This window comes from Vigna angularis, chromosome 1, assembly GCF_016808095.1.
Source record: "Vigna angularis cultivar LongXiaoDou No.4 chromosome 1, ASM1680809v1, whole genome shotgun sequence".
Classification (NCBI taxonomy): Eukaryota; Viridiplantae; Streptophyta; class Magnoliopsida; order Fabales; family Fabaceae; genus Vigna; species Vigna angularis.
This window is the reverse complement of record NC_068970.1, coordinates 45349712-45421800: the sequence shown is the minus strand read 5'-3', so window position 1 is coordinate 45421800 and position 72089 is coordinate 45349712. Positions and strand designations below refer to the sequence as shown.

General features: G+C 34.8%; 7 protein-coding genes and 2 non-coding genes across 13 annotated transcripts in view; 7 read left to right on the top strand and 2 right to left on the bottom strand.

Moving 5' to 3' along the window:
- The window catches only part of LOC108319391 (uncharacterized), a 1933-nt gene extending 1686 nt beyond the window's left edge, over positions 1-247 (bottom strand). The window contains exon 1 of the mRNA XM_017550504.2: positions 70-247. The gene's annotated coding sequence lies outside the window, so the exon portion shown is untranslated. The remainder of the gene's footprint in view (positions 1-69) is intronic.
- A 10500-nt stretch (positions 248-10747) lies between these two features.
- LOC128195062 (uncharacterized) lies at positions 10748-12536 on the bottom strand. Its single transcript, XM_052872117.1, has 2 exons — positions 11978-12536; positions 10748-10808 (listed from the first exon to the last, which is right to left on the bottom strand). The coding sequence occupies exons 1-2, from the start codon at positions 12496-12498 to the stop codon at positions 10748-10750; spliced, it is 582 nt and encodes a 193-aa protein (XP_052728077.1). The 5' UTR covers positions 12499-12536.
- Positions 12537-24490: 11954 nt separating this feature from the next.
- Positions 24491-26803, top strand: LOC108319377 (uncharacterized protein At2g34460, chloroplastic). Of its 3 annotated transcripts, none has more exons than XM_052874563.1 (5): positions 24491-24604; positions 24741-25023; positions 25291-25410; positions 26115-26387; positions 26490-26803. In XM_052874563.1, exons 2-5 carry the CDS (start codon positions 24823-24825, stop codon positions 26652-26654), a joined length of 759 nt encoding a protein of 252 aa, XP_052730523.1. In that variant the 5' UTR covers positions 24491-24604; positions 24741-24822; the 3' UTR covers positions 26655-26803. The 3 variants fall into 3 exon arrangements, with proteins under 3 accessions (XP_052730523.1, XP_017405978.1, XP_052730495.1); XM_017550489.2 differs by having other exon boundaries at positions 24532-24694; positions 24823-25023; XM_052874535.1 differs by having other exon boundaries at positions 24574-24694; positions 24784-25023.
- Positions 26804-29965: 3162 nt separating this feature from the next.
- Positions 29966-31144, top strand: LOC108319369 (uncharacterized). The gene has a single exon (XM_017550478.1). The coding sequence runs from the start codon at positions 29966-29968 to the stop codon at positions 31142-31144; it is 1179 nt and encodes a 392-aa protein (XP_017405967.1).
- A 9061-nt stretch (positions 31145-40205) lies between these two features.
- Positions 40206-50181, top strand: LOC128195061 (uncharacterized). The gene is made up of 4 exons (XM_052872107.1): positions 40206-40261; positions 40419-40510; positions 49579-49677; positions 49841-50181. The coding sequence occupies exons 1-4, from the start codon at positions 40206-40208 to the stop codon at positions 50179-50181; spliced, it is 588 nt and encodes a 195-aa protein (XP_052728067.1).
- On the top strand, positions 40757-40829 carry TRNAR-ACG (transfer RNA arginine (anticodon ACG)). The gene has a single exon. It is a non-coding gene; the product is annotated as a tRNA-Arg (tRNA).
- Positions 40935-41018, top strand: TRNAL-CAA (transfer RNA leucine (anticodon CAA)). The gene has a single exon. It is a non-coding gene; the product is annotated as a tRNA-Leu (tRNA).
- Positions 50182-56211: 6030 nt separating the features above from the next.
- Positions 56212-58422, top strand: LOC108319378 (urease accessory protein G). 3 transcript variants are annotated; one of them, XM_052874481.1, is made up of 7 exons: positions 56216-56579; positions 56653-56713; positions 56810-57011; positions 57290-57411; positions 57518-57622; positions 57972-58021; positions 58207-58422. In XM_052874481.1, the coding sequence occupies exons 1-6, from the start codon at positions 56311-56313 to the stop codon at positions 58008-58010; spliced, it is 798 nt and encodes a 265-aa protein (XP_052730441.1). In that variant the 5' UTR covers positions 56216-56310; the 3' UTR covers positions 58011-58021; positions 58207-58422. The 3 variants fall into 3 exon arrangements, 2 of the variants coding, with proteins under 2 accessions (XP_017405979.1, XP_052730441.1); XM_017550490.2 differs by lacking the exon at positions 57972-58021 and having other exon boundaries at positions 56212-56579; XR_008247657.1 differs by lacking the exon at positions 57972-58021 and having other exon boundaries at positions 56219-56579; positions 57290-57415.
- Positions 58423-71443: 13021 nt separating this feature from the next.
- LOC108319393 (cytochrome b561 domain-containing protein At4g18260) overlaps positions 71444-72089 on the top strand; it is a 2227-nt gene continuing 1581 nt past the window's right edge. The window contains exons 1-2 of the mRNA XM_017550507.2: positions 71444-71681; positions 71836-72000. Of these exons, the coding sequence (XP_017405996.1) occupies positions 71556-71681; positions 71836-72000 (291 nt within the window). The 5' untranslated portion in view covers positions 71444-71555. The remainder of the gene's footprint in view (positions 71682-71835; positions 72001-72089) is intronic.

Genomic DNA, 72089 nt, shown 5'->3' with positions numbered 1-72089 from the left:
TAGATGCAGGTAATCAAAATCTTGAGTCAACTTGTAAACTCCTAGAATAGTTTGTAAAGCAGAACGCACCTGGGTAAAAAAATCCTGAGTTGTGCAGAACAGCCTTTGCTGTCTCACTGTTTTCTCCCCTTTCTTTTTCTCTTCTTTTCTGTCTATTCACAAATTGGTTGTGCTGGTTAGATTTAGGGTTTTGGAGGGTTTTTTCTCCTCTTCTCCTATGTGGATAACTGGGTTTTCAGTGAAGTACAACAGCAATTTTTTTTATGTAAAATATACTAAATAAATAAATAAAATATACTGAAAAATAATGATAAAAAATTCTAGGTTTAATACTTATTTTGTTCACTTGATTTGTATTCAAAGTTGTCCTCCCTTTTTTTTAAAGTTCACTAACATTCTATTTTTCGCAAAAACAGTTTAAGTGAGAAGAAATGGTGAAGTGTTATTGTTCTTCAGCTTTCTATTTCTCATTATATTTATGACATATTTACTATGCATTCGTCCATTTTCATAGGAAAGAGAGTGTGAACACAAAGTTAGCAGAGGAAAAGTCTGGATAGCTACCCATAAAAAGACTAATGGAGCTTTTGTTAGTGATGAGGCAAGAGAAATTGGAGTAAGTTTTATTCCTGCTACAGATGTATAACAATTTAGTGCAACAAATATGAAATTTATAGATGTAGCTATGAGTTGTTGTTCACATTGATTGACGTTGTGCCATTGAAAATTGCATTCTTAAATATTGAGTCTGTTTGAACTATGAAGCAAATGAGTTAATATGATTAGTAATGCTTTTGAATTTAATAGTATAGATAACTTGATGATGTATGTCTGGTATTGCATGAACTCATCTTTAAACTCTAAAACTGTGTTAAGTGTCGAATGTATGTTATTATGTGAACTGTATAAATGGTGTAATATGAACATAAGATAGGAAATTGATGGTCAAAGCCTAAACTAGCTTGTGTGTTATCTTGTACCTAAGTTGTAGAATGGAAGTGTGTGGTTATTATAACTTTGTGCTTATGGTGAGTTATAGGAAGTATTATACTGGTCAAAGTGAAGGATGAATATATAATTAGTTAAACCTTTGTCTTTTGTTCATGTATTAAACGTGAAGGATGAAGCTAACCTTTGTCTCACTTATTCTCTCAACCGAACCAACTTTTGCTCTCTTCAACTCTTCTAATTCGTGCAGATTTAAGTGATGGATTAAAACAATGTTATAGTTGTGGAATAAACAATTTCGATACTCATTTATTATTAAACCATTACTATCATATCAGTTCATAAACTAAATACTTGAACCAAAGAAAACTGAAGTAAAAGTCTTCTGATAGTGTAGTAAAAATAGCCCTTTGAAATCTGGTGTTGCCTTTATAGCTTGCTACATTTCAACCATCATCGGTAATAATTGCTAAATTTATTTGTATGATCTTTTTTAAATATATAATTGACTAACTATTATGTTATATTGTAGGTATCTGATCAAGGAAGTGTGTCAAACGATGGATGTAATGAAGAAGAAGAACCTTAGACATCTTTGTATTTAATTTTTAGTATTCAACATCTTTGTCTTTAATTTTTTATAGCAAAACTATGCAGAGAATTCAAAATGGCATAACATTGAATTTTGTTTGGAGTGTGCCACTCTCTGAAAACAAACTTGATCGAGAGGCTACTTTCGGATGGTAAAGTACTTCTCTATATATCCTTATCCTCAAAACTTATATTATACAATTAAAATGGTGTGCTATAAAGTTCTTACTTTTATTCTGGTGTGTGGGAACTAAGGTGCATGAAAAATCTATGTTGAAAAGAAACAAAAAAGGTAGAAATCATTGTAAGCAGAAGTATAATGCATCCTGATACCTTTAGACGTTTACTCCACTAATGATAATGTTAATATATAGTTCGTAATAAAGTATGAATATCAGATAATTTATTTGTTCCATTGAAGGTTTATGGATCCATTAACAAAAGGAGATTATCCAAAATTTACAAAGAAGCATTCCAGATTGCTTATTAATTCATTTGATTTTATTGGCATAAACTACTACACTGCTAAGAAGCATTCCAGATTGCTTATTAATGCATTTGATTTTATTGGCATAAACTACTACACTGCTAGATAGGTCTCCAATGCATCAGAATTAATAAATTCTCCAATTTCAACCCAAAAAAAAGGATTTGTATGCATTTCCGGCGGTTTTGGATAAAATCCTGGAAATTTTTTGAACTCAGCTACTTCCAGCGGTTCGTAGAACCCCGGTTAGTTCCGGCGATTCTCCAAAAATCCCGGCAAAAGGGATAGTTCGCAGAACCGAGTGAATGCCGGCAGTTTCCCAGAAACCCCTAGTAATAGGGGCAGTTTTACGGAACCCCGGCGGTTCCCACCCTGGAAATTGGCAGAAAACCGTTTGTAACTTTGTGACGCTGCTTTTCCCAATGGTTATTGTAACCCTTGGAAACGTATTTTCTGGGGGTTAAAACCCCCGGCAACGTTAAAAATAACCCCTACTAAAATTGCAAATATTTGTAATGGTGTTGTTAGATATGTATAATTAATGTATAGATAAACTTTTTCAAAATAGCCTAACTCGTATACTTAATATATAAACACACTCATTTAATATGTATAAAAAATATCATCTACTATGAATCGACAAACATATATAGTTTGTATTGTAAAATTTGTGTAATTAATTAATTGAGCAATATGTACGAGTATTTCAATAGTTATTAATAAATATATGGATAAACTTCTTTACTGAGTGAAAGGATAGTCTCATCTAACTAAGTATTGTGTTTTCAGTTAGTTTTATGATGTATAGATGTTGTATTTTTTATTAGAAAATAATAATGTAATTTTAATAATTTATTTTGTTCGTAGTATTATTATGATTAGAACATTTATTTTTAATTGAATTGAGATATTCTGACAAGTATCAATATTGTGCTAGGTTCTTTTTCTCTTTTGTAATTCACGTACTATTTTCTTAAGTTCAAAACGTATAAGTATTGTGCATGTTTTTTACATGGCACATAGAACATGAAGAGAAAATGTTGGTGTCTAAGTAATTTCGATATTTATTCCAATAATTGAATGTTTAATTCATTTTGCAACATTCACTTCTTTCTGGGTTTGACTGTGGGTAATTTTCTTTTGGTTTGATTAATTTGTTACTCCATCTACAGCGGTGTATATGTGAGATCTAGTGTTGTGTGGTAAATTCACCCTTCGTCTTTATTATTAAATCAAATTGTACAATAACTTGATTTCAAATAATGTTCGTTTATGATATAAATGAACAATGGGTAGGAGTTTATTTCAAAATCTTTGTTTCACCGCCATAGTGTTGGTATCGACAACATATGTTAACATTGTTTTCAACATGGTTCCTGTGATCACTTTCATCACCTCCTTCCTATACGGGTACATAGTCACCACTCACCAGTATTTACAAAAGGTACATAGTCACCACTCAACAGAGTTCAGAAAAATATCAGTGATTTCTGATTTTTTTTTTCTATAGTTACAAAAGGTTAAATTTGCAAACCACAACAAAGAAGGCTAAGGTGATGGGAACGATAATTGCAATTAGCGGGTCAATGATGTTATCATTCTTCAATGGGATAGAAATAAAAATTTAGAAGAATATGCACATTAATCTTGTGCAAAAAAAGTACAACAATCATATAAGAGCATTTGATGGAAAATAGTGGATATGTGTTTTAAGTGGTATTGGATGTTGCTTCAACTTTTCAATATGGCTAATCATTCAGGTATATATAAAAAAGGTTTAAAGAATAATTCCGATGTATTATTTTAAAGGATAGGGTAACATATATATACATAAAAGGTCCTACAATTCATCATCTATTAAAGGAATGACAACTGCACAAATTATAATAATACATAAACTATTGCCAACACAATATTTGATTACCTAATATTTAAATAAAATATTTGACATATCTTAACATGTAGAACCTCCACACACATATCCCTATCTTTTCTGTTTTTTTTTTGTTTCCTTCATCAAACAAACCAACACATAAAATCCAATACAATGAACCGTATAGTGAAAGTGGTGCAAGACTTGAAGCCTCCCTTATTGATGATCTGGTGCAGATTCCATATGCTGGAAATACTGTGATTGCTAGCCTCGTCATAACTGATGGAATCATCATTAGACTATTTAGTGCGTACCGTCTCATTTTCGGAGTTGTTATCACTTTTATTCAAGCTCTCATTTTCGAGAGGTGAATTAACACACCATAACTTATTTTATTTCCTAATCTTGACATCATAGTTTATGCATCTTTGACCCATGCTAGTACTTTTACACAATGGAGAAAATCAAATACTGGTTTCTTTTTTCTTCGATTTTGTTGATCAAATAAAAAAGGACAGACCAAAGTTGACATGAAGCGTGCTCGTGATGACATTTCTTTAAGGATTATGTGGGTATGGTTGCTACAAATTATTCATCCTTCACCTCTTTGTCCTTATTATTAAATTAATTTGTACAATAACTTGATTTCAAATAATCTTTGTTGATGATATAAATGAACAGTGGGTGGGAGTTTATTCCAAAATCTTTCTTTCACTTCGATAGCGTTGGCATAAGCAACATATGCTAACACTATTTTCAACATGGTTCCTGTGGTCATTTTCATCATCTCCCTCCTATGCGGATACGTAGTCACCACTCACTAGTTTTCATACTCATGTATTATTTTCTTTTTGTGTGAAGAAAGTTTAGAAATATATCACTGATATTTGATTTTTTTTTTAGCTACATAAAGTTCAGTTTGCAAACCGCTGTACGAAAAGCTAAGGTGATGAGAACAATAATTGCAGTTAACGGGTCAATGATGATGTCATTCTTCAATGGAATAGAAATAAAAATTAGGAAGAATATGCACATTAATATTCTGCATTGTTAGAATCGCTGCAGCGGAATTATTAGCGTGGTAACAAACCAAGAGGGGGGGTGAATTGGTTATATACTTTTATTTTGCCTTTTTAATATTTTTCTCTTAATTCTTTCTTACTAAGCAGATAATTGAATGTAAATAACAGAGTAAGGGAAAGAGAAAAATTGCACAGGTGATTTTATCCTGGTTCAGATCACTAGGATCCTACGTCCAGTCGCTTATCTCAAACAAGATAAACCTTTTTCACTATCACAAAACAGTTACAAATATTAGTCACACAGAAAAACAATTTGTAATAGTTTAGAAATTACCACCTCTCTTGAAACCACAAGAGATGAACTTACACCTCCTTTGAATCTTCACAAAGGATGACCACCTCCTTCGAATGCTTCACGAAGGATGAATCTCTTCCAGACACTTCCTCAGACACACCAAGGATGAACAAGCTATCCTCTGTCACCACAGTACCACTTCAGGACTTTGCAGACAAGAGTTTCCTTAGCTTCAACAAATTCACAGAGTTCTCAAAGAATTCAGAGATCTTTAGCACAAGGGAAGAGTTATTTATGAGAGAAAAAGTGAGCCAATTTATAGACTCAGCCTAATACCCTTCCATTCTTCGAAAACGGGCCATCTAACGCATTTAATCGATTAACATAAGTATTAATCGATTAAAATGAATACAACGGCTAGTTTTTCAAATCTGAAATCCCCAACGGTCAGTGTTAATCGATTATTCTCAGGATTAATCGATTTTTATACACTTTAATCGATTATTCTAGTGGCACTTGGGTTTTCAGGGCCAGCCTCGGTTTTAATCGATTAAAACTATGTTTAATCGATTAAAACAGAATGAGGACGAAACTCAACAACATTTAAATGTAAATTACAATAATCAGTCCTAATACATTTGTGAGTACTACTTCATCAACTTTGATTATTACAAAAGCTTTATAAAAATACATAAATCTTCAATTTGTCTTGACTTGTGCAACTCTGTTCATCATCAAAACTTCATAGTTGATTTTTGCCAACATTCTCCCCCTTTTTGATGATGATCAAAAATTCCTCTGAGTTTAAAGCTTTTTAATAATCTGAAACAGTCACAACTCATAAAAAGAGAGATTAATAGAAAATAATAAGTTTAAACTTTCTTCTCCCCCTTTTTTGATCAGAAGAAAAAAAATGCGTGCTCCCCCTAAATAAAAAGAGATAAGGCATATTGAAAGATGAAATAAACAACACTTTTTATTAAGGAGGCACATAATCATAAAACCAAACAAACAAGACAAGCAAATAAGCCCTAGAATTCATCACTTTCATCATTAAGAAGATGTTGCTCTAAACCAGAAACCCTAGTGTCTAAATTTCGGAGATGAGTACAAATTTCTTCATGGCGAATGTTTTGGATGTTCATCATCTCAGTTTGAAGGCGAGTCATCTCAGTCATTTGTCTAGAAAAACTTTCTAGACTGTATTCCTCATGGACTTGAGATGGGCCAGCAACATTTGTGGGATCAGGCATTGGAATATCTTCAGCTTCATCTTCATTGCCCTCAATAGCATTCTCAGGATGTATATAAGATTGTCCCTGTTTGATAAAACCCATTTGTCTTAGGGAATTATCTCCAACCTTATGACCAGGAAGGACAGTCTCATGGTTTTCATTGGTGATATCCACTCCTTTGACCACACAGATTTGGGAAACTAGGAGAGGATATGGAAGAGGGGCTACATCTAACCTTTTGGCCTTGTACATAATTGTCTTAATCAGATGAGGCCAATTGAGAGGAATGCTCTGAAGAATACCGTACATGATGATGAGATCAGTCTCAGAGCATTGTGCATGATTGGATCCTCTAGGGCACAAAATCCAGACAATGAGGTAGTGCAGGAGACGTTCTTCCATCTTGAGTCCACCTGCAAGGAAAAGACGCGCATTGTGCTGACGAGGATTGCGGAGAAAGGACTGGTAGACCGCTATCTTGTTGAATTGTGCAAAGACATCTGGGATAGTTTGAGAATGCTCTAAGACAGGGACTTTTGCAACATTAGTCCAAATGTCATTGTCCAAGACAATGTCTACACCTTTTACTCTTGTTTGAAACACCCCATCCCGGATCTTTAAATTGTAATAGAAAGTGCGAACGAGATCCGGATAATACCTTCCACGGAGTTCCATAAGGTGTTGAACTCCTTGTTCAGTGATGAGATTTGGGAAGGAAAAGTTGTAAGATATATACCAGGATAGATCAATGAATTTTTGCTTGATCAGCTTCCTTTCCTTCCAGAATCGTGAGAAAGATAGTTGATCTGCTTCATCGGAGAGCCACCCTTCTACGGTAGCATCTCTTGTTGGAACAGGATTCTCTGAAACAGCACTGGTTCTTCTTCTCCTCCTTCTTGAAGATTCAGCCATTGAAATAAAGGAAAGGCAAGGGTTTGGGTGAAAGAAGAGAGAAAGTAGAAGAAATAGGCTTAAAGTTTGTTCAAGTAATGAAAATGGGGACCAAAGGGTGTATATATAGGCTTAAAAAAACGTGTCCCAACGGTTAGATTTGGAGAATATGGCCGTTTATGGCCGTTGGCAACGGCTAGATTTCGAAAACAAATTTTTTTTTTTTTTAAAAAAAATTGTCTGGAGCGTATTTAATCGATTAAAGGAAGTTTTAATCGATTATGTAATCGATTAATGCTTGGATTAATCGATTAATCCAGTCGCAAATCTATAGGTAGCGTTTTTAATCGATTTGCAAGCAGATTAAATGCGTTAACCAGCGAAAAATGCAAGATTAATTCCAAATATGCCTATTTTACTATTTCTAATATTCCAAGATCTCTCCTAAGCTCAAAAAATCTATCCTTGGGCAAAGCTTTGGTGAAAATGTCCGCTAATTGATGCTTAGAATCTATAAACTCCATTTCACAATCACCTTTTTGGACATGGTCTCTAATAAAATGATGCCTAATTTCTATATGCTTGGTTCTAGAATGCATGATGGGATTTTTGGTGAGTTTTATGGCACTGGTGTTATCACACTTAAGCGGAATATGATCCAAATGAATACCGTAGTCTTCTAATTGCTGTTTCATCCATAAGATCTGTGCACAACAACTACCCGCAGCAATATATTCAGCTTCAGTGGTTGACAAGGCTACACAGGCTTGTTTCTTAGAGTGCCAAGAGACTAAGGAGCTACCGAAAAAGTGACAGGTTCCACTGGTGCTTTTCCTATCTATTTTACAGCCTCCATAATCAGCATCAGAAAATCCTACAAGACTAGGTGCAGCGCCTGAAGGATACCATAACCCAAAGGATGTTGTCCCCTTAAGATATTTAAAGATACGTTTTACAGCAGTGAGATGAGACTCCCTAGGGCTTGACTGAAACCTAGCACACACACATACACTTTGCATGATGTCAGGTCTACTAGCAGTGAGATATAATAAAGAGCCAATCATACCTCTGTATTTGGTCTGGATTACCTCTTTACCTGTCTCATCTTTGTCTAAGTAGCAGGATGTCCCCATGGGGGTTGATGCTTCTTTGGCATTGTCCATCGCAAACTTTTTAAGAATTTCCCTGCAATACTTGGTTTGAGATATAAAGGTTCCTTCCTCCATTTGTTTGATTTGAAGTCCGAGGAAGAAAGTAAGTTCTCCCATCATTGACATCTCAAATTCTCCCTGCATGGACTTAGCAAAATTCTCGCAGAGAGTTGCGTTAGATGAACCAAAAATAATGTCATCTACGTATACTTGAACAAGTAGAAAATGTTTTCCATTCTTTTTAATGAATAAGGTTGAATCAATTTTTCCTCTGTTGAAATCATTTTCTACCAGAAAATTGCTCAGACGTTCATACCAAGATCTAGGTGCCTGTTTTAAGCCATATAGTGCTTTCTTTAATTTGTAGATGTGATTTGGGTTTTTAAAATCTTCAAAACCAGGTGGTTGTTCAACAAATACATCTTCTTTGATATAACCGTTTAGAAAAGCACTTTTAACATCCATTTGAAATAATTTAAATTTCATCATAGATGCATAAGCAAGAAGTAGGCGTATTGCCTCTAACCTGGCATTGGAGCGTATGTTTCATCATAATCTATACCTTCTTCTTGACTATATCCTTTTGCGACAAGCCTAGCTTTATTCTTGGTTATGTTTCCTTCTTCATCCAGTTTGTTTCTGAACACCCATTTAGTTCCAATTACTTGATGAGTGTCTTTTTTGGGAATTAATTCCCATACTTGATTTCTTTCAAACTGGTTGAGTTCTTCTTGCATTGCGATACACCATTTTTCATCTTGAAGGGCTTCTTTAATGTTCTTTGGTTCAATCTGTGACACAAAAGCAACATTCATACAATAATTTGCAGTATTACTTCTTGTGTTTACCCCTTGTGTGATATCGCCAATTATGTTGTCCAAAGATAATCCTCTAGGTTGTTGCCATATTTTATTTAAGTCTTCATCTTGAGGATCGTCATTATTCTTTTCTTCGTTTGTCTCCTTTGATGAATTTTCACTTGTTCCTGCATCAAATTTTTCTGACTCAAGAGGTTTTGCCTCAAGGTCCACAATTTCATCAAAAGTAACATGTATGGATTCTTCTATTGTAAGCAGATTTCTATTAAAGACTCTATATGCTTTGCTAGTTAAAGAATATCCAAGAAAAAATCCTTCATCAGCTTTTGAATCAAATTTTCCCAAATTCTGTTTTCCATTATTTAAAACATAGCATTTGCATCCAAAGATTTTTAAATGGGAAACATTTGGTTTTCTATTTTTGAAAAGTTCATAAGGAGTACGTTTTAAAATAGGTCGAATTAACATTCTGTTTAAAACATAGCAAGCAGTACTTACAGCATCAGCCCAAAATTGTTTAGGAACATTATTTTCATTTAACATAGTACGAGCAAGTTCCTCTAATGATCTATTCTTTCTTTCTACTACTCCATTCCGTTGGGGAGTTCTAGGCGAAGAAAAGTTATGAGAAATACCATGTTCTTCACAAAAATTTTCAAATAATTCATTTTGAAATTCACCACCATGGTCACTTCTAATAGCTTTTATTCTTACATCCTTTTCATTTTGAATTAAAATAGCAAACTTCTTAAATTCTTTAAAAGCTTCACTCTTAAGAGTGAGAAACAGGGTCCAAGTATATCTTGAAAAATCATCAACAATAACTAAAGCATAATAGTTTCCACCAAAACTTTTTGTCCTTGAAGGACCAAATAAATCCAAATGTAAAAGTTCTAAAGGTTTTAAAGTAGAAACAATATTTTTTGAATGAAAGGAATTTTTAACTTGTTTCCCCTTTTGACATGCATCACATAATTTATCTTTTACAAACTTTAATTTTGGTAAACCAATTACTAGTTCTCTAGATACTAGTTTGTTAAGTTGTTGCATATGTATATGAGCAGCACGCCTGTGCCACAACCATGGGTTTTCCTCTTTAACAACTAAACATGAAATATTTTTATTTAATACGTTTTCTAAATCAATTAGATAAATATTATTATGTCTAACTCCTTTTAAAGCAATTTCAGAAGAATCACTCTTAAAAATAGTGCAAGAATTCTTCTCAAAAGTTACCTTGAATCCTTTGTCGCACAGTTGACTGATGCTAATTAAGTTATGCCTCAGTCCTTCTACATATAGTACGTCTTTGATCATCAAGGTGTCTTTGCTTCCTATATCCCCTTTTCCAAGAATTCTTCCTTTGTTGTTGTCACCATAGGTAACAAAGCCTTGTTCCTTTTCTTTAAAGTTTGTAAATTTTGTTATGTCTCCTGTCATGTGTTTTGAGCAACCACTATCGAGACACCACATGACTTTTCTTGATTTTTGTAATACCTGCAAAAGAAAGGAACAAACAAGCTATTTTAGGTACCCAACTTCTTTGTATGGGTCCTTTTGGGTTAGATTCAAATTATTTAGCAACCCAAACATATCTACCACTAGGAACACCATAATGCTTAATTTTACATTTGTTTGAAGTATGACCCTTTTTCATACAATAAAAGCATGATACAACGTTTGTGTTCCCATGAGTTGTTCCTTTTTCTACCCATATTCTACGGGTTCTATTATTCTGTTTGTTTTTAATTTTAGGAACATACTCATTTTTAACAACCTTGTTTTCATTATTTTTGCTACATTCTCCTAAGGTTGTTTGTTCAGAAAAATATTTGAATTGTATGCAAGACTCATATTCATTATTAGCAACATATTTTTCTTTTTCATAATATAACACTTTACTTTTCAAATTCCTGATTTCTTCTGCTTGATATAAAAATTTATTTTTCAAACTTCTGTTTTCTTCAGATGAATTTGAAAATTCAGTTTTCAAGGCATCATTTAATTTAGTGAGATTTTCAGAAGTAAACTTCAAATTTTTATTTTCTTCAAGAAGGTTGTCAAATTCAGATTTTAAATTTTTAAAATCCTTTTTCAGCTTTTTATGAGAAACATTTAATTTTTCAGATTCAATTAACAATGCAGCATATGTTTCATGCAATTCATCTTCATCAACTTGACTATTATTATCAGAATAATGTGAGCTACTTACTTGGCTGACATTATCATCATCTGCCATTAAACAGATGTTAGCTTCTTCATCTGAATCGCTTGAATCTGAAATGGACTCATTATCGTCTTCCCATGCAATGTATGCTTTCTTTTTCTTGAAGAATCTTTTCTCCTTTTTGTCTTCACCTTTCTTCTGATTTGGGCAGTCTGCCTTTAGATGCCCCTTTTCTCCACAGCTGTAGCATTGATAATTTGAGGAAGATGCTTGATTATCTTTCTTTTCGTACCTAAACCTTCCTTTACCTTTAGACTTCATGAATTTGTTTAATCTTTTGATCACGAGGCTTAAGTTTTCCTCTTCGTCTGAGTCTTCATCTTCCGATTTACCTTTGCTTCTTTCAACCTCTGATTTTAATGCCAAACTCTTCTTGTTGGTTTTGGCTTTTGCTTCTTCTTCATCAAGTCTTCCAAGATCTAATTCATGTTCCCTCAACTTTCCAAATAGTGCTGCCATAGTGATGGTGTTGAGGTTTTGTGACTCCGAGATTGCAGTCACCTTAGGTTGCCACGACCTGTCTAAAGACTTTAAGATTTTAATGTTTAGTTCATCAGTATCAAATGACTTACCTAGTCCAATGAGATGATTGACAATGTTGGTGAAGCGTTTTTGAACGTCAGAAATTGTTTCTCCTTGCTTCATCCGGAACATTTCATATTCTTGAATTAGGGAATTCTTTCTTGCCCTCTTTACGTCATCTGTTCCTTCATGTGTTACTCTGAGCACGTCCCACATTTCTTGAGCAGTTTTGCAGACAGAAACCCTGTAGAACTCATCAACAGTCAATGCTGATGCAATAATATTCCGAGCTTTAACGTCATTCTGAAATCTTTTCTTTTCTTCAATGGTCCATTGACCACGGGGCTTTGGTTCCTGTATATTGTTAGTAGGAACAGAAGAACCAGATGCAATAACATCCCAAATTTCACAATCAATAGATTCAATAAATATTTGCATTCTTACCTTCCAGAATGCATAGTTCTCACCTGTGAATAGTGGGGGTCTATTGATTGATGCACCCTCTGCAAATGTTTGATGTGATCCTGCCATTTGAATGACTATCAAAGCAAGCTCTGATGCCAATTGTTAGAATCGCTGCAGCGGAATTATTAGCGTGGTAACAAACCAAGAGGGGGGGTGAATTGGTTATATACTTTTATTTTGTCTTTTTAATATTTTTCTCTTAATTCTTTCTTACTAAGCAGATAATTGAATGTAAATAACAAAGTAAGGTTGAGAGAAATTGCACAGGTGATTTTATCCTGGTTCAGATCACTAGGATCCTACGTCCAGTCGCTTATCTCAAACAAGATAAACCTTTTTCACTATCACAAAACAGTTACAAATATTAGTCACACAGAAAAACAATTTGTAATAGTTTAGAAATTACCACCTCTCTTGAAACCACAAGAGATGAACTTACACCTCCTTTGAATCTTCACAAAGGATGACCACCTCCTTCGAATGCTTCACGAAGGATGAATCTCTTCCAGACACTTCCTCAGACACACCAAGGATGAACATGCTAGTACTTTTATAAAATGGAGAAAATCAAATAGTGGTTTCTTTTTTCTTCTATTTTGTTGATCAAATAAGAAAGAACAAACCAAAGTTGACATGGAGGGTGCTCGTGATGACATTTCTTTACGGATTATTTGGGTATGGTGGATGCAAACTATTCAGCCTTCACCTCTTTGTCCTTATTATTAAATTTATTTGTACAATAACTTGATTTTAAATAGATATAAATGAACATTGGGAGGGGGTTTATAACAAAATCGTTTTTTCACCGCGATAGTGTTCGTATCACCAACATATGCGAATGTTGTTTTCAATATGGTTCCTGTTGTCACTTTCATCCTCTTCTTTCTATGCGGGTACGTCGTCACCATTCACCAGTTTTCACACGCATGTACTATTTTGCATTTTGTGGAAAAAGAGTTCAAAATATATAATTGATTTATGATTTTTTTTAACTATGAAAAGTTCAATTTGCAAACCGCAGTAGGGAAAGCTGAGGTGATACGAACAATGATTGCAGTAAGCGGGTCAATGATGTTGTCATTCATCAATGGGATGAAAATAAAAATTTTGAAGAATATGCACAATATTCTTATGCATAAAAAGGATAACAATCAGATAAGAGCATATGATGGAAAAGAGTGGGTATGTGCTTTAAGTGGTATTGGATGTTGCTTCAGTTTTTCAGTATGGCTCATCATTCAGGTATATATAAAAAAGATTTAAAAAATAATTCTGATGTATTATTTGAAAGAGTAGGGTAACATATGTATACCTACAAGGGTCCTATAATTCATCATCTACTAAAGCAATGACAACTGCATAAATTATAATAATGCCTAAATTATTGCCAACATATTATTTGATTACCTAACATTTACTAATACAACATTTGACATATCTTAACATGAAGAACCTCCAGACACATATCTATATCTTATTCATTTTATTTTATTCCTTCATCAAACAAACCAACACATTACAGCCAATACAATGAACCGTATAATAAAAGTGGTGCAAGACTTAAAGCCTCCTTTATTAATGATGCTTGTGCAGATTGCATATGCTTGAAATATTGTGATTGTTAGCCTCGCCATAATTGAAGGAATCATCATTAGATTATTTAGTGCCTACCGTCTCATTTTCGGAGCTGCTATCACTTTTATTCATGCTCTTATTTTCGAGAGGTGAATTAACACACCATAACTTATTTTATTTTTCCTAATCTTGACATCATAGTTAATGCATCTTTGACCCATGCTAGTACTTTTACACAATGGAGAAAATCAAATACCGGTTTCTTTTTTCTTCGCTTTTGTTGATCATATGGAAAAGAACAGACCAAAGTTGACATGGAGGATGCTCGTGATGACATTTCTTTAAGAATTATTTGGGTATGGTTGACGCAAACTATTCAACCTTCACCTCTTTGTCCTTATTATTAAATCAATTTGTACAATAACTTGATTTCAAATAATCTTTGTTGATGATATAAATGAACAGAGGGTGCGAGTTTATTCCAAAATCATTTTTTCACCGCGATAACGTTGTATCAGCAACATATGTTAACGTTATTTTCAACATGGTTCCTATGGTCACTTTCACCCTCTCCTTCTTGCGCCGGTACGTAGGCACCACTAATCAGTTTTCATACTCATGTACTATTTTGCTTTTTGTGGGAAGAGAGTTCAGAAATATATCACTGATTTCTGATTTTTTTGTAGGTACAAAAAATTCAATTTGCAAGCCGTAACAAGGAAAACTAAGGTGATGGGAACAATAACTGTAGTTAGCGAGTCAATGATGTTGTCATTCTTCAATGGGATAAAAATAAACTTTTTGAAGAATATGCACATTAATTTTATGTATAAAATGGACAACAATCAAATAAGTGCATCTCACGGAAAAGAGTGGATAAGTGTTTTAAGTGGTATTGGATGTTGGTTTTAGTTTTTCAGTATGGCTCATCATTCAGGTATATATGAAAAAGATTTAAAGAATAACTCCAATGTATAATTTCAAAGGGTAGGGTATCATATATGTTACATACAAGGGTCCTATAATTGATCATCTATTAAAGAAATGACAACTACACAAATATGCACAAATTATAATAATTCCTAAATTATTGCCAAATCAATATTTGATTATCTAATATTTACTAATAGAATATTTGACATATCATAACATTTAGAACCTCCACACACATATCCCTATTTTTTCCCTTTTCTTTGTTTCCTTCATCAAACAAACCAACACATAAAAGCCAATACAATGAATTGTATAGTGAAAGTGGTGAAGAACTTGAAGCCTCCCTAATTGATCATGCAGGTGTAGATTTCATATGTTAGAACTACTATGATTCCTAGCCTCGCCATAACTGATGGAATCAAAGTTAAACTATTCGATGCCTACCGTCTCATTTTCGGAGTTGTTATCACTTTTATTCATGCTCTCATTTTCGAGAGGTGAATTAACACACCATAACTTATTTTATTTCCTAATCTTGACATCATAATTTATGCATCTTTGACCAATGCTAGTACTTTTACACAATGGAGAAAATTAAATACTGGTTTCTTTTTTCTTCGATTCTGTTGATCAAATAAAAAAGAATAGACCAAAGTTGACATGAAGCGTGCTTGTGATGACATTTCTTTAAGGATTATGTGGGTATGGTTGATGCAAATTATTCATCATTCACCTCTTTGTCCTTATTATTAAATTAATTTGTACAATAACTTGATTTCAAATAATGTTTCTTAATGATATTAATGAACAATGGGTGGGAGTTTATTCCAATTTTTTTTTCACCGCGATAGCGTTGGTATATATTCTAATGTTGTTTTCAACATGGTTCCTATGGTCACTTTCATCCTCTCCTTCTTGTGCGGGTACGTAGTCACTACTCACCAGTTTGCACACGCATGTACTAATTTGCGTTTTGTGGAAAGAGAGTTCCGAAATATATCACTGACTTCTGATTTTTTTTTGTACCTATGAAAAGTTAAATTTGTAAACCTCAGCAGGGAAAGCTAGGATGATGGGAACGAAAATTACAGTTAACGAGTCAATGATGTTGTCATTCTTCAAAGGGATAAAATAAAAATTTGGAAGAATATGCACATTAATCTTATGTATAAAAGGACAACAATCAGATAAGAGCATGTGATGGAAAATAATGGATAGATGTTTTAAGTGGTATTGGATGTTGCTTCAGTTTTTCAGTACAACTCATCATTCAGGTGTATATATAAAAGGTTTAAAGAATAATTCTAATGGATTATTTCAAAGAGTAGGGTAGCCTATATATGCATACAAGGGTCCGATAATTTCTCATCTATTAAAGGAATGACAATTGCACAAATTTGAACAAATTATAATAATTCCTAAATTATTATCATTACAATATTTGATTACCTAATATTTACTAATAGGATATTTGACATATCTTAAGATATAGAACCTCCACACATATATCCCTATTTTTTCCGTTTTCTTTGTTTCCTTCATCAAACAAACCAACACATAAACGCCAATACAATGAACTGTATAGTGAAAGTGGTGCAAGACTTGAAGCCTCCCTAATTGATGATGCGGGTGCAGATTGCATATGTTGGAAATATTGTGATTGTTAGCCTCGCCATAACTGATGAAATCAGCATTAGAGTATTCAGTGCCTACTATCTTATTTTCAAAGCTACTATCACTCTTATTTTTGCTCTTATTTTTGAGAGGTGAATTAACACACCATAACTTATTTTATTTTATAATCTTGATATCATAGTTTATGCATCTTTGGCCTATGATAGTACTTTTACACAATGGAGAAAATAAAATACTGGTTTAATTTTTTCTTCTAATTTGTTGATCAAATAAGAAAGCACAAACCAAAGTTGACTTGGAGGGTGCTTGTCATGACATTTCTTTTCGGATTATTTGGGTATGGTTGATGCAACCTATTCAGCCTTCACCTCATTGTCCTTATTATTAAATTAATTTATACAACAACTTGATTTCAAATAATGTTTGTTAATGATATTAATGAACAATGGGTGGGAGTTTATTCCAATTTTTTTTACCGTGATAGCGTTGGTATATATGCTAACGTTGTTTTCAACATGGTTCTTGTGGTCACTTTCATCCTCTCCTTCTTGTGCGAGTACATAGTCACCACTCACCAGTTTTCACACTTATTTACTATTTTGCGTTTTGTGGAAAGATTCCTCAGAAATATATCACTAATTTCTGATTTTTTTGTATCTATGAAAAGTTAAATTTGCAAACCTTAGCAGGGAAAGCTAAGATGATGGGAACAAAAATTACAGTTAGCGGGTCAATGATGTTGTCATTCTTCAAAGGGATAAAATAAAAATTTGGAAGAATATGCACATTAATCTTATGCATAAAAGGACAACAATCAGATAAGAGCATGTGATGGAAAATAATGGATAGATGTTTTAAGTGGTATTGGATGTTGCTTTAGTTTTTCAGTACAGCTCATCATTCAGGTATATATATAAAAGGTTTAAAGAATAATTCTAATGGATTATTTCAAAGAGTAGGGTAGCCTATATACGCATACAAGGGTCCTATAATTCCTCATCTATTAAAGGAATGACAACTGCACAAGTCTGAACAAATTATAATAATTCCTATATTATTGTCATTACAATATTTGATTACCTAATATTTACTAATAGAATATTTGACATATCTTATCACCTGCACTTAAATTGGTTCATGGATTCACACATTCTCAATTTGAATAAAGACTCATTAATTAATCTGATTGACACCCTTTAGTGAGAACACCAGCCAACTACAATTCTGATGTTACAAAAGGAAAGGAAATTATTCCAGCTCCAAGGTTCTCTTTAATAAATTGTCTATCAATCTCTACATGCTTTGTTTTATCATGTTACATAGGATTTTGAGCATAAGGTTAATCATTTCCTTGACCACAACGGTGGCCCCCATATATCCTAATGAAAGGTAGTTATTCCAAAATATAAGGTTGTTCATCTGGACCAAAGGCCTAAGAATTGAGTTAGTTGTTTGACTAGGTTAATTTGAGCGGTTAGGTTCATAAGAGAATATAAATATGTTATTAGTTTACTTTCAACATTGATTAATTAATGCATTTTAGGAGGTAGTAGTCAGTTTTGAAACATCCCAAGAGTCTAAAGATACTGCCCCATCCAAGAAATTATGGGTATTATCGTTGTCAATGAGTATATATAGGGATTTATTTTTAAAGTAATCAGTCACCCTCATAGTTTTGAAGGTTGCTATATCAGTTAATGCATTAACTGATATTTGAGGGTTCAAAGAAGGACTACCACCTTCCTATGGGTCATCAAGCTAATCGATATTTTCCTCCTCATTATCACTCACCTCTAGAACGTGAATCTCCAGTTTCTTATGTGCTAATGCATGTGCAAGGTTGTAGGGTTCATCACAAAAATACCAAAGGCCCTTAGATCTCCTCTCAGTCATAAAAGTAGGAATGAATTTCTTATTAGGTTGTCTCTAGTTTGTGTGTAGGGTAGTTTGTGAGTCATTTAGCTTGGTCATAAGTTTAGGTGTAGGTAAAATGCCTTTTGTATTAGTATATGGATTCGGGGATTTAAGAGAAAATTTGGTAGTAATGTTTGAACCAGAAGTTGACTCATACTTTAGCTAAATGGAATCCCTTCCTTAATCCTAGGGTTGAAACATTTTTATTGTTATTTGAATATCCTTTTTTAAGCCTCCTAAGAAACAACTTAACAAATGTATATCACTGAGGTTCAACCGAGAAGTTATTGCATCAAACTGATCATGATATTCCACCACAGAACCTTTTTCCCTCCATTTCTTAAGGTCCAACATCGGATCATCATCGATTTCACCAAAGCGATCGATCAATATACTTGTAATTTCAATCCAATTAGGAAGATTACATCTTGGAAGAGCCTTAACAAAAGAGGTATGCCACTGCAGTGTCTTCCCTTCAAAATGGATTACCGTCAATTTCACCTGAAAATCCTCAGGAGTGCCATTAATAGCAAAGTACGTTTCACATTGATAGATCCATTATTGGATTCCATCACCGCCAAAGCGCGGGAAATTGATTCTTGTCAAACGTGTGGCATAAGAATAATTGGAATTCGAGTTGTGTGCACTTCTACAATTAGGTTTGTGCCCTGAAATATCATTCTCTGATTCAGAGTTCTTGTTTAAGGTCTCCAAGATGCGTCGATCCACCAATGCGTCTGTTGCTTGACGAATTGAAGTTGTAATCTCCATTAAACGCTCGTCGAGTTTCGAAATGATTTTGTTATCTAAGCGCTCCTCCTGTTCACGCAGTGTTGCTTGAAGACGAGTTGCTTCTGCCGTAACTATCGATGGAAGGTCCAAGCTGATACCACTAATAAAGGAAGTTCTAGGATTAGAGAATTATTTGAAGAACTTCAAACCTTAGGGATTCAAGGATGAATCCAAAATGATGCCAGAGAGTTAAGAGAAACAAAAGATTGTTATTCAACCAGAAGAATCATACCCCCTTCCTTCTAAGCTGTGTATTTATTATTTGAAATAACTAATAATCATAAAAATGCAACAACCTTCTAACAAAATTGCAACACAATATGGAAATTAAGCTATTGGTTGCCACGTGGCTTCCTTATTGATTTCTTATATCAAAAATCACCTCTAAAAACTATAACTTTGCCACCAAAAATTGTGTTAGATTTATTTTGTCCTCATTATGTCACTCAAATTTTGTCTAATGCTTTAAAATAATATTTATATGTCATTGGTGTTTCATCCCAAATATTTAAGTCAATTTTAACAATTGAGTGAGGTAAGATTCTAGTGATATGTTACAAATTGAGTTGTCTAATGTAGGAACTAAAATTATAAACTTTGAATGTGTTGTTCTTCCTCCTGGTATCTTTAAGAGAAAAGAACTTAATTGGTAAAATGCTACCTAACAGTAGAAAATCAAAAGCACTTTGTTGTTTTGAGCAAGCATTAAATGACATTCATTGTTCAACGTTCAAAAACAACAAAAGTGATAAGAAAAAACGTATTTGTTGCATACACAGTTTACTCTAATCTTGTAGGTAGTTATTCTACATGCATTCACAATGCTACAGATCAAATATAAAAAAGTAAACGTTAGAGACAAAGGAGATATTCATAAAATGTTCATCAGTTGAAGCAAAGTCTAAAAAGATCGTACAACCTACTTCAAGCAAAGGACTACAAAATATGCCTACTCTAACAAGTTGACTTATCCAACGATTGCTATACAAAGAAGAAAGAGAAAGCACGAGTATCAAGGCTACAAACTCAGTATAATAGACATATATCCATGAAGACTATAAATAGAAGATCTCTCAAGAAGAAAATCAAGAGGATTGCTTAAGAGGATATCTTAAGGAAAAAAAGAAAAGATTACAACGATATATTCATCCTAAAAAGAAGAAAAGAAAGAGCTCGTGAAAAAGGACACTTCTAAGCTGAAGAAAAGAGAAGAGAACAGAAAAAGAGAAAGAGATACTCTGAAGCTTCATTGTCATATTTCTTACTATTGTTAGAGAGAAGAGAGAAACACTTGTGATTGTTTAGACTACTTTGTATTGTATTCAAATCCTCCAAGTGAGAGATATAGTCTGAAATACTTGTAAACAATCGTTGATTGCAATTCTAAAGAGAATTAAAACACTTAAAACTGAACTCTGTTTAGTTGAGGAATCTTTGCAAGGTTGCTAAGTACAAAGAGTGATTCGAATACTCAAAAGAAATCTCAGCAGGTTGCTGAATACCAGGAGTGGTGCGAATACTCAAAGGAAATCTCGACGGGGTTATTGAGTACCAGAAGTGGTGGGAATACGCAAAGGAAATCTCAACAAAGTTGTTGAGTACCAGGAGTGGTGATAATACTCATTTGTAATCGTGTGAAGATTATAGTGGAACCCTCTACGGAGGAGACTAGACCTAGCTTAGTTGGAGTGAATGTTAATCCTCGGCAAGTCTAACCGAATCGTATCAAGTAATAATAAAATGGTAAAACCAAGTATTGTTTCCCAAAGGGCTCACGGCCTAAACAGTTATGTGATTTGTTGATTAAATTAGACTTGTGAACGAATTCTTGTAGGTTTAAATGCAAATACTGAAAATTAAATATGAATGCATGTATTGATCAATTGGATCAAAAGAAGCAAAAGTGATTTATGTAAATTATGGAATGAATATGTTGTTGGAGTTTTCAATTCATCCTATCCACCACTCTCATGTATTCAAGAATTCATCTATCTTCAATAATGTTAATGCCACTTTCTAATTTACCTTAAACCCGATGTCTCGGTGAAGAAAGCCTACTCTTAATCACTAGTTTACAATGTCTTGTCTCCCTAGCAATTATTCATGCATTACATTCGCACAGAAGCTTAAAGGCAACCAATCCTCTTATCCTTATGTCTAGGCAATATTACTATTGGGAGAATTTCTTCAGTTCTAGATTTACTCATATGTGTCCATACAAATAACATCAATGATCATGCAATTGAATGAGTTAAACAAAGCATGCATAGAGTATAGAAGAAAAAACCTAACAATTAATGAAAGAAAGTATATAGATTAAAGAACCAATTCAATACATGAGAGTTTCAAAGGATTACATTGATTCCTCAACAACAATGAAGGTTTAGTTCACCATAATCATGGTGAAACTAGATGAAAAATAATGAAAGAATGAAAGAATGAAAGATAAAACCCTAGAATTTGAAGAGTGGAGCTTGAGCATCCAAAGTCCTCCTCCAAGGGGTGAAGAAAGTGTGATTTTGCTTCGTTCTGGCCAAAGATAGTAATCCTAATTCAGCCAAAACCTTATATAGCTTCCTAAAAATTACAGAAAATTGGCCCAAGGCCCAATAAAATGGCACTCAGCGGTAATTATCGCTCAGCGGTAAGTGCGGTTCTTCTATTTGACGCTCAGCTGCAGTTTTGCCCCTCAGCATTGATTGCGAGACTTCAACGTGCCGCTCAGCGGTAAAAGTGGCGCTGAGTGGTACTTGCGGCTCTTCTTTTGTGCACTTTTTCTTCCATTTCTGAATCCAACTTCTGGCTACTTCACTTCTTTCATTCAATTCATCTTAAAACCTACAAAAACAAGGAAAACTAAGCATAAAACTCATCCAACTCTCTTATTTCCAAAACATAAGCAAAAACATGATTTCAAGTTAGTTTCTAAGTCATAAAGGTTGTTTTTGATATCAAAATTAAGTATAAAAATAACAGTTTTGCAACTGTTATTAGCGAACTAGTATAAAATCTCTTGTACAATTATCTCTTCTCTCACCTAAACGATCCTCTTGTGAAAACCTGCAGTTACACTTTATTTCCAAACACAAGAGTCTTCCAAGTTAAACCATTTATTTCATAAAGGAAGTTCTTAAACAAAACGTTAGTATTTATATTCCGAATAGCACGCTAAAAGATGTTACTATAAAATCTTATTAAGTCGAGCTTACAATTATTTAAAAGAAGATTTCAAGAACTCGATAACGTGTTATATTAGAAGAGTTGCGAAAAGTTTTTCACTAACATTATTCAAACCCCTTCTAGTGGTTTTCTAGTACTTCATTACTATGTGGGGATGACGATAAGACAAATATTGTATACTTACAAGATTTGGGATAAAAATGAAAATGAATTTTTATTCCAAAAGTGAATATAAGATAATAAAACTAACACCTATCCTGCCTTGTTGTTGTCCTACTTATTACAAAGTCGTAGTTATTCCTATTAATGATATTACCTAATTCATTATTGACCTGTTTATATTGACATCCAACCACTTTAACTTAATAAGTTTTAGGTTTAATTGCTTGGATGTTTCTTACTTTTGTGGAAATATATCAAGTTGGTCTCCATTTTAAAAAAAGTTTCAATTACATTCTAACTTTTGAAAAATGTTTCAATTCGATCCTTTAAAAAAACTATTGGCATTAACATATATCACATGCCAAAATGTGATTTTTAAAATTTTTTAATTTTCTTTTTAAACTTTGTTTTAATTCTTTTTCTTGTAAATTTTTTTTACTTCGACTAAGTCTTTGGTGTGACTTGTGACACTATTAGTATCACATGACATTAGTATCACATGATAGGATAATGTCATATGCTAATGTTAGTGTCATTGTCTTCAATTTAATCTGTACATACATACATACATATATATATATATATATATATATATATATATATATATATATACATACATACATATATATATATATATATATATATATATATATCTCCAATTTATCTTTATTCAACTTATCTCCAATTTTTATCAAAATGGGTTTCTCTTCACATTGAGTCAAAACTTATTATTTGTATAATATTATATTGATGTTTTTATTAAAAATTATATTTTAACATATTACATTATTATATATTATTAATTCATATTTTTTTATAAAAATAAATTAATTAATACCATGTATACATATAATAAATTTGGTCATCTGGAATCAAATTTATTATTTGTATAAATATTTTATTAATATTTATATTAAAATTTAGTAGTTAAAGTCATAAATTAATAAAATATGGGTTAATAATATTTAATAATCTAAAATGTTAAAAAATCATCTTTAGTAAAAACATTCGTATAATATTTATATAAATAATAAATTTTATCTCAGTTTAAAGAGGTACAATATTATTCTATTTTAAAAAAGAAATTGAAATTAAATTGAATTAAAAAAATATATATACAGATTAAATTGAAATTAATATAATAATATTTTACGCGTGATTGTATTATGTCATATGAGAGAAGTAGAAACCGATAATGCCACATGTCACTCTACAAATATGATACATGATAACAAACTTTTTTACAAAAACAATAAAAAAAAACTACAAAAATTAACACGTGATATTGATATACCATTAATACGTCAATAATGTTCTTAAAAGAATTCTAATTAAAACGTTTCTTTTTAAGTTAAATATAATTAAACTTTTTTTAAAAATGGAAATCAACTTCATACATTCCTACCAAAATGGAATCATAAGCCTAATTTTTTGAACATTATTTGAATATCAAGCTTTCAATAAGATAAGTTATGAGAAAATTGATTTAGTGAACACCATGGTATTGAACCATGATAAGGTCTCATAGGATAAACTCTAGAAAAATTGATTGTTATTTTTTTTTCTTTTTCTGTTACGAGTGTTTGATAAGCAGGCAAGGGTGTGAGATATGTTAGGTTAAATACTTTTAAGAGGACCTTGATTGAGATTTTTACTTGTTTGCCTATTATTATTATTATTATTTATTATTATTATTATTACTATTATTATTATTATTATTATTATTGTTAAAACTTTAGTAATAACGTGAAACAAAAGCTAAGGTATGTATCCCACGGTTGGAGCACGTGGCGAGGTTATAGCGTCTCGTTTGGCAGTGTGGAAATTAGAAGAAATCTGTGTTTTTTACAGTGTTAGAATCATGCCAATGGCTTCGACTCTCACAATTGTAAGAAATCCCATTTTCCTTACTCACCATTACCAATTCAACAAGCAGTTCACAACACCTTCTTCCTTACGCCTCCTCAGTTTCGCAAAGGTAGCAACACATCACATTTGACAACATATTGTATTGTTTTTTTCAGCATCATGTGCATGTCGCAAGCGTAGCGTGTGTTGTTGTATCAGGACACCCTTTTGCTTACTTCTTGTTGGATTGCGTGTTAGATGGAAGGAAGTGAGATTAGTGAGGAAGTGGGGGAGGATTCGAGAGCGAAGAGGAAAATTTTTGTTGCTGGAGCCACTGGTAGCACTGGGAAAAGAATCGTTGAGCAGTTATTGGCAAAGGGTTTTTCTGTTAAGGCTGGGGTTAGGGATTTGGACAAGGCCAAGTCCACCCTTTCCTCTGCCAACCCATCTCTTCAAATTGTAAGCTTTTCCTCTATCTTATTGCTACATTAAGCCAATCTAGTCCCACTTTTTTGGTGTAGAGAAATGCTAGGAACACTCTATTCTAGTCACACGTTTTGATTGGTTGAAATTTATTGGAAATAAAAAAATTTGATGGATCTCACAATTTATTTAACTACCAACTTTCTTGATTTTGTAGTTTTCAATAAATTTTGACCAATCAGAAAGATTTTATTAGAATGGCATTTCCTTTTAAGTGTATGTGAGTATGTGTATGTGATGCAGATAAAAGCTGATGTCACAGAGGGGTCTGATAAGCTAGCTGAAGCCATTGGTGATGATTCAGAAGCAGTGGTATGTGCCACGGGCTTTCGGCCGGGCTGGGATTTGCTTGCTCCGTGGAAGGTTTGTCAAATTTTTTTTGATGTATTGTAGTATACTAGATGTTTACATGTACAATTATAACCTTTTTGTTTAGTTAGTACGACTCACTTTTTCATATCAGTCCTTAGTTTGGTTAGAAGAAATATAGGTTGCAGTAATTCAGGTTGACTGTTGTGCTCAACATATTCAGTGATCCAGAATCTACCATGGTAGAAGTCATTTAAATGCTTTTGAAAGTAGGACAGTTTGTGTATGTTTTTGTAGAGTGTGTCATCTTTTACTTAAAACTTTAAGCAGTTAATTCCCCTGCCTTTTGGATATGAAACTTTGGAAGTAATCTAACCTGGATCTTTGTTTCTTCCATGTCTTTATTCTGCCCTTTGGTTCATGTTGTAACTCTTGTTTAGTAACTGACCTCATTAAGGATGTTAGTAGGAATGGATGATGTTGATGGAGAGCTATTAGAATCTTTTTCATCTGCTTAAATTTTCAAACTTCTGTGTTGCCATGTGCTTTCATTTGTGGAATTTTTAAGACTTTCACCTGGGAAGGGATAGCATGGTTATATCCCTAATTTGAAATGTTATTCGTTTTCCAAAGAAGACATCGGAAACTAATTACATTATGAAGAAAATCACTAATAATGCAAAACATTATTGCAGGGTGAGTGGATTATTCAGTCTCTTGGTATCATTCAGTGTCATAATAAATTTTTATTCGTGCAGGTTGACAATTTTGGTACTGTAAACCTTGTTGAAGCATGCAGGAAACGTAATGTCAAGAGATTCATTCTTATCAGTTCCATCTTAGTTAATGGAGCATCTATGGGACAGCTACTCAATCCGGCTTACATCTTTCTTAATGTTTTTGGACTCACCTTAGTAGCAAAACTACAGGCAGAGAATTATATCAGGAAATCTGGCATAAACTACACAATTATAAGACCGGGCGGGTTGAGAAATGATCCTCCAACTGGAAATGTTGTTATGGAGCCAGAGGTTGCTGCTACATTTCTGACTTTCTGTTACATTTCCTCAATAGAATCTTAAGTTCATATTTTCTGGAGCGATGCTGAATTATTTAAAATCCATGTGTACCAGGACACCCTTTATGAAGGTTCCATATCCAGAGATCAAGTTGCGGAAGTAGCTGTGGAGGCATTGGCTTATCCTGAGGCATCTTACAAAGTCGTGGAAATTGTGTCTCGCCCAGATGCTGCTAAGCGTTCATACCATGACCTTTTTGGTTCCATAAGGCAGCGATGATTCCCGACTTTATGATTTGCTTGCAGATTAATGAATTTGTTTCTCTGTTATTTTACTTTGTGGTGGCCAATGTGTATCTTAACTGTGTTCCATTTGTGTTACTTCATTCAATTGGTATGCTAGAGTAATATTGTAAATATTTCAGTGCATCTTTTATTTGTTCATCTCCCACTCTCCCCCATTAACGGTGAGTTGATAATGCACCGTGAGCACTATAGAACATAATACTTAATTTAATTAATACAAGTTTGGAGCATGCACTTAATAAGCTCTTACAAAACACGAGTCACAGTTACTAATAAGCTTAACTGAAAGCTTATTGAAATAAGTTCGTTCGAAAGAGCTTATTTTGATAAGTTTTCATAAAGTTTAATAAAATCAGAGATTATAAGTCAAATATTCATGAGTCCTTAACATTTCGGATGAAGCCTCCGTTACAAACAATCAAGTTAGCAGAAAATACTCTCCGGAAAATCCAAGTACAGGAAACATTACATAGATGGTTGATAACTGTTGCGAAAACAACAATTTCTCTGAGCATTAGATTACATTACATTGATGAATTCCAGAAACAAACATCAACTCACAGAAAATAAAGAATTAAATGATGTAATTGTATATTCTCTCAGCTCAGCAACTGAACATCATATTACTCTTCTCAGGTAAACCTGGCAACCACAAAAGCAAAGGCTACGAAAACAGCTTGCGCACAAAGATGCACTCCTGCACTTTCCATCGGTGCGGGTGGAATTGCAGCAACATCTTCTACCACATTCTCAGCCACACAACAGTGACCAAAAACTAACATAGCAATAATGCAGAAAGGAAGAACTATAGCAGTTCTGCAGCTCTCCATTTTTGTACCATCCATCACTTGATGAATAACTACTAGTTGGGCAGTGTTTGTAAATAGTTGTGAATGATGAAAATAGTGGAACAGCACAAGTCATTTTATAGTTAGGATTTGAGACAAGTGAGGAATTTTGATGTGTAATATGTAGCTGAAACAGTAAACACAATGATCTGAGAGTGTGTGGGTTAATGATAATGTTCTGTCTCCCTCACCTTAAACAAATAGGGTGCTAGCACTGTATAACGGTGCTGAGTTAGAAGTATGTAATCAGCTTTTGAAGCGTAAACATTAAGCATGCAAAGAATTATAATTAAACCTGAGGATTATCAATGGCTAAACGAAAAGAAAGATAAAAAGTATGATAAAGCAGAGCTACTACTACACATAGCTTTAGTGACAGTGTCCGTGTTGTGAGGGCCACTTTAGCTGGCATAGCATAACGTTGTTAAATTGTTAACTGATAAAAATGTGGCAGAGCTTGTTGTCTTTCTCAATCAATACCTAAGGATAAATGCTTTTTATATCTCAAAATTGTTTATTTCGATTCATATATCAAAATACAAATTGTATCTAAGCCTTAAATTTTTTTTTCACAGCATTATTTGTTTGGATTGGGGGTGAGGACAGGAAGGGAAATAAAAGGGGGAAAATAGAGAAGATAAGATTGTTTAGATGGAAAAAAATGAAAAAGTTATGGTAAATTTGATTCATGTGATGAGAAAAAAAATTAATTAAAAATATCCTTGATTTAATTTTAATGAAAATAGGTATTAATTAAGATCAAACATTGATTAAACAAATTATTTAATTTATAAAGTTGAAAATAATATTTAAATTTCTTTTGTTGATAATATTTTATAAAAATACATAAATTTGAAGAATAATTAAAAATTAATATAATTTATATTTATATTTAATTTTAATTTATTTTTTAATATTTATTTTATATGGAAACAGAGTTACTACTACCAATTTAAGTAGAATAATTAAAAAATTTAGAGTCAGTTTAAATCAGCAATGAAACACAATACTTTTCTACTGTATTAACTTATGTATGGTGTTGTGACATACTATTAATTTGCAATTTGCATATAGAATGTAATTAATTTCTAATGATAAACATAAGTTACAATATTTAGATATTTGGATTTGTGTGATGAACAATTTAAGTTCAACTTTAATGAATTTTTAAAATTCTCATAATTAAAATTTAATTACATTAAATAGTAAAGTGGTGCATGTCATAAATGTAGACTGCATAATTAGTTATGCATTTTATATTGGTAACATATATAAGGTCAAAAGCGTAAAGTGCATCAAGAAGCTATATTGCTTCTCTTTTCTTCACACATTAGAGAGGGCACCCTTGCATGCATTTTTTTTGGGTTAGTTTTAGTTGACTTTTTACTAATAATTTAATATGAAATTATCAAATTTAGTACAAATTTTAAAAAATTACAACTTAAAAGTAAATAAGGCAAATGTGATATGATTCGAATAAAAAAATGATACGACTTTAATATAAAAAAATTATATCAATGTAACAATTTTAATTTAATTATGATAAATTATATCACATTGATGTGACTTTTAAAAAATTACAACAGTACTGTTGTAATTTTTTAGGGAAAAAAACCAATTAAAGTTACCATAAACTAATACTAAAAATAAAAAAACAAAATTGACTAAATATTAAAAATATAACTTGGAATAATTTAGTTAAAGAACCTATTAAAAAGATTCAAAACACTCTTGTACCAACAGGACCGGACGCCGCACGGAAGGACATCCATGTCATTGGACTACCAAACGGATCGGCCGCCCACATCACCGTATGGGACCCAGGAAACTACACTTCTACTTACTGTTGGGAAGGGTTAGGCATGGTAGGGCGGACGCCCGTGTGCCCATAATCACTTACTGTTGGGAAAGGTAGGCATGGTAGTGCGGACGCCCGTGTGCCCATAATCAAGACTCGCCCGAAGCCGGCCACCCAGGCCGTGGACCCGTCAGGGCTGGCCGGTCATGAGGATAAGACCCGTGAGGACGGCCGCCGCGTTACTAATCAACTTAGCTTAAGGTAAGTATGGGTTAAAAGCTATTGGGCTAAATTGGGCTGTGATTAACTTTTCACTAATCCCAAGCCCACAGCAAAAACTATAAATACAGATCCAGGGTGAGTGGTAGATAGGTTGCATTTACTGCACATTTATTATTGTCTGAGAAAAACGCCATAGCTCTCAACTGACTTTGGCATCGGAGAATCTTTCGCAGGTCTCCCCCCCGCGGACTGAGGAGAAAATCGAGGACCGAGGACAGAGAATCAGACGTACGAACACGAGCAGGGGAAGACGTGGAGACGTTGGAAGAGCACAGCCCCTCACATCCGAAACATTTGGCGCCCACCGTGGGGCCGTTTGATTTTAAAAACCCAATGGTGACCACGAGAAATATGAGCATGGACGACCCGATTGAGATGATCAGAGTTCTACAACAAAAGATGGACGAGATGCAACAACGTCATGAAGATGACTTGGCGGCGGTAAAGGCCGACTGTGAAGCCCGGATAAGCCGGGAGATTGCCGGGAAGGACGGGGACGAGCGGGCGAAGGAGAAGGGGAAGGCGGCCGAGGAGGAACGTTCGAAACAGAATACTGGACGCGACGAGACCTGGAGGCCGACCGGTACCGAGGCCGAAGGTAGTAAGGCCAAGTCAGTGCACGCGGAGAGCGCGGTTGAGGATAGGCGGATGGTGGTCAAGCCGGAGCCTTCCTCCACGCTATTGCTCCCCTTCGCCCAAAACATAATGGATGTTCAAATTTCTGAACCGTTCATTGCACCGCAATTCAAAATGTATGATGGGACCACCGATCCTGAGGCCCACATCAAAACCTTCTCGAACGCGATGGCGTTCAGAACGGGCAACGACGCCATCTGGTGTCGGGCGTTCTCGTTGTCTTTGGAAGACGAGGCCCTCGAATGGTTCAACACCCTGCCTCCCAATTCCATAGAAAATTTCGCCGGACTAAAGCAGCTATTTATCCGGCAATTCGCGGCTAACAGCACACAGGACTTGACCGTGTTTGAGTTGGTCACCCTGAAGCAGGGAAAGGAAGAAACGCTGAGAGCGTTCATGGACCGGTACCAGAAAACCGTACGGCGAGTGAAGGCATTAAGTCCGGAGCTCGCCCTCCATTATATCCTGCCCGCTCTCAAGCCCGGACCGTTCAAAGACAGCGTCTGTCGGCGAGCCCCTAAGACTATGGAGGAGTTGAGGGAACGCGCGGCAGATGAGATAAGGGTTGAGGAGATGAAATTATCCTACAAAAAGGAAAGCCAGGAGCTTAGGAGCGAGAAGGCGGACGGGGGGAAACCCGGTAATTCGATAGGAAAACCGGGCGGCAGCAGGCAGAAAGAACCGCGCCGAGGGCCCCGTTTCCAGCAATACACCCCTCTGAACGCCCCCCGAGAAAAGATCCTCCGGGAGGTGCTCAACGCGGATCTGCTCCCAGAACCTATGAAGCGACCCACACCATCCGATGTGGATGGAAGTAAACACTACGCCTACAACAAGAATATGGGTCACACAACCGAGGAGTGTGTGACCCTGAAGGATAAAATTGAAGAGCTGATCTAGGCGGGAAAGCTCAAGAAGTATATACGTGCCGACCGTCCTCAGGCGCCCGCCGAACGGACTACTAGGCGACCGACATACAGGATCGACAGACCTAGAAACGACCGGGCCGAGCGCCCTCGCTCCGAGCGAAGACGAAGCCGAAGCCGCAGCAAAAGTCGCGAACGTCCACTACGGGGGCACATCAACACGATATTAGGGGGATTTGCCGGGGGAGGATCATCTTCGTCCGCCTGAAAGCGCCATATACGAGCCCTACAGTCCATACACTCGGTAGATAGGCCCCGGCGCACTATGCCCCCCATCACGTTCTCGGACGAAGACTTCCACGCACCCGATCCCGACCAGGACGACCCAATGGTGATAACGGTCGAGATCACCCGCTACGACGTCAGCAAGGTCTTAGTAGATCAGGGGAGTTTAGTAAATATCCTCTACTGGAAACTTTCCAGCAGATGGATATCTCGGAGGATCTCATCGTCCCTTACAACGGCCAAATTGTAGGTTTCGCGGGAGAGAGGGTAGACACCCGTGGTTATGTGGAGCTAAGGACGAGGCTGGGGACCGGACGATCCAGCAAAGAAAAGAGAGTCCGATATCTGTTGGTCGAAGCCAACACCTCGTACAATGTGTTGCTCGACCGGCCGTGACTGAATGCATTCGGGGCGATCGTATCCACACCCCACCTCACGATGAAGTATCCCTCCGAGAAGGGAACCATATGCACGGTCCGGGCAGATCAGAAGACGGCCCGGGAATGTTATGCCACCGGTCTGAAGCTGTACACCCACCAAGGGAAGAGGAGGGCAACCGGCTCCGAAGTTGCCATGGCCAACCTCGACCCGAGGACGAACACGGAAGACCGACTGGAACCTATGGGAGAAACCCAGCCGATCCTAGTAGGGAAGGAGCCCACCCAGACGACTACCATGGCGAGAGGATTGGAACCTGAGATGGAAAAAGAACTTAGATCGCTCCTGTGGAAGAACAGGGACCTGTTCACATGGACGGCGACCGACATGCCGGGAATTCACCCATCGGTCATGTCCCACAAGCTAGCACTGTTTAAAGAGGCCCGTCCGGTGGCACAGAAGAAGCAAAGGCTGGGAGATGAGAAAAGAAAAGATGTCGAGGAAGAGGTAGGGAAACTAAAGACGGCCGGCTTTATCAGAGAGGTCACCTATACCACTTGGCTGGCCAACGTGGTAATGGTCAAAAAGGCCAGCGGGAAGTGGCGAATGTGCAAGGATTACAATGATCTAAACAAAGCCTGCCCGAAAGACTCTCATCCCCTGCCTAGCATTGACGTGTTGGTAGACAGCGCGTCCGGACACCGGATACTAAGCTTCCTGGACGCGTATTCTGGGTATAACCAGATATCAATGTATGGGCCTGACCGAGAGAGGATGGCCTTCATGACGGAGCGGCAAACTTCTGCTACGAGGTGATGCCCTTTGGCCTGAAGAACGCCGGGGTCACTTACCAGCGATTAATGGACCGAATCTTCCAAGAGCAAATCGGCAGATGCATGGACGTCTATGTCGACGACATGGTCGTCCGATCGGCGGACGATAGTGGCCACATAAAGGACTTGGAGGAAGTATTTCACCAAGTCAGAAAATTCGGGATGCACTTGAACCCGGCCAAATGTACGTTCGGGGTAGCCGCTGGGAAGTTCTTAGGCTTCATACTTATGTCTAGGGGAATTGAAGCTAATCCCGACAAGTGCGAAGCGATATTGCAGATGCAGAGCCCGACCACTCTTAAATAAGTTCAAAGACTCGTTGGACGACTCACATCATTGTCCCGTTTCATCCCAAAGTTAGCCGAATGAGTTAGACCCGTCCTACGGAGAATGAAGAAGGGGGCCGGCTCGGTATGGGACGCCGAGTGCGAACGAGCTTTCCAGGATGTCAAAACCATCCTGCTTAACCCACCCGTCATGAACCGTCCGGCACCAGGGGAGGACTTGCATATCTTCCTGGGTGTGTCAGAATCGGCCATCAGCGTCGTGTTAACGCAGGAACGGCCCCAACCAAAGCTGGTATACTTCGTCAGCCGCACGCTCCTGGACCGAGAGACTCGCTATCAACAAGTGGAAAAGGTGGCGCTCGCTTTATTAAACGCGTCAAGGCGCCTCCGGCCATATTTCCAAAGCCACCAAATCATCGTCAGAACTGATTTCCCCATCTCAAAAATCCTAAGGAAGCCGGACCTGGCGGAACGCATGGTGGCATGGGCGGTAGAATTGTCCGAGTTCGGCCTGCGCTACAAACCGAGAGGGTCGGTCAGGGGCCAGCACCTCGCCGACTTCGTAGCCGAGCTACCTCCCACCAACCGGGACGAGTGGAATTTGTACGTGGATTGGGCGTCCGGCAGATCAGTCTGTGGGGCCAGCGTCGTGTTGGAGGGCCCTAATGGATTCCTGTTGGAGCACTCCTTGATATTTAAGTTAAAGGTCTCTAATAATCAAGCAAAGTACGAAGCCCTGGTGGCCGGCCTAGAGCTGGCAAGAGACATGGGGACGAAAAGAATCACCTGTCGGACGGACTCCCAACTGGTCGTTGGCCAGATGAACGGTGACTTTCAGGTGAAGGAAGAACACTTGATGCGATACTTTCATCGCGCGACAGAGCTGGCAAGGGCGTTCGACTAGATCGACATCCAGCATATCCCAAGGGAGGAAAATACCCGGGCGGATATGTTATCTAAACTCAGCTCAGGAAAAGAAAAGGGACAACTAACGACTATCGTGCGGCAAGTGTTGTTCCAACCCTCGATTGACTGTTTGGCAGTGTCTACCGAGGAGGAAGATTGGCGATCTGAAATCAGAGAAATAATGTCTCGGCAGGACGACGGACGGCCCGTCAAGCCCAACGAAGCGAAGAGGATCGCACGCTACCTGTTAGTAGGGGACAGCTTGTACAGGAGGGGGTTCTCAACCCCCCTTCTTAAGTGCCTAGGGGAGGGAGAGGCGCGCTACGTGATGAACGAACTCCACAATGGCATCTGTGGTTTCCACACAGGTTGGCGGACGCTAAAAGCCCGAGTTACAAGGGCAGGCTACTATTGGCCGACCATGGAAGCTGATACAAAGACATTCGTCCAAAAATGCCTCATCTGCCAGGCGCATGCCAACAACACTCATCTGCACCCTCACACTTTGCACACGATCGTGTCGCCCTGACCGTTCGCCCAATGAGGGATGGATATCGTAGGGTCGTTCCCCATAGGCCGGGCCCAGAAGAAATTCTTATTGGTAGCCGTAGACTACTTCACTAAGTGGGTAGAGGCCGAACCCCTAGCAACTATAACGGTCGCCCAAGTCCAGAAATTTTGCTGGAAATTGATATGCCGCTTCGGCCTCCCACGCATTGTCATCACGGATAACGGCCGGCAGTTCATCGATAGAAAGCTGGCCGAGTTCTTTAAGGGGTTGGGGATTAGACACGTCACCAGCTCGGTAGAACACCCTCAGACGAATGGTCAGGTAGAAGCAATGAACAAGACTGTAGTCGCTGAGCTGAAACGGCGGTTAGGAGAAAGAAAGGGGGCGTGGGTCGACGAGCTACCCGAAGTCTTGTGGGCCTATCGATGCACGCCTCACGGAACAACCGGGGAGATCCCCTTTAACTTGACATACGGCACTGATGCCATGTTGCCGGTTGAACTGGGAGAGCCATCGTTGCGGCGACAAGTCGAGGACCTACAGCTGAATGGCCAGGAACTAAGGATTGAGCTGGACTCCTTAGACGAACGTCGAGACCAGGCGGCCTTAAGAGCCGAGGCATGCAAACGCATGGTGGAAAGAAAATACAACTCCAAAGTGCGGCCTAGAAGCTTTCAGGAAGGCGACTTGGTATGGAGAAAGGCTGGAGAAGCTCGCCGAGTGGCTATGTGATGGACAAATTTATGAACACCAAAATATGATGTCACAAACTTGTTTTTCAATCGGCAAGTATGACCGAATCGTTCAAGTAATAAACTTGGTAAGACCAAGTATCGTTCTTCCCAAAGGACTCACGGCCTAGTTTAGTTATGTGATTTCTTGATTAGCTAAGACTTAAAGACGAAATATTTAGAGTTTAATATGCACGACAGAAAATAAACATGTATGCATGAGTTTTTGATCAATGACAAAAGCAAAAGACAAATACTTTCAATGAAATATATGAATGAATATGTTGTTGGGGGTCAATTTCATCTTATCCACTCTCATATATTTTAGGAATTCAACATTCAAATCATCATTGTTAATGCCACTCTCTAAAGTACCTTTCTAGAAGGCTTCTCCCTAATCACGAGTTCATACAATTCCTAGCATTCCTAATGATCAGTTCATAAGTGCAGGAGCTTAACGACAACCAACATAATATTGGGAGAAATTCCCCGGATCTAGACTTCCCCGTACGTTCCCGTATCGACAAAACCAATAATCATGCATCGAATGAGTTAAACAATGCAAGCATTAAGCAAAGAGGAAAAACCCTAACTAATGATGAAAGAAAGCATAAATCTTAGATTAAGATGCAAGCATAAATTCCATATATGAGAGCTTCAAGAGATTACATTGATTCCCCAACAAACATACAAGGTTTAGTTCACCATATTCATGGTGAACCTAGATGAATTACAATGAAAGTATGAAAGAATAAACCCAATAAAGGTGAAGAGGTAGCCTGAGCATCCAAGATCCTCCTTCAAAGGGGTGGAAGAGAGAGTGTTTGCCTCGTTTCTGCCAAAGATGCCTAACCCTAGGAAACCCTAAAGCTTATATATCATTCGTAAATTACAAAAAGTCAAGTCCAAGCCCATTAAAGTGCCGCTCAGCGGTAAAATACCGCTCAGCGGTGAGTGCGTGACTTTGTTTTCTCCCCTCAGCGGCCATTTCACCCCTCAGCGGAGCCAGCGTGACTGCCTGAGTGCCGCTCAGCGGTAAACTGCCGCTGAGCGGCAGTTGCGGCTTCTCTTTTTGCACTTTTTGATGTCTTATCTGATTTCATCTCTCTCCTTCTTCACTTCTTTCACCAAATTCACCTTAAAACCTGCACAAAAACACTGAAATCAAGCATAAACCTGTCCAGCTCTCTTATTTCTGAAAATATTGGTAAAAGCATGATTTCAAGCTAGTTCTAAGTGTAAAGGTTGCTTTTAGTGTCAATTTTAAGCATGAAAATAACAGTTTTTCAACTGTTATCACTATGCATGGCAAGCTGGCAGCAAAATGGGAGGGACCTTTCCGGATAACCGGAGCGCTCGGGAATGGAGCATACAGATTACAAAATCCGGACGGACGGCCTGTTCCAAACACCTGGAACGCTACACACTTGAAATTTTATTTCAGTTGAATTATGACTTGTATTTTCATCGTTAAACTATTAATTCAATGACAGGACGCCTGTTTTCTCCCAAGATTAAGTCTCAAGTTAAAGTAAAAGTCCAAGTTGATGAGCGGAGAGTTCCCCAGGAACCACTGTCAACTTGGCCGGACGGTGAACGAAGAGTTCTTTCCGAAGAACCACTGTCGTCCGCGCCTTAAAAGTCCAAGTTGATGAACGGAGAGTTCCCCAAGAACCATTGTCAACTTGGCCGGACGGTGAACGGAGAGTTCTTTCCGAAGAACCACTGCCGTCCGCGCCTTAAAAGTCCAAGTTGATGAACGGAGAGTTCCCCAAGAACCACTGTCAACTTGGCTGGACGGTGAACGGAGAGTTCTTTCCGAAGAACCACTGCCGTCCGCGCCTTAAAAGTTCAAGTTGATGAACGGAGAGTTCTTCAGGAACCACTGTCAACTTGGCCGGACGGTGAACGGAGAGTTCTTTCCGAAGAACCCACTGTCGTCTGCGCCTTAAAAGTCCAAGTTGATGAACGGAGGGTTCCCTAGGAACCACTGTCAACTTGGCCGGACGGTGAGCGGAAAGTTCTTTTCCCAAGAGCCACTGACCGTCCGCGCCTCAAAAGTCCAAGTCAAATTGGGCGGGCGGTTAACGAAGGGATAACATTCAGTTTAGTTTAGTTTACCTCAAACAAGAAATATAAGTGCACATCGAAAAAACTTAAAAGAAGCCAAGACAATGAAGTTGTGTATTGATCGGCAAGAGCATCAAAACGTGCCAGCATTTACAAAAGGACCCCCCGGCCAACATCTCGACAACCCAAGATGTTGGGCGGGCGGCCACAAGAATACACTTTCCAAAAAATTAAAGTATAAAAGAGAAAAACCTAGTTATCCCTAACGACCTCATCTTTAGCTTCAGCCTCCCTGGCCTCGACGGTTTCCATGGCTCTGGAGGGCCCCTCGACCCTTGGATCTTCGTAGTCCACAATGTTGAGATCCACGAGGACGCCATAAAAAATGTCCTTCTCAATGTCGAAACCCAGGGCGAACGGTTCCTGAATACCAGCCAGAAGGGACGCTTGCCGGAGGGCCTTGTTAAAACCCTCCTCGTGCTCGAAGACAATGGTCGCCTCGAGCTCGACGATCCTCTCGTTGGCTTTCGCCAGATCGTTGGTCAGAGCCTGGTTCGGCTTGTGGAGCCCAGCCTCAGAGTTCTGTTGGCGAGAAACCTTGGCCTTCAATTGACTACACTTCTCCAGGAGTCGTTCGTGATCGCCCCGGGCGACTGCCAGACGATCGTTGGCTTCGGTGGCCTCCCTCTTCGACTTTTCGAGATCGGCCTCCAGCTGCTCGATCCTCTTGTCGTACTCGTCTTGATTCAGGAGCAGTTGCTCCATTGCTGATTGGAGGGAGGACGAGTTCTTCTTCTCCGCCAGTAGCTCGACACGCACTTCCTCCACCCCTAGGCGGTTGGCGAACTCCTTCAGGTACCACGCCAGGGAGGCCGCCGGGGTTGACATCTCCAGCATGGCGTTAGTAAGTTCCACCTCAGAAAGAGGTTCAATGAGCGCCCGCTGAGAGGAGCTCATGTGGAATTTCGTCCGGTCGCTCATGCTGAACGCCGGACTAAATATGCCGCCCGGTAGTGGCACCGCGAGGGCCCTCTCCTTGTCCTTCTCTTTCTCTTTGCCCTTGCGGGCTCTCTTCGACGCCGACTGCGACGACGAGCCTTCCTTGTTCTTACGGCCTTCGACCGCAGGATCCTTCCTCTTGCGCACCAAAGGGGAAACAGAGGTAGTGGCTGCCTCGGAAGACGGATCCACAAGAACGGCTGCAAGACCAGAAAGGGGATCCAGAACCGACGCCCGGCCTCTAGCTGTAGAGCCCCCAGCCTTTTCAACTTGGGGGGCTTGCTGTGCCTGCGTGGAGCGCACTGGGGGCAGGCGGCCGCCCGATGATCTCAAAGGCGGAGAACAGGGTGCGTTCGGCGCGACCTTTGGTCGGGCCGAGGATGAACTGGCTCCACCTAGCTTTCGGGAAGCCACGTAGTTGGATTGACGAGGAGCAGGAGTCGTCATAAGTTCTGAAAGAAACAAACAATTTCAGAAATTTTAAGATCAGTATACTAGATACAAACAAACCCAACATAATAATACCATACCGAACGCCTTTTGTCCACAATCCTCAAGACTAAGGCATTCGACCAAGTGACGGGCGGAAATCCGGCGGGGGAGGGCATTGATGGTACGCACGGCCTCTAGGTCGGATGGACTCAACGCTCCCACAGGGAACGCCTTTATTTTTCGGGGCTCCCTCGTCTAATAAAAAGGGAACAACGGGTTCCCCTCACCATCGTGGAATTCATGGCGGCCGGCGGCGTCGATGATTACTTTAAAATAGTGGTGCTTGAAATTCTTGAATGAATCCGAGAAGGGGCGGAAAAGTGTCCTCTCCCGAACGGAGGTGAAGGACACCCAACCGCCGCTGGGAGGCGGACGGACTTCAAAATAGTGAAAGAAGATAGGAATCGTGGGAGTGACGCCCACGGCCAAGCACATAGCAAAGAATGCTTGCACGGCCGCCCAAGAATTAGGATGCAGTTGCGCTGGAGCCACGTTAACCTCCTGGAGGACGACCATTTGAAACTTGGTAATAGGTACCCGGATGAAAAGATGAGTAAAGAAATTCACGTACACGTAGAAGAAATCGTCCAGGCTCGATCTCTTCTCGTAGAAGACCCTTTCGTTTCTCACACTAACTCCCGCCCGGATCAGTCTTGAGTCCTCTATATCCCGGACAATATGTGTACGGTTGACCCTCCACTCCAGATCCTTGCGGGAGCCGTACGTGGAAGCGTACAGGCCGGGGACGTAGGGAACCTAGTCAGATACCACTATCCCATAACCGTCCGGCTCGAAAGGAGAACCATCTACACGGGCGCCGCCTTGCAACAAGAATAGAGGCACGCCGTGGAATATCCGATCGCCCGCCGTGTTCGACGCCTCCAGATCCGGCCCCGAGGACTCGACGCCCTCATCCAGGAAACGAGAAGAAATTAAACTTGGAGAATCGCCGCCACTCCTTGCCGACCCCCCTCGGACTCCGCCCGACGACTCAGAACTAGACTCAGTATGGACAACGGCCATTTATTACCTGAGGGAAAAAGAATTTCAAATCTTGAATGAAACGGAGAGAAGTGAAAATGACACTGTTCCCATCCACTATTTATAGAAAATTTTTTGTAACCGTTGAAGGCATCTGTGCCGTCCAGATCCAACGCGACCAACACTCCAGATTTGAAGCCGTTTCCCCTTCCTCTAGTATGGATGCACCACGTGTTTTCCCGCCAAAAGTCCAAACTCAAAAGCCCACCAGATCCGGCCCAACTACGGACCGCTAGCCCACGCCACGCCGCACTCGAAGTCCTACGTGCACTAGGGCTTGGGGGGCTTGTATACCAGCAGGGACCGGACGTCGCACGGAAGGACATCCACGTCATTGGACTACCAAACGGACCGGCCGCCCACATCACCGTATGGGACCCAGGAAACTACACTTCTACTTACTGTTGGGAAGGGTTAGGCATGGTAGGGCGGACGCTTGTGTGCCCATAATCACTTACTGTTGGGAAAGGTAGGCATGGTAGGGCGGACGCCCGTGTGCCCATAATCAAGACTCGCCCGAAGCCGGCCGCCCAGGCCGTGGACCCGTCAAGGCCAGCCGATCATGAGGATAAGACCCGTGAGGACGGCCGACCGCGTTACTAATCAACTTAGCTTAAGGTAAGTAGGGGTTAAAAGCTATTGGGCTAAATTAGGCCGTGATTAACTTTTCACTAATCCCAAGCCCATAGCGAAAACTATAAATACAGATCCAGGATGAGTGGTAGATAGGTTGCATTTACTACACAATTATTACTGTCTGAGAAAAATGCCATAGCTCTCAATTGACTTTGGCATCGAAGAATCTTTCGCAGGTCTCCCACCCGCGGACTGAGAAGAAAATCGAAGAGCGAGAACAGAGGATCAGACGTACGAACACAAGCAGGAGAAGACGTGAAGACGTTGGAAGAGCACAACCCCTCACATCCGAAACAACTCCATTTACTAATAAACCTACAAAAAAACTCCTAAAGAGTTCCTCAAACTTTAATACTTTTGAAAGTCCGAGGTCAAACTTAAACATTTCGATTCCAGATTATTTCAGGGCAATTTCTTCTATTGAAAAATTAGCAATTACGTTTAAATAAAATAATTTATGGTCATGTGATCAACAATGACTCCGTGGCCCAATGGATAAGGCGCTGGTCTACGGAACCAGAGATTCTGGGTTCGATCCCCAGCGGAGTCGTTCCTTTACAAGACATTTTGATAATTCATATTTTGCATTTTAATAAAAGGTTTTAGATTGTGTTAAATAAATGATTAAGCTGTATACATAATTTTAAACATCAAAGTCAGGATGGCCGAGTGGTCTAAGGCGCCAGACTCAAGTTCTGGTCTTCGAAAGAGGGCGTGGGTTCAAATCCCACTTCTGACATTTTCTTAATATTTTTTTATTGTCAAAATTAACATATAAGTATGGTTGATTCGCAATATTTTAATTTTTTTGAAAAAAAAATTAGTATGACAATTTAAGAACCCGAAAATGTAAATTTATAAAATTTTATGAAAATTATAATACCTTAGAGTGCCCTAAAGATGTTTTTTAAACAAAAATATTATTGTAAATTGGAAGCGACTAAAATTAAAGACACATAGCTGGGAGATTATGACCAATAAAATAAAAAATTGGTGAAAAGGTTAGAGATGTTGAAGGACTACAAATAATTTGTTTTATTCTTTAACAAAGGAGATTCGAAGAATGAAACTTTTAGAAGATAAGAAACTAAACATATAACAGTAATATTAAATGGCAGGACATCAATTTGTTATTTTGAAAATTACAAGTACAATTTGGAAAAAAATTAAATAACAAAAACATATTTAACCAAAATTAAAATACGCGATCGTGATAACATGCTAATTATTTTTGTATCTATAGTATCTCTACTTTAAATCTTTTATAAGATTTTATATGATATTTTATTTTACTTTAGCTTAATTATAATATTATATTACATTATCATAAACAGAATATTTTTATTAATTTTGTATAAATGTTTGAGGTGTTTTAGTCAAATTGTATCTTAAATTTATCAAAATTTGTTTAAAATTTATAAAAAATCTCCTTTTTTTTCTTTTTTCATGTATGCTTAAAGTTATAGTAGAAATTGAATCTAAATTTGTGCCTTAATTCATAAAAGTTGTTGGAAGAAGTTTTCAAGAGATATTTTTTTAAATGTTAGACTAATGATTACTATAAAATTAGAAATTGTAACGTATACACTGATTGGTACATGTCACTCAGTCGGTCAAATACATATAAAGTTAACTTTTGCAATCCTCGTACAATACTAACCGAACAATCAATACTTGTACAATACTAACCGAACAGTCAATAACAATTTTGCAACCGTTCGGTCCGTAATACATCAAAGATTCATAATACATCAAAGATCTCGTAATTCAATTAATAAAATAGAAAACAAGCTTAGAACACTTTGAAAATACAAAGGTAAGATAAAAAAGTAAGTAATTATATTTATTCGACATTTAAAAGTTAACTATGATAATCGATCGGTAATTGAAAACTACCTTGAACGTTAGAGTTTCTTTAACAAGTACTTGTTGTTCTTAGATTTTTTTATAGAAAACAATAAAAAAAAGTGAAATAAAGTAAATAGAAGTGACTGATTTAAAATGTCAAAGTGTAATTCTCGATCTTACTAAAACAGAAATAATAGTTGATTTTAGACTAATCAGATGAAGGCCATATCCGTCTTCAGTGTTAATTATGTCATATGCTTCATGCATTTTTTATGTAGATTATTTTCCTATTTATACTGTATATTTTCTTTAGTGCTATGTTCCATTTCCCTGAAGTTAAAATCACTTGTAAACTGCGATAAAGAAAATGAAAATTTGTCCGCATGAAAATCAAAATCACATTGTCGAAGCCCAAGATTCATCCTAAAAGTTAACAAATTGCTAAGTTCTGATACTTTAAGGACTGCCAATATCATGCAATTGCTATGTTCCACAGGTCAGGTCGCAAACTTGTAACACTGTATTGACATATTAAATTCCAAGTCATTTCAAAAGCTCATTACATCTTCATCTAAACAAACAGAAGAAATCAAATTATTCATAGTTTGTTCTCAAGTAATAGACTGACAGAGATTGGTTCTGAAATATGTAACATGTTTTTATCATGCTTACCCTTTTCTTTTACATCATTACTTGTTTTAACTTAGATACATGAAAAATATATTCTAATCTATTATTATTTAACAATAAATTTATAAAATATTTTATGTTTCAAATGTTATACAGATATAATGTTTGAAAATGTGTATAAATACAAGATATATTTTTATTTCTGAAAAATTACTATTAGTGACCGAATTTGTAATTATATATCAGTTACTAAAACGTTTAAAATTCAATCACTATTAGTCACAAAATCAATCACATAATTTGTTACTAAATTAGTCATTGAATCGGTCACAAAATCAATGGTAAAATCCATTAATTAGTGATTGATTTTTTGTCTAAGTAGTAATTGATATTTCAATCACTATTTTTTATTTTTGTGTAATTTAAACTTTTCAACAACATATTCAATGAAATACTATTAATAGTTATAGAGTTTAGTTTCTTCTCTTAATGTTTTATTTCTTCATTTTGTTACACCATTATAATTTAGAGAATCAAATGAGGTGCTTGTTTATCTTAAATGTATGTACCTTAGTATCTTCATCTTGATTTGATGTTAAATATTGACTTGTTTTCCATATTGTAGCTTACTTTAATCTTAAAAACTTTAAAGTCATCCAAAGTATATCATTGGAACTAAAGATACATATATTGATGGAGGACAATTTGAGAGCATCACATTGGACCCTAACAAGGTTCATGGCTAGAAGAATTGAAGAAGAAATCTCAAAGAAGATTCCTCTACTTTATAGAGTATGCTATTAGGAACTTTTTTCTTTTTTCTCAGTATTGTACAAATTGTATATATGTATATTTAGTTTGTATTTTTGTTGAATTATGTGGAAAGTTGTATGGGTTTGGGCATCAATTGAGCTTTGTTTGGATGTCCAAGACCATGAAAAAATTGAAGCAAATATAACCAAGTCATGAAGAAGAAGACTTGAAGTACAAAAGTTTCATATCACTTGAGAGAAACAACCAATAAGTTTAATTAAAGCATTGATTTATTACTTTGGGACATCCACTTTAAGCTTATGTACCACATTTCTTTTTTGTATAATTAGGTGCAAGGAGTCTAGACATCTATAAATAAGACCTCATGTCTCTTGTAAGACTTACCTGTTGATGGATGATAATTTGAATTGCTTATATGCTTTTATTCTTCTTAAGGATATAAATGAGAGTAATATTTGTTGTAAAAAGCTGACATAATCACGAACAATATTTCCTAAGGTGTAGATTCACTATTCTTAAGGACTTATCCGCGGTGTATTGCGCAAGTCCCCCAAGATACAACAGGAACTTCCCAGAATATCTCTGAGGATATCAGAACTAGCAAGGATCTCTAAAAAGAGTATAAAATAAACCCAGAATAATTTTATAAGAGGAAAAGAAGAAAGGAGAAGGAGAGAAGACTGCTTTTTGTGTGTTTTTGGAATGGGGAAAAACTCTCTATTTATATAGCTAGAAAAGAATAAAATCAATAAAAGACAATAAAAGTCATTAAATATTTTACCATTGGAGCACTTAATAAAATGAATTTAAACGTTATTAGCAATTAAAGTTTTGAACGTTGCAATCCAACGTTTTTCTTTTGCAATAATCTAACATTATTACAACAATCCCTCACTTATTGCCAAAGAAAGTTGAAATAAAAGGTCTTTTCTCAAATAGTTCAAATACTAAAAGACAGATAAGAAACTTCTATTCTGGGTCTCATAGGATGTAATGCATCAGACCTGGTATAGCAAGCTATATGAACCAGTCTTAGATTGAAATACTTAACACACAGTGTAGTTAGTATATCAAGCTATATGAACCAAAGACACTTGACGTGTGTTAGAGGTTTCTCAATCACAATACACCCCCACAATCCTTGTTATCGTTGTGTTGCGCTTAATAGGCCATGCGCGTGCCCGATATTCATGAGTGCTTTAGAGATCATGCCAAGATCTCATGCAAGCGGCCCTACTCGACACTGATATAGGTGATTTCATCAAGTGCATGCTGCAAATCATACACCACCCATAAGGGATATGAAAATCATTAAAAACTTTGTTTAAACTAAAATTCTTTCACCACATAGAATTTTAATAACAAAGTTTAACCTCTCAATAATGCAGTCTCTAGCACTTTCACACACACCATAGGAATGGACATAATTGATTAAAATCAATTTAGTGCTATCAGAACTAACAAGTGACTTGTTTTTACCCATATAAACCTTATTCATGGGATCTCCAATCACAAAGGTTGGGTTACCATCACTTGTTTGTTTGCAAGTGGCTTAAGTCTCATTCCCCTCGATGTTTCTAATATCATTTGTCTTCCCATGATTTTTGTCAGAGGATCTGCTAGATTTTGTTTTGACTTCACATAATCAATGGGAATAGTTTCACTCTTTAGCAATTGCTTCACCAAATTGTGTCTCTATTCTTTCCATTGTAATTCTTGTTTTTAGCTATAGCTATTGCCGATTAGCAATCACAGTGTATTGACACCAATGGGGTTGGTTTCATTCCTAGTGGAATGTTTGCTAAGAAGTTTTTCAACCACTCAGCCTCACTATCAGCCATCTCAAGAGCGACAAACTCATATTTCATTGTTGATCTTAATTGTTTGTCTGGTTGATCTCCATGTAATCGCACTACCCCCAAGTGTGAATACATAACCAGTAGTGGATTTTGTCTCATTTGAATCAGAGATCCAGTTAGCATCAATGTACTCTTCTAGTACATCGAGAAATTCACTGTATTCAATGGCATAATCCATTGAACCTCTTAAGTATCTCATAAGGCTAGCAAGTGCATCCCAATGTTCTTGATTTGGACATTGAGTGTATCTACTCAATCTACCTACTGCATAAGCAATATCAGGTCTAGAAAAGCTCATCAAGTGCAGTAAGCTCCCAATTATCTGGGCATACTGAGATTGAGATAACGATTCTCCTCTATTTGTCATTAATTTAGAATTAGCATCATAAGGGTTACTCACTGGTTTTAGGTCATAAAACCTAAACTTCTTAAGAAGTTTCTCAATATATTGTTCTTGGGATAGTAATATATTATCTCTCTTCCTTATGATTCTAATACCTAAAAAACACATTGGCTTCACTCATGTTTTTCATGTCAAAGTTTGATCCTAGAAACAATTTAGTTCTAGCGACAATCTCATTGCGTGTACCAAAATTTAGCATGTCATCCACATACAAACATATAATGACACAATCACCATTTTCAAATTTAGAATACTATCACTATCATTAAGTGAAAAGCCAAAATTTATTTTTTCGAGTAATTAAGTAAAATTACCTACACCCCGACAATTTTAAAAATATTTTTTAAAATTGGTAAACGAGAAAATACCTGGTTGTGCTTTTCCCTTTGTAGGTAAAGTATACGAAAATTTACTCAAGTACCTCATCTTCTTCGTCTTCATCAGCGGTCCTTACAAATGCGATCAGCTGCAAGCACCTTGGCAGCCTCTGGAAGTTATAGGTTTTGCAAATATCGTTTGAGTTCTGAAAACAAAGTTTTGATCCTCCGGGATTGAGTTGTTGATGTCAGCCATAAGTCCTTAAGATTGTTGTATAAAAGCTGACATAATCACGAACAATATTTCCTGAGGCGTGTAGATTCACTGTCCTTAAGGACTTATCCGCGGTGTATTGCGCAAGTCCCCCAAGATACAACAGGAACTTCCCAGAATATCTCTGAGGATATTAGAACTAGCAAGGATCTCTAAAAAGAGTATAAAATAAACCCATAACAATTTTAAAAGAGGAAAAGAAGAAAGGAGAAGGAGAGAAGACTGCTTTTTGTGTGTTTTTGGAATGAGAAAAACTCTCTATTTATAGAGTTAGGAAAGAATAAAATCAATAAAAGACAATAAAAGCCATTAAATATTTTACCGTTGGAGCACTTAATAAAATGAATTTAAACGTTATTGGCAATTAAAGTTTTGAACGTTGCAATCCAACGTTTTTCTTTTGCAATAATCTAACATTATTACAACAATATTCCCCTAATTCTTCTCCAGGCAACCTTATTTATTTGATAAGCAAGTTTCAAGTTTTTTTTTAAAGAAACTTGGAAAAAGTTGTAAGAATTGTCATTGTCTTTTGCTATGTGGGAGAATGTGTTTTTCATCGTCAAAACACAACAAACAAAAATAAATGCAAAGTCTTCCATTTTTTACGGTGTGTTATTTCTTTTTACTAAAGAAAAACTTTGACTCATTCTTTATGAATGGTTGAGCAATAATTTTTCTTTTGTGATTTACTTGATTCTTCTTACTCTTAACTTACCTAGTCAAGTTCACTTTCTCTACTTTTTTCATTAGTTACATTTCCTCTTATTGAAGACACATAGTTAATAATTCATAATTAACCATTTATCTATAGGAGGATTTAAAATGAAACATAAACACTAGGCAAAATATACATAATATAGTGCACCGAGAAAGAGTCAAACATTATAATCTCCAATGCTTTCAATTGAATCACGATATCCCTTATGTGCATGATATGATCACATACTACTATAATCTTAATGAACTTTATCAATGAAAATTGCATTACAAGTGTTAGTAAGAGATTTATTATTACAAGTGTTAGTAAGAGATTTATTATTATAAGTGTTAGTAAGAGATTTATTAGAGGTAACAAATTGCTCCTTTATTGTCTTTAATAAATCCTTGATTAGTTTGTCAATAAAATCTCATATGACAAAAATGTTGATCTTTAACAACATTACATAGTGACAATTTGACCTTTTTCATTTTCATACTACTTTTGGAGGTTGGTCTTAGTAATAATTGATAACTTCTCTTTTACTATAGTCAATAACCATACAACCCACATGAACAAGAATTCACTTATGATAGTTGTCACCACTTGAAAATATCACCCATGTTATCAAAAGAAAATAAGATACTCAAAAGTTTAGTTTATTATATATATATATATATATATATATATATATATATATATATATATATATATATATATATATATATATGTGTGTGTGTGTCTATTTGGTTGACAAGGGTTCAAAAAGTTAATCTTTTAGTGCAGAAAAGTTATTTTACTCTTTTATCCATTTATTTCATTTTAAAATAATTTACCCTAAAATTAAAAATATATTTCTATACTATTTTTTAGTTCTTAATTTTATACATTTATAATTAATTGATCATTTAATAAATTATTAAAGAATAACTTATACTCAAATTATTAAATTTTTAATATGTTATTTTTTTCATTCTTAATTTTATCCTTTTATTAAAGAATAAATTATATTTAAAGTATTAATTATTTTTTATACTATCTTTTTTTATTTTTCATTTATTCTTTTATGATTTTTAATTACTTGACTGTTTGATAAAATTAAATTTAGAAAAATATATTTTACTTTTATATCTAAATATAATATTATTTTTAAAAAATAAAATGTATTTATTAATAATGAAAATGGTTAAATATATTTGTGATCTCTTAACCTTAAGTGAAAATTGGAATTAGTCTCTCTTTGAAATGTTGGACTAATTTAGTCCGTAATCTTTAGAATAGCGTAAATTTAGTCATTTTAACCAAATTTTATTAAGTTTATTTAAAGTTTCAAATGCATTTCTCAACTAAAATTGAAACAAATATGTGTTCAATAATATAAACAACTCAAATGCTATCATGAAAAGATATTAACCTCAAATATACTTAACATAACTTGGTTAAAATGACTAAATCCACACATTTTTAAAGTTAAGGAATTAAATTGGGTCAAAGTTTCAAAGATAGACTAATTCCAATTTTTACATTATGGGACCAAAAACATATTTAACTCTAATAAAAATTGTTTACAATGTCATATAAAAAAATTGTTATGTGATAATTTTATCTCACACAAAAATTTATATTTAAAATATTTTAATTTTTTTATGCTATTTTTTTTCATTTTTAATTCTATCCTTTTTTTATTTCTAATTACTTAGTTATTTTATTAAAATAAAATTTAGAAAAATATATTTTACTTTTTTTTTAAATAATATCATTTAAAATCTAATATATATTTATTTATAAGACAAACTGATTATAATATCATATAAAAAAATGTCATGCAATAATTGTCTTACAAAAAATTACATTCGTGATTTTTATATTAAATTATAATATATTGGTTTAAACTCTCTAATCGTTCTCATATTTATTGGGAAATCTCAAGTGAGTTCTCGTATTTGCAACTATCTTAATTGTGTCCAAATATTTGTAAAATTGAGCAAATTTTATCCTATTCGTTAAGTTTTCACAAATGGCGTTAAAAGGAGCTGACGTGTTTATCTTGATGTGCATTGTTTGATTATGTGAAATTTTTATTTAAATTAAAGGATTATGATATGACAAAGTTGAATTGGTTTATGTCAAAATAATAGATTACGGATTGAAAAGGGTAAGGGAAAGAGTGAATTGAAAAGGGAATTAGGGATTTAGAATTCGAAAACCATTAATCACCGTGCCTTCTTCATCCAGTCAGGCCATGGGCCTCACCGCCGGTCACCGGTTGCGGTGGGAACTTCGCTTGAGATGATTCTTCTGTTGGATTTATTTTGTACAATATTTTTTTAAGTAAAAATTGAAGATATATATGATTTGAGATAACCAATCGGGAGAACGTAACTAAAATGAATGACGACAACCACCAAAACTCCAAACTACAACTGCTTCGACTTCCTCAAACTCTTGGACTCACAGACTCTGTTGTTTTTTTGATGTACTTTCTGTATTGAAGTCCAAAAGGAAGAAGATAGTGACGATGGTGACACTGAGGATGGAAATCAACCCTTGGAATTTGATTCTGCCAGGAACTCTTTTACTCTGGCTCTCAAAGGTACCAAACCTACTAGAATTTCAACTTCCCAATTCAAGCATTTTGGTTTATTTTATTATGTTATTTTTACTTTTTTATTTGTTGCTTAAAGAGTGTCAAAATCGAAGATCAAGATCTGAGGCGTTATTGAAGAAGCACGATCAGTGAAGGCCTACTTCGTTAGATCTGAACAATGCCATTGGAAATGGCAATGTTTCTTCGCCTCGTTTGGGATTAGGGGCCATGAAGAAGAGCATTTTTTGTTCTCGAAGGTTGGGTTCTTGCTCTGCCAATTTTTCGAGTCTTGGAACGCCTAATTATCTTTACGCATGTGCTGCTATGCAAAAGGGTTGGTGTTCGGAGCGAGTTCCTTTGCATACGAGTGCTGCCTGCAAGAAGGTTGGTTTTGCTTTGTTTCCTTTCAACAACAGGCAGACTTTGTCGTCCAAATGGGATGACGCAGTGACCGGCGGCGCTGGTGGCGCCTTGGCTCGCGGTGGCCAGGCTAGCTTAAGAGGCGATTGACGGAGGAATGAGAGAGCTTCTCTCTCACGCGCAAAGAGAAGAAGGAGAAGGGAGGACTCAACGCCATGGCCGACGATGCCTCCAACAGTGAACAACGACAGCGGCCGGTTGGGTTGAGGTTGAGGCAGACGCGCATGAGCGGAGGAGATGAGGCTTCTGGGGTTCCTCTGGTTCCCTTTGGATTCAAGTGGAGGATGCAAAGACCAATTGATCTGGTGCGAGAGGAGAAAAACCCTAATGGGTTTGGGATTGGTAGAATGCAGCTGATTGTCTTGTCTTCTCTAGGATTCCAATTCCTCTTCTCGTAGTGACCAAACCCTTTATTATTTTTCTCTAATCTTATTTCAGTAAAAATGTCTAAACAAATATCTAAATAAACAATTACATTTGGTTGCCACGTCAAACACTCTTTATTTAAATAACAAATTCCACGTAATATAATAATTACACATCAACATAATATTTGTGTACTACGTCAGCACCAATTAACGTTGTCTGTGACAACTTAACGGATAGAGAAAAATTGGCTCAATTTTTCAAATATTATGACCCAATTGAGACAGTTGCAAATAGGAGACCCACTTGAAATTCCCATACAAATATGAGGACCATCCAAGGATTTAAACCTAATATATTTATTACACTTATTAATTAGACGAGTCTTGCAATACACATTACACAAGTTTAAATATACATTAATTAGATGAGTCTAGTAATATATGTTATACAAGTATATCCATATACTGATTATACAAGTCTATCAATATATATTAAATGAGTTTGTCGATGTATTGATTAGACGAGTCTAACAATACACACTATACAAGTCTTTCCATACACTAATTAGAAGAATATAGCAAAACAATTATATGAGTCTAACAATACATATTCGATGAGAATGTCCACATAGTTATTAGACGAGTATAACAAAAAAATATTAGACAAGTCATTTAATACGTTAATTAGATAAATATAACAAAAATTACAGACAAGTCTATGAATGCACTGATTAGATGAGTAAAGAAAAAAGTTAGACAAGTATGTCGATGTATTGATTAGATGAGTCTTGCAATATACATTAAATGAGTCATTCATATATTGATTAGACAAGTCTAACAATATACATTAGGCAAGTTTATCTATACACATATTAGAAGAGCCTATTAATACACATTAGATTATTGTGTTCATTCACTAGTTAGTTGAATTTTGCAATACTCATCAGACGAGTCTATTCAAACATTAATTAGACAAGTATAGTGAAATAATTAGACGGATCTAAAAATATAGATGAGTTTGTCCACTCATTGCTTATACAAGTATAATAAAAAACATTACATGAGTTTAATAATACATATTAGATGAGACTGTTCATACATTAATTAAATGAGTATAACCAAAAATATTAAAAAAATTAGTTCATATGTTGATTAGACGAGTATAACAAAAGATATTATATGAGTCTAGGAATTAATTGATTAGATTAGTATAGCAAAAAAATTTCAATGAATCTTTTGATGCATTGATTAGACTAGTTTATTAGTACATATTACATGAGTTATTCATATATTGATTAAATGAGTCTAACAATGCACATTAGAAAAGTCTATCCATAAATAAATTAGACGAGTCTATTAATACACATTAGATTATTGTGTCCATTAACTGACTAAATGACTCATTCCATACACAGATTAAATGAATTTAACAAAAAACATTAGACAAGTCCGTCTATAAACTTGTTAGATAAGTCTAACAATATACATTAGACAAGTTTATTCATACACAAATTAAATGAGTCTATTAACATTTGACAAGTTTGCCCAGTCATTGATTAAACGAGTCTGTAATACATATTAGACGAGCCTAAACATACATTGATTATACGAATCTAGAGATGTATATTTGACGAGTCTATCAATGGACGAATTAAATGACTCTAACATTACATATTAGATCAATATGTCCATGCATTGATTTGCATGTTTAACGAGTCTACTCTACATATTTTTCATAGTTTTTCTTTTGTATTTTTAGAAAGCCTACTCTATATTTTTGCACATACTCTATCCTTTGTATTTTTTAAAAATCTACCATTTAAATTTTTTCATACATATTCACTTTCTAAACCTATAAATTATTTTCCACATTAATTCTATTTAGAATTGAACCATAAATTTAAAAACATTATTATTATTTTCTCAATCCCTAAATATATTTTAATATAATATATAGTTTACTAACATAAAATCAATATAAAAAGTATTACAAAAGTTTAAGTTATATGCTTATTAGAACAAAAATCGTGTTTTGTCAATGCAAAGTACATCAGCACTAGGGGTAATGTATCTGTTACTTTTAGGCGCATTGTACGAAGAGTAGAGGAGAGAGAAAAAACTGCACACTTCTTTGTCACATTATCAAACATTTAACTCTTTTTCTACCAACTTAATGGATTATATTTTTTTGGTGCAAGCGGTGACGAAATTGAGCCTTTTTTAAAAGGAGCATGAAGTTGACACTAACCACTGAATTTGGGGAATAAGCAATTAAACCTAAAAATAATGAGGAATTTTTCTTCTAATTTTAAAAACAATGAAAAATTTTCCTTTTCATTTTAAAAATAATGAAGAATTTTCCTTCTAATTATAAAAATAATGAAAACTTTGCTTTTAATTTTAAAAATAAGGCTTAATAGTTTATTTTGTCCCCAATTATGGTGAATTGTGTCAATTAGGTCCCTCCTTTTAAAAAAGTTTCAATTGCATCTCTACTTGATAAAATTTGCCTCAATCAAGATCCTTCCGTTAAATACGTACATTGTTATTTTTTTTTCTCTCTCTTCTGCTTTTCTGTGCAAAGTACTTTTTCCTCTGCAGCTTTGGGTAAAGTGATACAAAATATAATATATTATATATAGGTTGGTGAATTATTCCATTACTTCACCCTTTAGAAAGTATCAATTCATTTCCGTAAAAAAAATTATTTTTTCTTTATCATTTAGCATCTTAATATTTAAAAAAAAAAATCACCAAATGATTGCTTTATACCCAAGGTCTTTGGTGCTTTTCTTTTTCATTTATTATCATTTTTTATCCATTTCACTATGTTATATTACTTATTTTATTGTGTAATTTTATTTTTATCTCTCTTGTGTATGAAAGAAAGTGTTTAATTGATGTTTTTAATCTGAGAAATTTGGAATGAATTTGATTTTGATTCTCTACTTAAAAACTATTTTAGTTTCTTTAACGCTAATATTTTTAATCAGAGAAGAATGATCAGAGAGAAGGTAATTGCAGAGAGGGAGACCATACCACAAGTTACTCATTCCATAATGAAATCACACAATTTTATATTCTCCCTCCTCTCATGTGCAACGATCCTTTGTCGTTCGGTGCAAAATTCCCCTTCCTTCCTTTCGGCTTGACACTCTGTCGTTCGGTCCTTCCTCTCGGCATGACACTCTGTCGTTCGGTGCAACATCAGAGACACTCGGCCACTATGTGCAACCGATTCACCCACTTCATTACTATCATGCCTTACGTGTGTTATAGTGTACATATGCTTTGGGAGCCTTTGTCATTTCCCGGATAAACAACTTTACGAGATTGCATAAGGGATTGAAGCGTCGGGTCATGGGTTCATATGGGTGGTGCCGGAGAAGAAGGGGAAGGAGGAGAGTGAGGAAGAGAAGGAGAAGTGGATGCTCTAGGGGTTTGAAGAGAGGAATGCAGAGAAGGGGATGGTTATCAGGGGGTGGGCTCCATAGTTGGTTATCCTGAACCACCATGCCGTTGGAGCATTCTTGAGCCATTGCGGGTGGAATTCCACCATGGAGACTAAGTTGTGGCGTCCCCATGATTACTTGGTCAGTGCATAGAGAACAATTCTGCAACTAGAAGCTAATAAGCGAGGTGCGGGGAATTGGGTTGGAGGTGGGCATAGTGGAGTGGAACTGCATAGGGTTTGGTGAGAGACAAATTTTGGTGTGCAGAGACAACATTGAGAGACATCATAGTGGAACTTATTTTGTATCACTTTACCTAGAGTTGTAGAGAAAAAAGTACTGACAAACTGCTTTGCACAAAAAAGCAGAAGAGAGAGAAAAATTTTTTAACACCGTTTGTGAGTATTTAACGGAAGGGACTTGATTGAGGCAAATTTTACCAAGTAGGGATGCAATTGACACTTTTTTAAAAGGAGAGACCTAATTGACGCAACTCACCTGTGGACAAAATAAGCTATTAAGCCTAAAAATAATGAAGAATTTTTCATTTACAAATAATGAAGATTTTTCCTTCCAAAATTTAAAGTTAGGACTGAATCGAACAACATTAATAAAATTTAAGACTAAATTGAACAAAATTAATAAAAATTGGGACGACATTGAATATATGACACTGATACGTGATATTGACATTGACTTAACATATGATACTCATATTACCACGTGACATAATATTGACTTCATATACACAATTTTTTTAAATTAAGAATTTTTTTTAAAAGTTAATAATAAATTAAAAGATTAAAAGAACCACCAATGACACATAATTCATCTTTTCTTTAACAATTTAGATGATGTTTAAAAAAATTAAAAAAAAAACTAAATTAAACCAAATTTATCAAAAATTAGAATCACATTGAATATTAAAATAAAAATTTCTACACTAAATAAAATCGACCAAAATAAAAAGAAATATATTTAAAACTAGCATTAAAAGTTTGTATTAACAAAGTTTAGCATCAACTTGAAGTATTTTATCAAACAAAAGTACATTGGAGATAGTTTTTGTGATATTTATATGTATGGTTTAAGTTTGATTTCCATGACAAACAAAACTGTGGCATTGGTTGTGTTAATTTGAATTAAAGAAGAATAGAAAAACAAAGTTTAGATTTGTCTTCTTCTTCATTCAAGCTATGTCAGTGTTCACGTTTGAGCATTGGACTTTGAGCTTTGAAACCGACCATGAGCAATCACCGATCATCTTCCATCAATAGTACAAAAAATAACAATTAAATTTCCACTCTATAATAATTTACAATTTTTTTCATCTGATTTTGTGATTGTGAATTTCCATAACCAATCTAATAATATATAAGATAAGACTAAAAAAATATAATGTATTTATATAAAATTATACAATTATAGTAAGATAAGGCAGAGTCAATATTACCTACCTAATTGACATGTTATATTAATATCAATTAAGTATAATTAAATTATAAAATTGTAAGAATATAAAGCTTCACAATACATATTTTAAATCTGCTTTGCGTTTTTAATTAATATTTTTTTATATGACATGATATTATCTATCTCCAAATATCTGTCAGATAGAAAATAAAAGTCTAGTAAATAATAAAAAAATTTCAATATATAAACAAATAAATTAAATGTGAAAAATGTATTCTTTCACCTTAGGAAGTAATGTTTTACAACAGTTAACTATGCAAATTAATGAGAACTAATTGTAAAATTTTTATAGGATAAACCATACTTTTTATTAAATTTTTATTTTGGTCCAATAAATTTTCCACCTTTTCTATTTTTCTAGTTTGAAATGCATTATTTTAATGTTTGTTTTAAAATTATAAAATATAAATATGATATAGAAAGAGTGAAATATTGTCATATTTTAAATTTTCAAATTTAGAAAAATACAATTTCAATTTCTAAACACTAATTTGAAAGATTAAAAAAGAATTCTCTAAAAGCTATTTTAGTTCTTTAAATTTAGTTGTTTTTTTGAAGTGTAAGTTGTATATTCATTTAAGAAAATTGAAACTAATATTGCTGGTGGTAAGATAACAGTCGCAAATCCAATTAATCTTTTTACATCTTATCAAACAAATCACTGGAATTACTTCATAGATACGGTGACATGGTAAAAGAATATTAAATTCAAAATTTAAAAACCGTTTTTTAAAATAATTTTGATCTAAAATTTAATATTAGAAATCTTAAAATTTAAAGGAAAATTGCAGCCATAAAAAAACACAAGAAAAAAAAATCTGTATATTTTACTAGACCTTAGTGCTTGGATTGGAGGCGGTTTGTGCTTTGGCTTTCTTTCTATTTCCAGAGTCCATCACAGTGACAGTTAGCATCAGACACATTCAATGGCTTCTCACGGCGAACATCACCACCACCACCATCATGATCATGGTCATGATCACGATCACGAACATGATCATGACGGTGAAAAGGGAGAGGGGAAGTCATGGGTAGGCAAGGATGGTAGGGTGTACCACAGCCATGATGGTCTGGCGCCGCATTCTCACGAACCCATCTACTCTCCTGGCTTCTTCAGCAGAAGAGCCCCTCCTCTTAACAGGAATTTCAACGAAAGAGCCTTCACTGTCGGAATTGGTGGACCTGTCGGCACTGGGTGGGTTTCTCTTTCTCTGTCTATGCAGAACCCTTCAAAAGTTAAACCCTTTTTCATTTTCATGGCAATGCAGGAAAACAGCTCTCATGTTGGCCCTTTGTGAATTCCTTCGGGATAACTACAGTCTCGCTGCTGTGAGTTTTTCCACCTTCTCTCTGTCTTCCAATTTTACTCTTACTTTGACTAAAGCAAAACCAAAAAAATGTGCTTTGCTTTCTTGTTTGTTTCAGGTGACTAATGATATATTCACCAAAGAGGATGGTGAATTCTTGGTGAAGCACAAAGCTCTTCCAGAAGAAAGGATACGCGCTGTGGAAACTGGGGGCTGCCCACATGCTGCCATTCGGGAAGACATTAGTATTAATCTTGGACCTCTGGAGGAGCTTTCTAACCTCTTCAAAGCAGATATACTTCTTTGTGAATCCGGGGGAGGTATTTTTCTTTATCTAATTTTTAATTAATTACTACAATTTAATTAAGTTTACTCACATGTTATTAAGTTTATTCACTCTTAGAAATACATGATCTTTGGTTGCTATGTTTAGAATCTAGTTAACATGTTTTGGATGATTTTTACATTAAACCAGATGTTGAACAAGCTAAACGATTGTTTGTATGAATTAGTTATGTGTGTTCATAGATATGTGATTGTTTTTTAAATTTAGATTCCAAGAGATTTGGATATTCATTTGAGTTTCCTTCTTCTGCAGATAACCTGGCTGCCAATTTTAGCAGGGAATTGGCTGACTACATAATTTACATAATAGATGTATCTGGTGGTGATAAAATTCCTAGGAAAGGTGGTCCTGGAATCACACAAGCTGATCTCCTTGTAGGTGCTATTTGCATAGATCTTGCACTGTTCTTGTTACAGATCCATCAATACTTGTTGCAAGATTTTAGAATATGATTGTGGAACTGGTTGGACTTTATTCCAGGTGATAAACAAGACTGACCTTGCTCCGGCAATTGGGGCTGATTTAGCAGTCATGCAGCGGGATGCTTTGCGGATGAGAGACGGAGGACCATTTGTCTTTGCACAGGTTATTTAAGAACATCATTTATTGGAACAATGGTGTTATACATCTTAATTGTGGTGTAATACACTTAAACCCCATGGTATATCCAAGTTTCAGCTTTTCACTTAGGCCTACTGTGTCCAGTTTTTGCATGCTTTGTGACAATAAATATACAGCAGTGAACATTCTATTGGCAATTCTGTGCTTTCTCTTACATGTTCTTTTTAAGGTTAGAATGTTTATAAGACTTACCTTTTTGACTTTGGTTTTTTATTGCATTTTTCCCTTGCTGAAACAAACTGAGACCTGTTGTCTTACACCAATAATTAGTTCTCCACATCATGCACGTGTTCTAATGCAAATTTGTATACAGATCCCAATTATCATTCACTTCCTTTCAGCATTGAAGTAATAGCAAAACTGGTTGTGAGCTGCACCTTAATCAACCCTCACTAGACTCTTTTTTTCAGCTTTCCAATTTCTAGCATCCTAATCAAACTGTTTTTTATCACTCATAATCTGCATCTTTATCATGATCTTGAACTACAAACAATCCTTTAATTTTTCACCTCTTTTCTTCTCAACTTGATTTACAAATGTATGTGCAGGTGAAGCATAAGGTTGGAGTAGAAGAAATTGTGAATCATGTCTTACAGGCGTGGGAAGCAACGACAGGGAATAAACTCCATTAACGTGTCTTTCTAAAATTGTTTTCTTTTTGTCGCATATTCTGATAGCATGTTGAGAAACAACTTCCCGAACATTCTTGTTCCTGCATGTTACCATAATAACTTCATCGACATGTTACTGCTTGGACCTATTAATCTTTGTTACTGTCGTCAAATGGATTGTTGTTGTTTAAGAGTTACACAAATGTCAAACAATATGGAAGTTGAACATCAAGATAAGATATCTGTACAAACTTATTATGAAAAAAGAAGTATACCCACATAGGTTGTGGTCATAAACCAAGACATGAACAACAAGATATATTCAACAATTTGAAGGAAGACCACGACAATATACTAAAACAATATCAATGTGTGGGATAAGTTGTCGAAAATAATTTTTGATTGATTAATCATATTGTGTATTTCTTTGTAATATCTTGCAATTTAAATTTACCAAAATTTATTCAATAATTTTTAACATTTAAAAAATTTATGTTACCGAAACTTAAAAACTAGTCACAAAATTTTAAAATTAAAAATAGGAGAATCACCTGATCGTAGATACAACTTCATCCAACTAAGAAACCGATCAATCTGAATTTGAAAAGATAGCTGAAAATGGAGAGAACTTTGAAGGAGTTGGCTAATCCAGATATTGGATGCAAACCTTTGTTCGTACTGCTGCCACAATTGCAGGAAGGCGCAATCAGTTATGAATTAACATCAGGCCTAATACATTTGTTACCTAAATTTTATGGACTGGCTGGAAAAGATCCTCACAAACACCTGATGGAATTGTGGTGTGTTCAATCATGAAGCCAGCTGAAGTGCCTGAAGAACTGATCAAGATGAAGGCCTTCCCATTTTCTCTCTCTGACATTGCAAAGGATTGGCTATACCTTCAACTTACCCCAAATTACCATTTGGAATGAGATGAAAAGGAGGTTTCTGGATAAAATTTTCCTGCTTCAAGAACTGTCTCAATCAGGAATGAAATTAGTGGTATAAGACAGCTTCAAAGAGAAAGTTTGTATGATTACTAGGAGAGGTTCAATAAGTTGTGTTCCACATGCTCTATCTATCTATCAGATTAGTTAATAGCTACTGATACAATATTTTTATGAGGGTCTGCTGCCAATAGAGAGGAGTATGATAGATGCAGCCAGTGGAGGCACACTCATGGATACCCCTGCTGCCAGGTATTTGATATCCAAAATGGCTGAAAACTCACAGCAATTCGATTCTAGAAATACAGGCAAAAATGTGCATGACGTAAAGACCAGTTCTACAACAGAATTTGATGGCCAAAGGCTGGAAAATAAAATAACCGAACTAACTTTGTTGGTCAGACAGTTAGCTATAAAAGAGCAAGTATGCTCAGTGCAGAAGACATGTTGAATATGTAGTTTAAATGACCATTACCCTGACGCTTGCCCTCAGCCAACCATGGAAAGTGTAGCTGGAATTTCTAGTTTCTGTCCAGGTTTCCACTTTCCAGTTTCTGCCCAAAAAACAAATCAGCTTAGCCACTCCATTTTAGCTTTAGCCCATATCACTTTTGACTACTTGTACTGACTTTGCAAAATTCATTAAAAATTGTGCTAACTTCTATTAGTGTATATTTGTTTGTAGAGTCTTTACATTGCATGTATTAGTAGTAGATTCTGCTTTGCCGAAAGTTGGTGGTGAAAAACTTGAAATGATCATTACTTTTGCTATGGATCTTGGTGAATTGCAAAGTTGTTAGAAATTGTGTTTTCATTCCGCTGGCCAACTTCCAAAGGAGGCTGGGGTTCCAAATTTTCAAAATTCCACCATTTATTATCTCTTTGCTATTTTCTTAGTATTCTTTTTCCATTTTTCTAGATTTTAGAGATGTATTTCACTTACCTATAGTATTCAGAACAGTCTAAGACATTTTGTGGTATTGTCTAGTAGTTAGTAGAGATTTTCCGTGATTTTAAATTTTAGATTCATTTTATACGTAGAACATTCATATAGCTGGTCATTTCTCATAGTTCATTGTTTCACTGTTTTTCCGTTTTCTCTGCTGTTTCAATCTTTCACTGTTCACTGCTGCAGTTTTCAGTATGACGCTGTTCTCAGCCAAATGTTACTCCTCATGGTGCTATGGAAATTAAAGATGAAGTTTCCAGAACAAAGCCTTCGAGTAAACTGCATTTTTTGGATTAAGAGGAAATAACACATGGAATTTGTGATTAGAAGAGAACAAGAGTAGAAATTTCAAAGTTAATGAACATCAATTGAAGATTTTTCAAGAAAGGCAACCTGCAGTAGATGAGGAAATAAACCTGGAGTTGACAGAACCTGTGATACAGAAATGATGTGCAGAACAATTTTCAAGTTTTAGCTTTTAGGGCTTTGTTTTGAAGAATGGATCTGCGGCGTCAAAATTAGGGTTAATGATAAAACTTTTGATTTCATATCGGGCCAGGTAACTATTGCAGTAGAAGGTTTAATACGTATTTTGGTCCCTCTTTTCGTAGGGTCTGTTCAAATTGGTCCTACTTTTTTTCAAAAGTTCACTAAGATCCCACTTTTCGCAAAAACGATGCACGTTAGTCCTTTTTTAGGTTTAATATGTATTTTGGTCCCTCTTTTCGTAGGGTCTGTTCAAATTGGTCCTACTTTTTTTCAAAAGTTCCCTATTTTGATCCCTCTTAGTGAACTTTTCGTATTTTGGTGAGCTGTACATTTTTCGTTGAGGTGAACTTTTGAGGGATCAAAATGTACAGCTCACCAAAATACGAAAAGTTCACTAAGAGGAATCAAAATAGGGATCAAAATAGGGAACTTTTGAAAAAAAGTAGGACCAATTTGAACAGACCCTACGAAAAGAGGGACCAAAATACGTATTAAACCTAAAAAAGGACTAACGTGCATCGTTTTTGCGAAAAGTGGGATCTTAGTGAACTTTTGAAAAAAAGTAGGACCAATTTGAACAGACCCTACGAAAAGAGGGACCAAAATACGTATTAAACCTGCAGTAGAATTACTAACAAAATTACGAATAATATTTTTTAGGGTTAAATATGTTTTTAGTCCCTAAACTATTGGCCATTTCTGGTTTTCGTCCCTCTTCCAAAGTAAGGTACACTTTAGTCCTCATTCTTTAGAAAAACGTTCGTTTTAGTCCTCAAAATTTTGTTTTTAGTCCTCGTTTTAGTCCTCAAAACGTTCGTTTTTTCGACTAAAACGAACGTTTTTTAAAGATTGAGGACTAAAGTGTACCTTACTTTGGAAGAGGGACGAAAACCAGAAATGACCAATAGTTTAGGGACTAAAAACATATTTAACCCTATTTTTTTAAGAAAAGACTTATTTACGATGGAAACTTCTCGAAAAATTTATATCCAAGGTATAAAAGTTAAAAATAAGAAAGAATAAAAATAAGAAAGAAGAGAACAAATAAATTAAGAAGAGCTAAAAATTGGAAAGTGTTTTGTGCTTCTTTTTGGAATGAAGGATGAGCTCTATTTACAGTTAGAAAGAATGCAAAATGACCGCTGCTAACAAAAATTGGATGTTGCATTGCACTTATGAACTTTAATGAGAAAAAAAAACGGTTAGCCACCATTCAAAACCAACGTGTCTTTTGCAATAAATATTATTTTACAACGATCTCCCAGGGGTATTGTAAAAGGAAGAAAATAGAAAACTTGGAAAATGATTGTATATAAAGTAATAGTACAAATCTTTGTTATAATGGTTAAATAAAGATTAAAAGAAAGATAAGAAACTTTTATCGTGAGTTTTATAGGTTGTAATGCATCAAAGCTGGTATAGCAAGCTATATGAACTAGTTTTAAATTAAGAAACTTAACACATAATGTAATTAGTATAACAAGTTATATGAACCAAAGACACTTGACGTGTATTTGAGGTTATTAGATCATGCGCGTGTCCGGTATTTATGAGTGCTCTAAAGATCATATTAAGACCCCATGCAAGGGTCTCACTCGATACTTATATAGGTGATTTCATCAAATGCCTGCAAATCATACACCACCCACAAAGGATATGAAGTTATTAAAAACTTTGTTTAAGCTAAAATACTTTCACTACATAAAATTTTAATGACAAAGTTTAACCTCTCATAATGCAGTCTCTAGCACTTTCACACACACACTATAGGAATGGACATAATTGATTAAAATCAATTTAGTGCTATCAGAACTAATGAGTGACTTGTTTTTACCCATATGAACCTTATTCATAGGATCTTCAATCACAAAGATTGGGTTATCATCACTTGTTTGTTTGCAAGTGGCTTAAGTCTCATTCCCCTCGATGTTTCTAATATCATTTGTCTTCCTAGGGATTTTGTCAGAGGGTGTGCTAGATTTCATTCTGACTTAACATAGTCAATGGAAATAGTTCCACTCTTTAGCAACTGCTCCACCAAATTGTGTCTCAATTGTATATATCTATTTTTTCCATTGTAATTCTTGATTTTAGTTATAGTCATTGCCGATTGGCAATCATAGTCTATTGACACCGATGAGGTTGGTTTCATTCCTAGTGGAATGTTTGCTAAGAATTTTTTCAACCACTCAGTCTCAAGAGTGACAAACTTAGATTAAATTGTTCATCTTGAAATAATTGTTTGTCTGGCTGATCTCCATGTAGTTGTACCACCCCTAAGTGTGAATACATAACTACTAGTGGATTTTGTCTTATCTGAATCAAAGATCCAGTTAGTATCACTATACCCTTCTAGTGTAGCGGGAAATCCATTATATTCAATGACATAATCCATTTTATAAGTGCATCCCAATGTTCCTAATTTGGACACTGAGTGTATTTACTCAGTCTACCTACTACGTATGCAATATCAGGTCTAGAAAAATTCATCAAATGTAGTAAGCTCCCAATGATCTGGGCATACCGAGGCTAAAAAAATAGTTATCCTTTATTTTTCATTAATTTAAAATTAACATCATAAGGGGTAGTCACTAGTTTATAGTCATAAAACTCAAACTTCTTAAGAAGTTTCTCAATGTATTATTCTTGGGATAGTAATATAATATCTCCCTTCCTTATGATTATAATATCTAAAATCACATTGGCTTCACCCATGTCTTTCATTTCAAAATTTGATATTAGAAATAATTCAGTTCTAACGACAATCTCATTGCATGTACCAAAAATTAACATGTCATCCACATACAAACATATAATGACACAATCACCATTTTTAGATTTTGAGTACACACATTTATCAGCATCATTAAGTGAAAATCCATCACATAACAATACGTTATCAAGTTTTTCACGCCATTGTTTTAGTGCTTGTTTCAACCCATACAAAAATTTAAAAGTTTGCATACTTATTCTCTTGACCAGGTACAACACACCCTTCAGGTTGAGTCATATAAATTTCTTCCTCCAAATCACCATTCAAAAATGTTGTTTTAACATCTATCTGGTGTATCACTAGTTTATGGATAATTGTTAGAGCTAACAACTTTCGAAGGGAGGAAATCTTAGTCACAGGGACAAAGATATCGAAGTAATCTATGTTGGGTTTTTGAGTAAAACCTTTTGCTACTAATCTTGCCTTATACTTCTCTATGGATCCATCAGGGTGATATTTTTTGTTAAATATCCACTTATAACCAATGAGTTTTTCTCCTTTACGAAAGTCTACTAAAGTCCAAGTATTATTTTTCTTGATTCAAATTTAGTCCTAATGGCCTTTTCTCACTATTTCGCATCAGGAGCACTAGTAGCCTCTACAAAGGTAGTTAAATCATTATCAATGAGATAGATATAAAAGTCATCTCCAAAGGAAGTTTCTTTTCTTTGTCTTTTACTTCTTCTCAAATCATCATTCAAGGTATCATTATTATTATCAATAGGATTAGATGTCTCACTAACTTTAAAATGTGATTGAATAATCGCGGATCTACGAACGACCATCCTATCACTACCCGACCCGTCCTGATGACAGACGACAAGGTAGCGTGATTGGACCATTATGGTTATGCGGACGTCCGGTCTGTTCAATGCTCGGTCCCTACTGATTATATATATATATATATATATATATATATATATGTATATATATATATGTATATGTACATATGTATATGTATATGTACATATGTATATGTATATGTACATATGTATATGTATATGTACATATGTATATGTATATGTACATATACATATGTATATGTACATATACATATGTATATGTACATATACATATGTATATGTACATATACATATGTATATGTACATATACATATGTATATGTATATATTACATATGTATATTTATTTAAATGCATACATTAAAATGTATTCAGTTATAATCTGTACAATTGTTTAACGATCATCTAATTGTAAAAAAGTACTCGACCGTATAGCGTATAGTTATGAAATCCAAATTCCTTCCAACCGAGTAAAATATATATTAATTATTTGAAGTTGAGCATGATTTTTTGTTTTTGGAAAAAATTATGAATTTTAAGAGAAAAAAAATATGATTCCCTAAAAGTTAAAGTTAGTTTAAATATAGGAGAAAAAAAAGAAAATTTAGAAAACTTAAATATTTTTTTTACAATTTAGTTTGTCATTAATCTATTTAAATACTATAATTTTTTTTTCTTATTCTTTTGAAAATTCATATAAAGAAATTCGTCTAAATATAATTTGTACTGAAATATTTTTTGTGAGAAAAATGCATTATTTCCACTTCCTTTTAGTCCCAATCTTCCATACTTTATACGTTATTAAAGGAAAAGAAAGTGTAGGGAATTTTTATGAATTATAATTAACGTTCATGGTGATATTGACTTTATGCCAAATCTTGAAAACTATGGCACTGTAATGATTGCAATTATTATTCAACATTTGTCCTACTCGAATTATTGATTGAATATATGGTCTGCCACAAACAATACGACTTAGTTTTAAAATAGACCAAAAAAGTTAACTTTATTCATAATTTTGGGTCTTTCTGTATATATTAACCTTAATAAAATATAATTAATTGATGCATACATAACAATAAAACTTATAACTGCATTTTGATGACTATGATTAATCTAATCGACAACATTCAATCATTTTATATCTTTCTTTCTCGACTAGGTTTTTAGATTAGATAGTAACAAAATCCCTTTTTATCTCTTTCATACAAATATTTATTCATTGGTTTAATCACTTCACACTTATTTTTTCCTTAAAATATTAAATAAGTCATCTACTTTTTTTTTTCTCAATTAGGTTTTAATTTTTGCAAATTGATAGCATTAAAGTCTTATCGTAGAGTAATGTCATTAGATTGACATATACGTAACAGGCTGATAGTACTCTTTTAATGACGGGACATGTAAATTAGAAAAATTGTAATTAAACTCAGCTCATTTCTTTGAATTAAGAAGTTGAGAAAACAAATTGGAAAAAACTAAGTGCATCTTTCGAGTTAGGTTTCCTTGACAACTTAGGGGTTTAAAGAAGTTAGAAATAACCCATCAACAGACCCCAAACCTTCTTCTTAAGTACAAACCTATTACTTTAGAATCTCCTTATTCAAAACCTCTAAAATGAACTAAAAATCATACAAAACACACTCTATTAACTGCCACATAGTTCTACACCATATTTCTACTATCTCAAAGCTCAAACAAGTTTAACATGATCATACAACATACTCAAAAACTCAGTTCCTCTCATTCGACCCTTACTTCAAAATATCGCCTATCAAAACCCCCTCTTAAGCTCCAAATCAACCTACAACTCAGCCTACTCTTCACTTCTAAATACAACATCAATTATATACCATATATACATCATAACAACAACATCCACAAGCTCATTCAATTCTCAAACCAGAATCATCAATGTCATTATACATAAATTAACTAAGTACACTCATCAAAACATGATTAACACTAAACGATCATTTTAACTATAAGCAACTCAACATACATTAACTTTTAAATACTATTATCACAATTTCAAGCTTCATAATTTAGATTAAAAATGGTAACTAGCTTCCTTTCCTGATTAGGAAAACTTCCAAGGCTTTAAACAACGTACTACCCCTGCCTTAACTCTAGAAACTCTAAAAACTCCTACAAACCACAACATCGTGATCAAAGTAAGTCTTTAGGACCATTGATCTACAAGGAGCTAGAAAGAGAGATTAGATGACACATGCGAGAAATTCCAATTGCATGTGTCTTAAACTAAGAATTAAAGAAAAAGAAGTAGAAACTTACTTTCTCTATAAGGAAAATTGATCGATAGAGGATGAAGAACTCATTGTTGTGATCTCCTAGACACTTCTTGATTGTCGAATAGATATCTCAAGCATAAAAAATCTTAGAGAGAATAGAGAGGGAACTCAGAGAACGAGTTTTAGAGAAATGGTGAGTGTTTTAGATAATGAACATTTATGAAATTATATTTATATTATTGAATTATTTTAACATTAAACTACTTATGTCTCATTATTTTAAAATACATATATATTCTAATATTCTATTTTCTAGGTTCTTACAAATAACTCAAAGATAACCCAAGTATAATGATAACACCATAATCATAGTTTCGATGTCTTGAACCCCAAAATTCACAGTAATTACAAAAATGGTTAAATCCCCACGTGAAGTAAAATAAACTAATATTATTCAATACTATTTTTCACAAGCCCAAAATTAAGAAAACATGTTTATAATGCCTATTGCCAAAACAAAACCAATATAGATATGGACTAGTCTATGTTCGAACACATCACACATAAGTTCTAAACAATTACACCAAACCGGACCCACCATCACAATTATCTTTACTACAATCATGCACAACTAATCATACAAATATATATATATATATATATATATATATATGTACCACACAAACATTTAATATAATAATAAAATAATTAAAACACATTTTATGCACATACCAAGAATTAAACCCATGAACACCAACCTATAACAAGGTATTCTAATCATCTATGATATACTTCACTTCAATAATACTTATCTTCTATTATTTTAATTCATGGTACTCACGCCCATCACCTTTCTAGATAACTGTTTTTTCTAGGTCCTACAGTGATTTCCTTTCTTTTGCCTTATGTTGACTAACGCTATGGATGTGCAATAGTGAGATCTATTTGTAGAAAATTGAGTACTAAAGTGTGTCACCAAGGTGTTGAAGAAATTAATAGATAAAGGAGGAAGTCGAGTGAACTAGTTCAAGGTCGTTCCTTTAAGGGAGGTAGGAAAAAGTGTACACATAACAAAATCACTGTACAAACTAACTTGTGTGACATAAATTTTAATGCGTTCATTTGAGAGTAAATTGCAATCGTTTATGGTCAGAGACTTCCAATTACTTGATAGAGTTTCCATTATCTCGTAAATGAAAGGATGCTTATGGCTCCTTCTAGGGGTTGTGAAAGTGTTTATGGTGCCATCTATTTGCTGATTCGTGGCATAACCACTTTTCTCCTCCATTTTAGGTGTTGGTCGAGGACAAGATACTTTGTTTGTTGTTGGGGTGGTGACGTGTATGTTTTTTTCATGTTTCACCTCTTCCACCTTTCTCTTCATTCTTGCATTCTCTTCTCTCAACGCATCCATCTCTTCGGCACTCCTCTTCTTGAACTCTGCAAACTCCTTCTACATCTCTAATAATAGGGCCATTTTTTCTTCACAGAGCGTATCTCGATCCCATGACAGGCGTTAAATGTTCTTATCAAACCGAAATCACACTGCAAGGACTCCACAAAAGGTTCTTTACACTATTAGGCTTCTATTCGAGATATCCTTTTTGAGCTTCTAGGTATTATGAGATGTTCATAAATACAAATATCGTTCTCATTCAGGAAGGAGTGTGCCTGTAAAAAATACTTTAAAACCTAAATTAGGTAAATCAAGTAAATATATCAAGTAATAACAAAAGTTATAATAAATATATAATTAATTATCTCAATAACAATCATATTTATATTGACTTTACGTACTTTTGTCTAGTTAAGTTAGACTGCCGAGATGATTACCTTCCTTAATTTATTTAAAATTTTGCTAATTCATTTTCTTTGTTAATTTTTTGTTAATTATGGTTAGTCCTTTTTTGTCCTAATCTCTACTAATGGTTCATCGTTGGTACCGGTCGAGATACTCTCAACATATATTACTTTGTCGAGTCCGTGATCCCGATCACATATATAATACAGTAACACCAAAATAGACCTGATTGCCCTGTATTATTTCTGGGAAAAAAAAATATGGTTTAATGATTACTTATTTATATTGGTGATGAGAGTTTTGTATTGAAACTGAGTGATGTTAAATGATAATTAGACTTTGTTAAATAGGTGTTGGTGTCATGTCATTCTACTGCGTTAGCACGATTCCAGCAATTTGAGATTTAATGCGAACTAGGAAGAAAAGACTAATTATTAGAATAGACATTGACTAAGAAAAAGTAATTTAATTATAAAAAAAGGACAAAACATATTATTTATATATAAAATTTTACAACATTATAAGATTAATTTAATTATTTAAAATAATTAATTTTAAATTTCATTTAAAAATGTTAAAAGTTTTAAATTATTTATATTTTTTTCTTTTAAATCCATATCTCTTATATTTATATGACTGCTCAAAAGAAGTCCAGATTTATAGACTTAACCAAAGTTAAGGGCATGATCACCTATATTATTATTTTTTATTAATGTTAATAATATATATTTTTTAAATTAAAGTCGTTCAAAATCAGTACAATTTTTTTGTAGATATAATCAAGCTCAAGACGTCATCAATTTAATACTATTTTTATTAATGTTTATAAATATTTTTTTAAAATTAAAGTTGATCGTAGGTATTTTTTAATTATTTTATTATTAAAATTTCTTTTTTAATATAAGTTAATTATCAATTCATACGATTTTTTATTCAATATCAATATTTTTCTTTCCTGATCTCAAACATCTTTTGTTAACATTAACAATTATTACTTTTAGATGGTGTCACTTAGGATTTAACATTTAGGAAGTTATGTTGAAGTCTGTAGTGGTTTTTTAATCAATGTATGTAAAGTTGAAATATAAACTTTTGTATTTGATAATAATTAAAATTAAAATGTAATAAATTTGAATTATATTATTCAAATAAAATATTAGAAAAGTATATAATTCTGAAATGAAAATAATTTAAATTTAATATATTTAAATTTCTAAAACAAACGACAAAATTGTCTATTGAAACAGAAGGTAAAAGTGAAATAATTTATAATTGAACTAATTTTTTGTGCAAATTAATGACTTTTGAAACAAACCATTTCTTGCACATGTAAACATTGAACACATTCATCGACGCATCATAAAATATTTACTACTATTGTTATTTATATAATAAAAATATCTAACTTTTAAGCTATGAACACTTTTCAGAAGACAAATATAAGTAAAATGAAAGAAAAACATGGTGGGCGTCGTAAATGTTTTTAACTTTTTTCTTAATTCTTCTCTAAACATTCATAGAAAATACTCAAAATCCCCCATCGATAGACACCATCCAGTTCGGTAAATTGTATTCCTTTTACCCTATTTTTGTAATTTACGTTTTGCATCTCATTATACAAAAAGCGGACAAATTCAAAGGAAGTTATTTTAATACTTTTACACTAAAAGATAATGCGCAAAGAAATGAAAATGTGGACAAGTCTTTGTATGCATTATGGCATTATGAGTTCATTACAATGGAAGAAGAATATTTCTATACTCTAAAGCAACTACTGAGATTATAACCAATTGTTTTGTTGTATCATACTCTCCCATATTTGAAATTGACTCTCTTGTACGTGGTCCTTTTCCTTAACAAAATTATTCTTTTTGACACTTATAATTTCTTGAATTATCTTTGTGATGTTTTTCTTTGTGACATTATCTCTCCATTAAAATCATTCGTATACTTAGTTGTTGACAAATGAGGTACTATTTAACAAAATTACCAATGTCTTTATGCATACCATGCCATTGAAATTGAGCAGCAATTTTTAATGTTTTAAATGAGATTATCACGTTAGACTGTTTACCTATATATCATAATAAAAAAACCAAAGACATTTTTTCAACATCTCCTGAAAAACTTTATGGGTACCGAATGATGTTTTATGTCCATATTCATTTATTTAATAAGATCTGATGACAATTGGACTTCAGATCAATCTCTTCCCACACCCATGCTTGACATTCTTCTTAACCGAATTATTATATATGACGCTTTATTTCTTGAATTGCTTTGTATTGTTTTTCTTTGTGACAACTTATAATTATAATATATATATATATATATATATATATATATATATATATATATATATATATATATATATATATATATTCTTAGTTCTAAAGACTTTGATAGTTTACCTTTTGGTGGCCAAATTTTGGAAACGAGAAATAAAATATATGTAAAATCACTACAATTTAGTATCCTCAACAATGTTACGAAACTAAGGATAAATAATAAACACATAGTCAACACTATGACACAATATTACAAAACGTTTTAGATGGACTAAGAGCATTATATTGTATTCAGAAAGAAGTTGGATTCTTGCCATTAATAAAGGGTGGTATTTTGAAAATATCGTTTCCATAAATAACCATCTTATAACAATACAATTCGTAATGAAATTTAAAAAAATATATTATTATAATAAAATTATAAATAATTATGCATATAATAAGGATTTTCAAAATAATGGAAGAAAGCAATAATTGAAAGCAAGAATACAATGGGTATGGAGTGGTGATGCCGGATAATGTTGTCCACTTTATGTTACCTTTACAAAATGTTGGTGTCAGTTTCTCAAGTCAAGTGCATTCCTGTATGTTTTTGACCTCTTCGTTTCACAATTCAACTCGTCCATGACAATGTAAGCAAATCTCAACCAACCCCACCTTCAAATGAACAAACTTTAACCTTTTTTAGATTTTACTCACTTCTTAATACTTCCAACGTTTACACTCAACTAACCCATGTTGGATTTAGGTCAATTAAAGGACCATTGCACTTTAATTAGTATATTCATATTACATACTTTTGTAAAGCTTCTTATACAAAAAGTAGAAGAATGAAGTCCTTCACCACACTTTAAAAGCTCCCTTAGCCATCCCAAAAAACAATCATATCCTAAACCATCATCAAAACTCAAAGAGAGAGAGAGAGAGAGAGCTCTTAAGGGTAGCCATTTGTAGGCTCAGTTTTTCCCTCTTGTTGGGTTGTGAGAATGCATACCCTTTGGAAACCATTGGCTTCATTTTATGTTTCTGCTCTTCTATTCAGTGACTGCATGGCCTATGAGGAGGGCAATCACTCTAGTAGTCACAATAACACAAATAACAAAGTTTACAAGGTAGTGCCTCTTTCTTTGTAGTTTCATTTATAACTTTTCATCATCTTCATCTGCTTCTTCTTCACCAAACCAATGCCCCTTGATTACATACATGATTATCACAAACTAGTAAACTTCATTTGTTTGTCTAACACCCCACCTTTTACTATATCAGATGAATCAACAGAAGACATCTGATATTGCAGTACATGGACTGCTACTGTGGGCTTCAACTGGTTTTTTAATGCCACTGGGAATACTTCTCATCAGAGGGTCCATTAAGGCAGAACCCGGATCTAGAAGGAGTAAAGTTCTCTTCTATCTCCATGTTGGTTTTCAGGTCATTTCTCTTCAATTTCTTCTCGTAAAAGCTATTCATACTTTAGCATGCACGTCATATACATGTTGGGAAAGTATAGTACCATGAGT

Bases quoted from the DNA above. Each gene is read 5' to 3' on its own strand.
- LOC128195062 (XM_052872117.1), bottom strand. From the start codon at position 12,498: ATGCAAATATTTATTGAATCTATTGATTGTGAAATTTGGGATGTTATT. The intron at 10,809-11,977 runs GTTGAGGGAACA...TTTCTTTTGCAG, and splicing joins ATGGCAGCACTATTTGGAAA to GTATTACAAAAATCAAGAAA.
- LOC108319377 (XM_017550489.2), top strand. From the start codon at position 24,578: ATGCCAATGGCTTCGACTCTCACAATTGTAAGAAATCCCATTTTCCTT. The intron at 24,695-24,822 runs GTAGCAACACAT...ATTGCGTGTTAG, and splicing joins GCCTCCTCAGTTTCGCAAAG to ATGGAAGGAAGTGAGATTAG. The intron at 25,024-25,290 runs GTAAGCTTTTCC...TATGTGATGCAG, and splicing joins CCAACCCATCTCTTCAAATT to ATAAAAGCTGATGTCACAGA.
- LOC108319369 (XM_017550478.1), top strand. From the start codon at position 29,966: ATGGACGACCCGATTGAGATGATCAGAGTTCTACAACAAAAGATGGAC.
- LOC128195061 (XM_052872107.1), top strand. From the start codon at position 40,206: ATGAGGATAAGACCCGTGAGGACGGCCGACCGCGTTACTAATCAACTT. The intron at 40,262-40,418 runs GTAAGTAGGGGT...AAAATGCCATAG, and splicing joins ACTAATCAACTTAGCTTAAG to CTCTCAATTGACTTTGGCAT. The intron at 49,678-49,840 runs GTACCAAACCTA...CTACTTCGTTAG, and splicing joins TTTTACTCTGGCTCTCAAAG to ATCTGAACAATGCCATTGGA.
- LOC108319378 (XM_017550490.2), top strand. From the start codon at position 56,311: ATGGCTTCTCACGGCGAACATCACCACCACCACCATCATGATCATGGT. The intron at 57,012-57,289 runs GTATTTTTCTTT...CTTCTTCTGCAG, and splicing joins TCTTTGTGAATCCGGGGGAG to ATAACCTGGCTGCCAATTTT. The intron at 57,623-58,206 runs GTTATTTAAGAA...ATGTATGTGCAG, and splicing joins GACCATTTGTCTTTGCACAG to GTGAAGCATAAGGTTGGAGT.